Genomic DNA, 72,089 nt, shown 5'->3' on the forward strand with positions numbered 1-72,089 from the left:
GTCTCCTCACTGATCACTCTTTAGGAGATACACTACATGGTCAAAAGTGATTACCAGTGTTCATATAAAAGAACATCTGGGGGGGGGGGGGGGGGCATGGCTTTCCTTGAAGGAAGATGGCAGCATAACTCCCTAGCTCTGTCAAACCCTAGCCTACCATCGGCTACTAACGAGGAGAACAGCTCGCTTACCCATACCGGATGATGGGGACAGCATCCAAGGGCACTTCTAACTCCAGGTCACGGTCCACAAGGGAGAGAACCAGCACAGAGGGAACCAGAATATCCCTGATCGCTTTAGAGCTCACATGGCGACATCCACGTCAGCTCCCTCACAAGAAGGAATAGTCCTGTCACCGGCCTCCTCGCCTCTCGTGATACCGGCTAGCCAACCTTCAGACCATCAACAACCGAGCCTGTTAGATCTGCGCACGATATGGCTTGTATCTCGTTACTGAGATTCGTGATAGCGCCGAAAAGGGTGTCTTATGTCAGCAGCTATCGTGCGCACATAAGACACCCTTTTCGGCGCTATCACAGATCTCAGACACGAGATACAAGCCATAGCAGGAAGGGTGCAGGATGTGGAGAAGAAGGCCGCCATTCAACAAACAGCAATAACGAAGATGCACCGCTCGATAGACACCCACTCCATCCAGCTCAGAGACATTCAAAGGCATGTCGAAGATTTAGATAATAGGGGCAGAAAAAGCAACCTATGGCTAAGAGGACTCCCCGAAAGCGTAGAGACAGACCAACTGCTCCCTGTGGTGATAGCTATATTCAACAATCTCCTTGACAAACCCAGTCCTTCTGTCATTAACATGGAGAGAATACACCGGGCACTCAGACCCCGAGGACGAGAAGCAGACCCACCCAGGGACGTTGTATGCTGCTTAAGCGACTACAAACTGAAGGAAGACATCCTTAAACAAGCCAGACATCAGAGGCAAGTAAACCTATGAAGGTCAGACCGTCACCATCTATCAAGACCTGCCCGCATCACTCTCAGAAACAGGAGAGCCCTGCACCCGTTACTGGAGACACTGCAGAACAAGGGAATTACCTACCGATGGAAATTTCCGTTTGGTCTATCGGCCTCCAATTATGGTCGGACAGCACTGCAGTCCCTGAAGAGCTGGATGCATTTTGCCATACCCTGGATATAGCTTATGTGGCTCTTCCTGACTGGTACGCTGACTTTGAAGTGCCCAGCTCTCGCTCTGGATATGGCAGAGATGACCTGATGGAGACAATCCCACTTCAGAAGGCAACGTTCTCCGTCCCAGACAAGGATGAATCACTCGCAACACTCCCAACATATTTTACACAGTCCTACGGCTGCTCCTACCTCACGAAGAGCGCGTCAAGACCGCTGACTGTGGGAATGCACTGTCAGCTCCGCAGATAAGTAGACCCGGGCTAAAAGCCCCCTCCATTCTGCTTATTGTTTTCCCTCCTAATTTATGGTTCTTTCTCTTTTTTTTTTTTTCTTACCTTCCACCTCCCTGCTAAGCCCCTAGGCGATATTAACAGTCTATCTACTATGCTTTCAGGCATGTGTAGCCTTCTTAACAGTGACATTCCCGGCTCAGACTGATACTCTGTCTCTGGAGCGTATTTCGGCTACAGGAACATTTCATAGATAGACTGTCAACCTGAGGTATATAGCAGGCTAGTCAGTCACATCTATCTCTCCCGCTGTAACTTAGCCCGCAAACATTGCTAGTCTGTCCAATGGAGGCGACAGAAGAACCTCACTATCCCAACCGATCCTTTCCTGCATGGATGTGTCTATTCCTAAGGCAGGACTTTATCACACTGAATAATCTGTAGGAGATTTTCACTTAACCCCCCCCCGTTGGTGAACTATGGCCCCGTATATCGCCTTCTATATCTAGGGTGAGGACTGGAGGAGCAAGACTCGCAGAGGGGGGAAACAAGATCGACAACAGCCTGCATAAGGACATGGACACTACAGAGAAGCACGGATTAAGAATGAAATGATATAAGGAGTGCTGGACATGACAGTGTGGATGAGGGACACAGAGGGTTAAGCTTTATGGGTGGAGTTGAGGAAAAGGTTTGCAGGAAACAAGATCAGTGTAGGGGAGGGGTCATATAAAAGGGAGGGGTGTGGCTTTAAGGGATCATTCGGAGCCCAGTGTGACACAGAGGAGGCAGTTTTTCGCTGCTCCTCTGCTATGGCGGATCTCGAGGGACTCTTCGCACGGCTGCGACGGGCGGCGGAGGTGCACGGAGCGGACTGGCTGCGGGAACGCGTGGGTGACCTGGCGGACGGCGATGTGGACGGCGGCGGGACAGGTGAGGTTCCACTGCGCGCGCGGAGGTCTCGGCCTCCGGCGCGTTTTTCTCCTGGGCCTACTCCTCGGCCGCCTCGTGACTCCCGGAGCCCGGGGGAGGACCGATCGGTCCCCCCGGCGAAACGAAAGGTTCTCGGTTCCCCCCGGTCCGGGCGGTCGTTGCGCCGCCGATCGGAGGGGGGCGGGGCTTCGCGGCCGCATGGCAATGGCGCCGGGACTGCACGGGGCCCGGTGGAGGTGGGGGGGGGGTGCGGATGGTTCTGGGTGTGTGGACCAGGGGGGGGTGCACGTGGCGGGGGATCCGCGGCATGCTGGGTCAGGGGCCAGCATCCGCGCGGTGGGGGGGAGGGGGGCGCAACGGGGGGGTCGCATGGTGGAGGGGGGGGAGGGAGGGTCGCAGAAGGCCGCCAAGGTGCCTGGCAGGGCTGGTTTTATACGCCGGCATGCCGGGGGCGTAGGGGGGAGGAGGACATTGCCTGCAGTCCCGGATCGCAGGGACCGGACGGACCGCTCGGAGCACAGGGGGATGGCTGCGTCCCCGGTGCGTGCTGGTGAGGTCGGTTCGGAGAGCGAGCTGTCCCAGGAGGAGGAGGTGTCCTTTTCTGCACCCGGACCGGTACCGGTCGCCGAGGCCCCAGGGGGGCCGGGTAAGTTGCGGGAGTCTACATTGCTGGCGGATGCTTTGCGGGATCTGATGGGGGTGGCGCAGGGGGGTGCGGTGCCCACGGGATCCCGGGATGTCGTAGGGGGGGTTTCGGCTGGTTCGTCGCAGGGGGCGGGGCCAGTGGCCCCGGGGGGGCCGTCAGGTCCGTTGCAGGAGCTGTTGGAGGGGCTGCAGGCCCTGGTTGGTAAGTTCGCTGGGGGCTCGGGGTCGCCGCAGGTGGCCCCCTGGTTGGGTACTGGGGGGGGGGGCGGGGGGCGGAGGCTATGCCTGCGCGGGATGCGCCGCCTGCTGCGGTGTCAGGGGGCCTGGATGCGGGGGCTGTGGGCTCGGGGGTCCCCCCGGTGCCCGCGGACCCGGGGGCGCGGTCTGACCTGGTTAGGATCGCGGATGCTGCCCGGTGCGAGGTCTATGTTTGTTTTGAAGGCCCGTTGGGGGCGCATTTGAAGCAGGAAGTGCGGGACAAGATAGTCAAGGGTGAGTATGTGGAGATTTTCTCTTTGCTCCCCCTCGAGAAATTTAATTTGGACAGGGTCAAGCCGGACAGTTCCAAGAAGGACGACGAGGAGAAGCGTAGGTATCGGCTGATCCCCCGCACATTTGCGAATTGGCTTCAGGCGTTCGCTATCTTGGCTAGCGTGATAGGGGAAAAGAACCCCGAGCATTGCTCGGCGTTATTTTGTTACCTGGACGCGATTGGGGAGGCTCATCGGGTGTACGGAGGGCTGGCGTGGCTGCGCTATGATGAGCAGTTCCGTCAGCGTAAGGCAGTGCGGGCTGACCTGCGCTGGGATCACAAGGACATAAGCCTCTGGATGAGGCTTATGTCTGCCCCGCGGACGCCCACTCCGTTTCTTTAGGGGGGGCCGGGAGTGCGTCTTCCTCGGGGCTGCCGGCCGGAAAGAAGTGGGGGGTGTGCTGGCCCTTTAATGAAGGGGCTTGTAAATTCGGGGGCGCGTGCCGTTTCAAGCATGAGTGCTCCGGGTGCGGCGGCACCCACCCCCTGTCCCGCTGTTTCAAAAAAGGTCAGCGCGCCGGTGCCGCCGGTCACAAAAGGGATGACGCCGGTGAACCTGGGAAGGATGCTTCCCTTCCTAAATAGGTATCCGGATGGTGAGGCGGCGCGGGGGTTGATTTCGGGTTTTCGGGACGGTTTTAGGATTCCCTGTTCTTTGGGAGGGGTGCCGCCGTTGGCCAAGAATTTGCGATCGGCTTTAGATCACCCGGGGGTTGTGGATGAAAAATTGGGTAGGGAGGTGGCGATGGGCCGGATGGGCGGGCCTTTCGAAGTGCAGCCGTGGGGGGACCTGGTGGTCTCCCCGTTGGGTGTGGTTCCTAAGAAGGAACCGGGGAAGTTGCGCTTGATTCATCACCTATCTTTTCCGAAAGGGGGGTCGGTCAATGATTTCATTGACCCGGAGGCGTGTACGGTTTCCTACACGTCTTTTGACGCGGCGGTACGGTGGGTCAGGCGGTATGGTCGTGGGGCTCTCATGGCCAAGGCGGACGTGGAATCGGCGTTTCGTCTTCTGCCGGTCCACCCGGACAGCTTCCGGCTGTTGGGATGCCATTGGCGGGGCAAGTTTTATGTAGACTTGTGCCTGCCCATGGGTTGTTCCATTTCATGCGCCTATTTTGAAGCTTTTAGCTCATTTTTGGAATGGGTGGTGAGAGATGTTTCGGGCCTGGAGTCGGTCATCCACTATTTGGATGATTTTCTGTGCGTGGGCCCGCCTGCCTCCAATGTGTGTGCGATTCTTCTGTCCACGTTGCAGCACATTGCGGGCAGGTTCGGGGTGCCGTTGGCGGGGGATAAGACGGAAGGCCCGGTGACGGAATTGAGTTTTTTGGGGATCGTGATTGATTCTCTGGCAATGGAGTGTCGCTTGCCAGAGAATAAATTACGGGATCTGCAGGCGGAGCTGGCAGGTATGCAGGGCCGGCCGAAGGTTCAGCTTCGGGCCCTGCAGTCCCTGTTGGGCAAGCTGAATTTCGCTTGCCGGATCATCCCTATGGGCCGTGTGTTCTGCCGACGGCTGTCGGGGGCCACCGCCGGGGTAACCGCCCCTACCCATTTTGTGCGGTTGCGAAGGGAACACCGGGAGGACCTGCGGGCTTGGCATGAATTTTTGGAGTCGTATAATGGGCGGGCTATGTGGATGTCGGGGCCAGTGAGCAACTTCGATGTGGAGTTGGTTACTGACGCGGCTGGTTCTACGGGTTATGGGGCATTTTTCCGGGGCCGGTGGAGTGCGGAACCTTGGCCACGCTCATGGGAGGTTGCGGGGTTGTTGGGTAATTTGGTTTTGCTAGAATTGTTCCCGATAGTGTTGGCATTGGAGCTGTGGGGGCAGGAGTTTCGTAATTTGAAGTTGCGCATCAATTGCGATAACATGGGGGTGGTTCAGGTCATCAATCGGATGACTGCTTCCTCCCCCCCGGTCATCCGGCTGCTGCGACAGCTGGTCTTTCGCTGTTTGCGGCTCAATGTTTACGTTTATGCTGTGCACATACCTGGGGTGGAGAATTCTTTGGCTGACTCGCTCTCTCGTTTTCAGTGGGACAAGTTCCGGCAGCTGGCGCCGGGAGCGGAAGAGTCGGGGGCGCCCTGCCCCGGGTGGATGTGGGAGCTTCCCTTGGAATCGCCGCAGGTTGGTTAAAAAGGTCGTTGAGTGAGGCTACATGGTCCGCCTATTCTAGAGTGTGGGCGGAATGGTGGGCGTTCCTGCGGGAGGTTGGAGTGGCTGGTCGGGGATCCGACCGGCGCTGGGTGGTATTGTACTGGGTGGCCCGGAACATTGAGACGGGCTTGTCTCCCGCGTCGATCGAGCGGAAGCTGGCGGGGGTTGGCCTTTTTGTTCAAACTGTGGGGGGAGCCGGACGGGACTAAGGATTTTTGGGTGCGGCAAACGTTGAAGGGGTACAGGAGGGATTGGAAGGGTCGGGATGCGCGCCGGCCGGTGTCTTTTGACAATTTGGTGGCAATTTGTTCTCGGCTGGTGGACGTTTGCTCGTCTGCTTACGAGACCGTTCTGTTTACGGCAGCGTTTTCGTTGGCGTTTTATGGGGCGTTTAGGATAGGGGAGTTGGTGAGTCGCTCAAAACGGGTGGCTGGGGGTCTGTTTGATCAGGATGTGCAGGTGGTTGCGGATCGGGTGAGTATACGGTTGCGTAGGTCCAAGACTGATCAACGGGGCAAGGGAGTAGCAATTACGCTGCTCGCCCTTCCGGGCTCGGTAGTGTGCCCGGTGGCGGCGGTACGGGCCTTTCGGGCGGTACGGCCCGCGGGGGCGGGCCCCTTTTTGGTGCACGCGGAGGGCTCTTTTTTATCCCGGTTTCAGTTTGTGTAGGTCTTTCGGCACTGCCTGAGGGCGGTGGGTTTGGATGAGCGGGAATACGCGTCCCACTCTTTTCGGATTGGGGCGGCTACGGAAGCGGCTCGATGTGGGCTGGAGGAGGCGGTGGTTCGCCGGATTGGTAGATGGGAGTCCCGGAGGTTCCGGTCCTATGTTCGGCCGCAGTTGCTACTGGGGTAAGGTGGGTGCGGCTGGGGGTGTTGTTTGCTGTTGGTTTTATGGGGGGGGAGGACTGTGCTTGTAACATTCCTTTGGTTGTTGTGTTATTTCTCTTGTTTTCATTCCAGATGGAGGTTCTCAACGCCTCGTTTGGATCCTGGGGCACTCGTACGTCTGCTGGGGGGCCAGGAGAGGTGATTCTCTACCAGCAGGCAGGCAATTGGGTATCCCCAGGCGGGTAGCTAGGGTGATGTGGTTAGGTTTCCCGGGCATGAGGTGGGAGCGTGTCATGAGGGAGGTGGAGCGCTTCGCTTTTAGGGATAGGCCCCCGGATGTGCTGGTTGTTCATGCGGGGGGCAATGACCTGGGAGTTCGGAAGGTTAAGGACATTTTGGCGGATATTAAGGCTGATGTGTTGCGCATGCGAGTCCTTTTCCCGGGCACCATTTTGGTGTGGTCGGACATTGTGGCCAGAACGGTGTGGCGGGGGGCTAGGTCTTTAGCCAGCCTTGAAAAAACTAGGATTAGGGTTAATAAGGTAGTTGGGCGGTTTGTAGTGCAGAACGGGGGCATTGTGGTTAGACATCGGGAATTGGAGGTGAATGTGGGGCTTTATCTTCGGCAGGATGGCGTTCACCTATCAGATGTGGGGATTGACCTCTGGTCCTTTGGCTTACAGGAGGGGATACAGAAAGCTCTTCGGGTGTGGGGTGGCCCTCAAGGTTGAGGGGGTCACCCTTTCGGGCTGTGGCGGTGTGTTTTCTGGTGGTTTCTGACGGTAGACAGGTACTCAGAAGGGATCTGAGGGTGTGGGGGGCTCATCTAACGATCGGCCCCTCTGGGTATTCCTGAACGTTGGAGGGAATACGGTTATGTTCACTGGCGGAAGTTGTCTCCGACCGGTCACAGGTGGAGGCCTTTGGGAAGTTGGTCAGGTGTACCGCAGTGATTTGGTATTGGCTTAAGTGGGGTCACCGTCAGAGATCACCAGAATGGGCAGTTAATGTTATTTAATGTGGTTTAATGTTAATAAAGTTATTTATATTTATATATTTATATATATTTATATATTTTCATATTTACAAGTTATTGGAGTGAATTTTGAGTTATGTTTAATAAAGGCTGTTGTGGCCAGTTTACTCCAACCTATGGTGTGGTCTCGTTTCTAATAGATAAGGAATAGTATAAGGGGAACATTCAGACTACACTAGTCATGCCTTATACTGTGTGTTCCCCCACAGATCCCAGTATTATATCAGCTAAGTACAGTAAATATAACTTAGGTCAGCACATACCGCTAAGGTTGAGGCAGCCTAATTGATGAAAGAATACTTTACAGTGTATTACGTTAACCTACATACAGCTTACAACACTTTTTCTATTTTAAACCCAGTTATCGGTTATCTGTTAGTTTAGTTCATCAGGGACAATTGAACTTCAGTGTCTTAAAGTTGTTTATATGGACCCGAAGAGCTGACTCACCGACTCCACACTCCGGCTACCCTGCACGATTTTACGGTTACGAATTCATCAAAACTTACTATCATACCAATCATTATAGAACATACCAGAAAACTCTCTAAAACACTTAGAATAAAGCCTTACTAATATTATTATACCACAAGGAGTTCTGTCGGTGCATCAGTGCTGGGTATCTATGCTGAATAAGTAGGCAAGACTATGAATACATTTAGCCGTAGGCATTTTTATTTTTATTCTGTGTTCAGTTTTATAGAGAATAAACGTCACATCAAATTTGAGTCTATGGGTACGCCCTCACTCACAGGTTTAAATTTGTAGATATAATGTGTACCATGCAATGTCCCTCAAATCTTTCACTGAATTAGGATACTGCTTTCATGCTCTGTCAACGCACGTAACTTGTCCCCAACCCTCTTCAACTACTTTGATGAGCCATCCCTAAACAACCAAGAGACATTAGGCAGTATTACCGAGTCGAGTCCGTCTCCCCATTGAATATAATCCATTCACCGTTTTTATCCGCCCTAACACAGATGGCCTCGGTCAAGTCTTTTGGATCTCCTGCAACACACTACCCTCACTTTTCACTCCACTGCCAATATTCCTACACACTAGCAACAATACCCCTTGCTCCTATTCATACCCAAAGTTTATCCTCAACAAAGCTCTCTTCATTTAAATAGGTCTCGGAATGTCCGTCAAACCCGTAGCCTATCTTCAACTCTCTACAACCACATCCCACACAGTGGTACTGGAGATTGATCTATACTTATCTACATAACATCAATACAAAAACCACTAACCCGTTCCGGCATACCCCCACCCAAAGAAGACAGTTGAGCAGGTTCTCAACTGTAGCCGGATCTCCCCTAACCCCTTGGGGCAACGCCCTTTTCAACCCCACAACCTTCACGCTTATTCTATTAAGTCATTGCTGAGATACATCACCAGACATACTCTCGCGCTCTAATCTAGCTAACCAGGGGGATCACCCTATCATATCGTGACTATGCAGTTTTTTCCCTTGATCTATTAAACTTTTACCCCTCATTCTCTTCTACATAGCCCAACCCCTCACTCACACGAACCATAATGAACATCAGACCAAATGTAACCAACCTTGACCAACTCAAACTCATCTCATTAAATGTAAAGGCACTCAACATCCCGGAGAAAAGATCACAACTTCTACTAGCAATGCAAAAGAATAGGGCAGACATACTGTTTCTACAAGAAACCCATTTTGCCACCTCAGCGATTCCAAAACTATACAGTCGGTACTTCCCTAAAGCTTATCACTCCACTGATGCGGACTCAAAAACTAAAGTCACCATCTTAATAGCGAAACATTGTCCTCTCCAGATTACCAACACTTTACTAAACGATAAGGGTAGGTTCCTTTTCCTCAAAGGAACGTATAGGAATAAGACGTTAACACTAGCAAACCTATATGTTCCCAACAATAATCAGGTCACATTCATCAGGGACACCCTGAAAAAATTAACCGACTTTCAAGAAGGTACACTAATTCTAGGGGGAGACTTCAATGCCCCTTTACACCCTTTACTCGACACTTCTACAGGCTCTTCATCTCTTACATACGCTGCTTTGCGGGCAATAAAAACGCAACTCCAAACTCTCTTATTGCATGAAGCCTGGCGCACTCTCCATCCAGACACGAAAGATTACACCTTCTATTCAGCGCCTCATAAAAAATATTCCAAAATAGATTTACTATTTATCTCGCAGGATGCCCTACCCGCACTAAAGCGCGCTTCTATAGATCCTATGTTTATTTCAGACCACAACCCAATTTCATTCACATTATCCTTCCCAGCAACTCACCAACATGTGAAGTCATGGAAACTGGACCCGTCTCTTCTAACTGACCCCACCATAGCCCAGGAGGTGGAACACGGCATTTCACGATACTTCATAGAAAACAAAGCCATGGACACATCCCCCTTATCAATTGGGAAGCGCACAAGTGTGTAGTGAGAGGAATACTGATAGCAGCAGCTGCTAGAAGAAAAAAAGAAGCACGGCAACGCTTCAATGATCTGGCCAACAGAATCAGACAGTTAGAAAAATCACATAAACTCACAAGAGCTATAACAGTATTAACCACCTTAACCCAAGATAGGAAAGAAATGCTAGAACCACTGGGACATCAAAATCGACGTAAATATATATTCACCCAAAAAACCTTCTATGAATATGGAAACAAAGCTAGCAAACTGTTAGCGAGAGCCCTTCAGACCAAGAAAGCCCAGAGTACGATATATTATGTAATAGACCCGTCAGGACGTAAAATAAATTCTACGCCAGATATAGCCGATCAATTTGTGCAATATTATTCCAAACGCTATAACATATCTGAGTCATCGACAGCACACGTCTCCCCAGAACAGAAGAGGAAATCGTTAATAGCCGATTTCCTAAGTCAATATAGCCCACCCCCAATCTCAGACTCCTTATACAACACTCTCGACGCTCCTTTTACCATAGAGGAAGCAGCGGAGGCACTCAAATCCTTGAACACAGGCAAAAGTCCAGGACCTGATGGATTAACAGTTGGGTATTATAAAACTTACACGCATCTTTTGACCACACATTTCACATACTATTTCAACACCTGTACATTAAACACTACTCCACCTGGCGACTTATTGGCAGCCCATATTGCGGTCATCCTCAAACCAGGTAAAGATGCCTCAATATTATCTAATTATAGACCCATCTCTCTTCTAAACGTCGACATAAAATGGTATGCCAAAATAATAGCCAACAGGCTTCTCCCTTAGCTCCCTGATCTTGTCCATCCCGACCAGGTGGGCTTCATCCCTGGTAGGGAGACGAGAGATAATACCCTCAAAGCACTCAATATACACCACTGGCTCACGTCTCAACAAAAAAATGGTTTCTTTTTATCCCTAGATGCAGAGAAGGCATTCGATAGAGTGGCCTGGGACTACATGACGGAAGCGATAAAAGCTATCGGCCTACCAAATAGAATGCTGAATTACATCCTTATGCTATATTCTAACCCCATAGCTAGAGTGAGGGTTAATGGCCACCTATTGGATGCCTTCTCCATAACAGATGGTACCCGTCAGGGGTGCCCACTAGCCTCAATAATTTTTGTTCTTAAGCTTGAACCACTTTTAAGACAGGTCAGAGCAGATCCGGATATCAAGGGAATAGATGTTAAGGGTCGCACGTTTAAAACAGCTGCGTTCGCAGATGATATACTTCTTTTCCTATCAGAACCCTTGACATCTATTCCTAACTTGCTCAAAATTCTCGACCAGTTCAAACACATATCCAATCTCCAGATAAACTTTGCAAAATCCATGGCCTTAAACATCTCTTTGCCCAATGAGCAATGCACACAATGCCGAAACAACTTTACCTTTCAGTGGAGCCCTAATAGCTTGACGTATCTCGGCATACAATTACCGGCCTCACTAACAAACCTCTATTCCTTAAATTATCAAAAAATTCTACAAACTATCACAGAAGACCTAAAAAAATGGTCTACAGGCGTATTCTCCTGGTTTGGCAGAGCTGCCGTAATAAAGATGAACATCCTGCCAAGAGTGTTATACCTCTTCCAGACAATACCCATAAAGCTACCCAAAGCATTCTTCACCTCCTTGCGTTCAGTATGCACAAACTTTATATGGGGCACTCACAGACCCAGACTAAGCTATGAGAGGCTCACTACCCCAAAACTAAGAGGAGGAATATGGTTACCTGATATCCATAAATATTACCTGGCCTGCCATTTAACGAGAATCGTTGATTGGAACGTCCATTTACACACCAAAGACTGGGTCCAGATCGAAACCTCTCTTGATCTGATCTCAGTGGCTCAAACCCCATGGTTGCACCACAAAAATATCCCATTAGTATACTCTTCCCACCCAGTCATATCCTCAACACTTGTAACAAATTCCAAATCTCATCGTCCTCCGGACCTATGACCCCACTTAAACTCAACCCGGACTTTCCACCCGGAATGCATTCATCCTTCCTAGCAAACTGTTGGCCATATCCCGCCATTCTAGTCCAACACTTCTTTGAAAATGACCGTCCCCTATCATATACAGAACTCACGCCCAGGCTACTGACTGATAAACTCCCCTTCTGGACCTACATTCAAATCCGACATTTTCTCCTTGCCAATGATAACCAACTGGACAGGACAAGAACTCTGACTCCCTTCGAAGAAATGTGTTTACGCAGCGAACCGCAGAGACACCTAACATCATTCTCCTATAACTTACTCTTCCTGAACCTACACCTACCTGAACACTGGACCAATAAGGCGTGGCAAAGAGATCTCAATGTTGACCTAACGAACAAAGATTGGGAGACTATTTACACAATTGTACACAAAGGATCCTTAAATGTTTGTGCCCAGGAAAATGCCTTCAAATTAATATCCAGGTGGTATAAAACACCACTAAAATTGCATCACATATACCCATCAACTTCTCCAATCTGTTGGAGATGCCAACAAAGGACCGGATCCCTGCTACACATCTGGTGGTCCTGCCCCAAAATTCAACCATTCTGGAAAGAAGTACATAGACTTACCCAAACAATCACCTCCTACCTCCTAACTTACTCCCCTGAACAACTCCTACTACATATATCGACCCCATCTAAATGCTCATACCTGAAATCTTTACCCATGCACATGATCATGAGGGCAGCACAGTGGTGTAGTGGTTAGCACTTTCACCTAGCAGCAATAGGGTTGCTGGTTCAAATCCCAACCACGACACTATCTGCCTGGAGTTTGCATGTTCTCCCTGTGCCTGCGTGGGTTTCCTCCGGGTTCTCCGGTTTTCTCCCACACTCCAAAGACATGCTGGTAGGTTAATTAGACCATGTCCAAAAAAAAGAATTGGCCATAATATGTGTATGTGTATGTCAATGTTGTAAGTGTGTCGGGACTCTACAGGTTAAAGGACCGCATAAATAGCTGCAGATGGACACCGGTGGCAAGAAAAAGCGCCCAGAGGCGATTCAGTTCGTATAGGTAGCGCTATATAAGTCATTCATTCATTCATTCATTCATCATGGCAGCTAACATGTGTATACCTGCAAAATGGAAATCCTCAGAACCTCCCTCCTTAAAGCGGGAGTCCACCGGGACTCCGCGTTTTTTTTTTTTTTTTTTAAAAGCCAGCAGCTACAAATACTGCAGCTGCTGACTTTTAAATAGTGACACTTACCTGTCCAGCGCGCCCGCGATGTCGGCACCCGAAGCCGATCGCTCGCTCGGCTGCCGGGTCCCGCCGCCATCTTGGGTATGGGAATCAGGAAATGGAGCCTTTCGGCTTCATTTCCCGGTTCCCTACTGCGCATGCGCGAGCCGCGCGGCGCAATCCGGACGGTCCCCGCTGCCTCTGGGAGCTGTGTGTTTCCCAGCAGGCAGCGGGGCACTTGCTGAAGGGGGCGGGGCATTGCGGAACGGGGGCGTAACCTACGCTCGTTCCGCAGACAGCTAGCCCGGAAGTGGGTGCAGTTACCTGGATTATCCAGGTAACTGCACCCCCCTCCCCCCTGAAAGGTGCCGATTGTGGCGCCGGAGGGGGGGAGGGATCAGATGAGCGGAGGTCCATTTTAGGGTGGACCTCCGCTTTAATAGATTGGTTTTGACGCATCAACAAAACTACAGAAATGGAGGAATTGATTCATCAGGCGAAGGGAACTCCCTTTAAATACACTTTCTCCTGGTCAAGTTGGTTACATTTCCGTACAACCATCGAATATGGTACAGTGATGTCTTAAATCAATACAGAGAGCCATAGAGCCACAATAGAACATTATCATAACAAACTAAAGTACTAGACTCAACCATTAGGAGTAATGCCGTTCCACATATCTCTAGTCCATCACTTACTGATAATTACACAAGGTAATAAGATCCTACACGAAGATATGGAAACCTTTCCAAATCTGGGTGAAGTTGTTAGCCGATTGCATTTCCGCAGTCTACACATTCAATAATACATCAAGTACACATACACCTATCTCGATGCTCCTATCTGCCCATATGTAACTACCCCCAAAATTGTTAACACACCCCAATGTTTTTGCAAAAGTAGGAACACTCTAGTTGTCCAATCTTTTTCATTATCTTACCATAATGATCCTATTCATATCCTTGCTAACTCCAGACCTGTTATTGCATCAACTAAGAGTGCAGTTAACTTGTTATCTGTTACTTGACGCAGTTGCATCCGCATATGTCATTTTTTGTTTTGATCTTGAAAAATTCAATAAAGTACGTTTAAAAAAAAAAAAACGTCTGGTGGGTAGCAGTGACCATGACATTGGTTTAATTTAATGTAACAAACACATACTGGAAAGATAAAAGCACATAATAAGGCTTCATGCACACGAGACGCAGATGCAAACTCTGCTGGACACATGTTTTTAAAAGCTGAAACTGGCGTTTAGAAACGCGCGTTTTGCCGCGATTTTTACCGCGATTTAGCGGCATTTTACCGCATTTGCGTCTAGAAGCGTTTAGTTAAGCTAACATCATAGACCCTCCCCAGCTCAAAAAACAGTATTATTAACTATTTCAGCAATTTTGTGAGACCAGAGTGAGTAGCAGCAGCTGTGAGAGCTGCAGTGTACTTGTATTTAGCGTGTCACTTGCCACGGCACCTGCCACAAGTTGTGGATTGTCCACTTGCCACATGACTTGCCACATCACCTGCCAGGTCACTTGCCACGTCATCTGCCACAAGTTGTGGATTGTCCAACTGCCACGTCACCTGCCACAAGTTGTGGATTGTCCACTTGCCACGTGACTTGCCACATCACCTGCCACGTCACCTGCCACAAGTTTTGGATTGTCCACTTGGCACGTCATTTGGCACGTCACTTGCCACAAGTTGGGGATTGTCCACTTGCCACATCACCTGCCACAAGTTGTGGATTGTCCACTTGCCACGTCACTTGCCACGAGATGTGGATTGTCCACTTTCCACGTCACCTGCCATGCCACCTGCCACAAGTTGTGGATTGTCCACTTGCCATGTCACCAGCCACATCACCTGCCACAAGTTGTGGATTGTCCACTTGCCACGTGACTTGCCACATCACCTGCCACGTCACTTGCCACATCACCTGCCACAAGTTGTGGATTGTCTACTTGCCACGTCACTTGCCACATCACTTGCCACATCACTTGCCACGTCACCTGCCACAAGTTGTGGATTGTCCACTTGCCACGTCACCTGCCATGTCACTTGCCACAAGTTGTGGATTGTCCACTTGCCACGTCACCTGCCACGTCACTTGCCACGTCACCTGGCACAAGTTTTGGATTATCCACTTGCCACGTCACTTGCCACGTCACCTGCCACAAGTTGGGGATTGTCCACTTGCCACATCACCTGCCACGTCACTTGCCACATCACCTGCCACAAGTTGTGGATTGTCCACTTGCCACGTCACTTGCCACATTACCTGCCACGTCACTTGCCACAAGATGTGGATTATCCACTTTCCATGTCACCTGCCATGCCACCTGCCACAAGTTGTGGATTGTCCACTTGCCACGTCACCAGCCACATCGCCTGCCACAAGTTGTGGATTTCCACTTGCCACGTGACTTGCCACATCACCTGTCACGTCACTTGCCACGTCACCTGTCACAAGTTGTGGATTGTCCACTTGCCACATCACTTGCCACCTGCCATGTCACTTGCCAGAAGTTGTGGATTGTCCACTTGCCATGTCACTTGCCACGTCACTTGCCACAAGTTGTGGATTGTCCACTTGCCACGTCACCTGCCACGTCACTTGCCACATCACCTGCCACAAGTTTTGGATTGTCCACCTTCCACATCACTTGCCACGTCAGCTGCCACGTCACTTGCCACAAGATGTGGATTGTCCACTTGTCACATCACCTGCCACGTCACTTGCCACATCACCTGCCACGTCACCTGCCACAAGTTGTGGATTGTCCACTTGCCACATCACTTGCCACATCACCTGCCACGTCACTTGCCACAAGATGTGGATTGTCCACTTTCCACGTCACCTGCCATGCCACCTGCCACAAGTTGTGGATTGTCCACTTGCCACGTCACCAGCCACATCACCTGCCACAAGTTGTGGATTGTCCACTTGCCACGTCACCAGCCACATCACCTGCCACAAGTTGTGGATTGTCCACTTGCCACATCACTTTCCACGTCACCTGCCACGTCACCTGCCACAAGTTTTGGATTGTCCACTTGCCACGTCACTTGCCACGTCACTTGCCACGTCCCCTGCCACGTCACCTGCCACAAGTGGATTGTCCACTTGCCACATCACTTGCCACATCACCTGCCACATCAACAGCCACAAGTTGTGGATTGTCCACTTGCCACGTCACTTGCCACGTCACCTGACACAAGTTGTGGATTGTCCACTTGCCACGTCCCCTGCCACAAGTGGATTGTCCACTTGCCACGTCACTTGCCACGTCCCCTGCCACAAGTGGATTGTCCACTTGCCACGTCACTTGCCACGTCACCTGCCACAAGTTATGGATTTTCCACTTGCCACGTCACCTGCCAGGTCACTTGCCACGTCACCTGCCAGGTCACTTGCCACGTCACCTGCCACAAGTTGTGGATTGTCCACTTTCCACGTCACTTGCCACTTCACCTGCCACGTCACTTGCCACAAGTTGTGGATTGTCCACTTGCCACATCACTTACCACCTGCCATGTCACTTGCCACAAGTTGTGGATTGTCCACTTGCCACGTCACTTGCCACCTGCCATGTCACTTGCCACAAGTTGTGGATTGTCCACTTGCAATTGCAATTGTTTAAAATATTTTTCTAATGGTTTTTCATCATTTGCAATCATTTTTGAGATTTTTAATGTAAAAAAAGGTCACCTTTAAAAACGCTTATAAACGAAAACGCGGCAAAATGCGGTAGCGGCGTTTTGCCAAGTTTTACCGCGTTTTGCCGCGTTTTGCGTCTGAAACGTGGAAACTTTTGCGTCTGAACCCATTTTTTTGCTTCTGGAAAAACGAGGTTAAACGCAACTGCATAAAAACGGCAAAAAACGAGACTGTGTGCATGGACACATAGGATAACATTGAATGAGTTCAGGAGCAGTTGAAAAAAGTGTCCAACTGCCTCTGAACACGCGTTTAACTGCGTCTCGTGTGCATGAGGCCTAAGAGAGAACATTTTCCAAGGATGAGGGCTGCTCTCTAAGACTGGGAGGGAATATTGGCATTGATGAACACCGAACAGAAAGAAGACTGTATGTGAACTCACTGAAAAGTATATTCCCATGGGCAATATGTTTAAAAGGCTAAAAATAAAACCTACTGTATGTGGCTCACAACCAAAGTATAAAAAAGCTATAAACAATAAGAAAAGAGCTTTTAAAAAATATAAAAATGAAGGAAAGCCATTGTTTAAATGTTACAAAAAATATAACAGAATATGTAAAAAAGGAAATTAAGGCTGATTACAGATTGACAGATTACAAAAGATAGTAGGACAAACCCTTAAAAATTCTTCAAATATATTAATAGTAAAGAGGCATGTGGACCCTTTACAAAATAATCTAGGGTGGGTGACTGGGGACAAAGAGAAGGCAAATATATTAAATACTTTCTTCAACTCTGTGTATACAAACAGGGCTGCTGATAAAGCAGTACAGCCAGCCCTTATGTACTGGGCCCAGGCACCATCAGTTCAAAAGGGGGCCCATGCACCTGCTGAGCAGGAGGGTCGGCTGTACTGTCTTATTGCAGACACAGATCCTCTTCTGTCTTCCCCTGCAATGCTATCAGATTATTCTCCTCTTTCTCCCTCTGCTGCACTGCAGGGGTATTGATCCTAGCATATGCGCCCCTTCTATCTGCTGTCCAGGCCCCCCTGTGAACCCCCTTCCCCCCACAGCACTTCAGACTTTCCTCCTCTCCTCTCCCACCAGCAACTGCTGATTTTTCAGGATAAAGAAGGGGGGGGGGGGAGTTGGCGGTAAATATTACTACCCCTGATTACTGACCCCTCTCTTTCCTGTGTCCATTCATCACAGAAGCACAGTAAACCATGTTTACTATGCTTCAGTTTGCGAATGAGCAGGAATCTTCAGGATGTTTTCTATGAATTCATCTATGCTGCTGAGGCTACAGATCAAGGGACTGATACATCTAGGTCCTCAGTCTATTTTCGGCTGGGGGGCCCCATCAGGTAGGCTGTATGGGACCCCATGATCTCTAACAGCAGTCTTATATACAAAGGAGCATGTCCATAATGGGGGTGGTATTGACACAGCCCAAAATGATCCACATTGGCTCAAAAGGGATATGTTCCAGAAATATTTAGACAGAATAAAGCACCTGGATCAGATGGCATCCACCCACGGATCCTAAAAGAATTGAGCTCTGTCATTTCAAAGCCAGTATTTCTATTTTTTAGGGATGATGACTGGAATAGTACCACTGGATTGGCGTAGGGCCAATATGGTGCCTATATTTAAAAAGTGATCAAAGTCTTTACCAAGTATCTATGGACCTGTTAGTTTAATATCTATAGTTGGAAAGATACTGGAGAGTTTAATAAAAGACCACATAGATGAGTTGCTGGAAAAAAATCTTTTAAGCAACAGACAACATGGATTCATGAAAGACAGAAGTTGTCAGACAAATCTGATTTATTTTTATGAGGAGATAAGTAAAACCTTGGACAGTGGGGTGGCTGTGGCCATTGTATACTTGGATTTTGCAAAAGCATTTGACACAGTTCCTCACACACGACTAATGTGTAAGGTAAAGTCTACGGGCTTGGAAAGATCAGTTTGTAAATAGATAGAAAACTGACTAAAGAACCAAATTCAGAAAGTAATGATTAATGATTCTTACTCTGAATGGTCTAATCTAGACATGTGCAGAGTAAAATATTTTGTTTCGGAATTTCGTTTTCGTCCGAAAGCTTAATTTATTTAGTTACTCCCGAAATTCGTTTTTATTTATTTCGTTTTTCGTTCAAAAATTGCATTCGTCCAAAAATCCACATGAATTACGGTCGAATCTGTCTTGGAAGGCTTATGGTGTCTGTCGAATGTATAAAGAAGATTCGACGGAGCTAACTATATAGCATACTTTAGAACCCTATTAAAGTCTATGGGACTCCAACGTTCAAAATCTAAAGTGCTAATTTTAAAGGCTAATTTGCAAGTTACTGTCCTAAAAAGTGTTTGGGGACCCGGGTCCTGCCCCAGGGGACATGTATCAATGCAAAAAAAAGTTTTAAAAACTGCCATTTTTTCGGGAGCAGTTATTTTAATAATGATTAAAGTGAAACAATAAAAGTGTAATATTCCTTTAAATTTCGTAGGGGGGGGGGGGGGGTTGTCTATAGTATGCCTGTGAAGGGGCGCATGTTTCCCGTGCTTAGAATTGTCCCTGCACAAAGTGTCATTTATGCAGGAAAAAAAGTCCTTTAAAATCACTCGCAGCTATTATGAATTGTCGGCTCCGTAATACAGAGAACACTCATTGAAAGTCATTGATAAAAAATAAATAAATAAATAAATAAAAAAGCGTGGGGGTCCCCCAAATTCAATTACCAGGCCCTTCAGGTCTGGTATGGATATTAAGGGGAACCCTGCCTCAAATTTAAGAAAAAATTTGACGTGGGGTTCCCCCTAAATATCCATAACCAGACCCTTCAGGTCAGGTATGGATATTAAGGGGAACCCCGCATCAAATTTAAAAAAAAATTGACGTGGGGTTCCCCCTAAAAATCCATACCAGACCCTTTATCCGAGCACGCAACCTGGCAGGCCGCAGGAAAAGAGGGGGGGACGAGAGAGCGCCCCCCCTCCCTCCTGAACCGTACCAGGCCACATGCCCTCAACATTGGGAGGATGCTTTGGGGGTCCGTGACCCCTCAAAGCACCTTGTCCCCATGTTGATGAGGACAAGGGCCTCATCCCCACAACCCTGGCCGGTGGTTGTGGAGGTCTGCGGGCGGGGGGGGCTTATCAGAATCTGGAAGCCCCCTTTAACAAGGGGACCCCCAGATCCCGCCCCCCCCCCTGTTTGAAATGGTAAGGGGGTACCCTACCATTTCACAAAGAAAGTGTAAAAAATGGTTAAATAAAACAAACACACTTTTGAAAAATTCCTTTATTAAAAATAAAAAAAAGATTCCAGCGGCGGTAATCCACTCTTGCTATCCAGCGACGGACGGTCATCTCTCCAGCGATGTCTCATGTCATCCAGCGCAGCGAATCCTCCGTCCTTCTTCTGTCTCCGTGGAGGAGACACTGCAAGGATTCCGGCGGCTGACGTTTCTTATATACGGAGGGCGGGGCCACCCGTCACCTGACCCCGCCCCCCTCTGACGCAAGGGGAAACCCGGGGTTCCCCGTGACGTATGGGTGACCCCGCCCCCTTCTGATGTAACAGAAAACCTGCCTGTGTTACATCAGAGGGGTGCGGGTCACCCCTACGTCACAGGGAACCCCGGGTTTCCCCTTGCGTCAGAGGGGGGCGGGGTCAGGTGACGGGTGGCCCCGCCCTCCGTATATAAGAAACGTCAGCCGCCGGAATCCTTGCAGTGTCTCCTCCACGGAGACAGAAGAAGGACGGAGGATTCGCTGCGCTGGATGACATGAGACATCGCTGGAGAGATGACCGTCCGTCGCTGGATAGCAAGAGTGGATTACCGCCGCTGGAATCTTTTTTTTATTTTTTTATTTTTAATAAAGGAATTTTTCAAAAGTGTGTTTGTTTTATTTAACCATTTTTTACACTTTCTTTGTGAAATGGTAGGGGTACTTTTGTACCCCCTTACCATTTCAAACAGGGGGGGGGCCGGGATCTGGGGGTCCCCTTGTTAAAGGGGGCTTCCAGATTCTGATAAGCCCCCCGCCCGCAGACCTCCACAACCACCGGCCAGGGTTGTGGGGATGAGGCTCTTGTCCTCATCAACATGGGGACAAGGTGCTTTGAGGGGTCACGGACCCCCAAAGCATCCTCCCAATGTTGAGGGCATGTGGCCTGGTACGGTTCAGGAGGGAGAGGGGGCCGCTCTCTCGTCCCCCCCTCTTTTCCTGCGGCCTGCCAGGTTGCGTGCTCGGATAAAGGGTCTGGTATGGATTTTTAGGGGGAACCCCACGTCAATTTTTTTTTAAATTTGATGCGGGGTTCCCCTTAATATCCATACCAGACCTGAAGGGAGCTGAAATTCGGACGAAAATGCATTCGGACGAAAACGAATGCACATGTCTAGTCTAATCCGGACTTTCCGGCAGACAAGGTCCGACGGTCTTCCCGACTGACTTTCGGCGGATTTCCGACTGACTTTCCGAGCGAACAGACTTGGCCACACACAATCACACCAAAGTCCGATGGATTCGTACGACCAGACTGGAATAAGGAAGTTCATAGCCAGTAGCCAATAGCTGCCCTATCGTCAGTTTTGGTCCTTCAGACTAGCATAGAGACAAATGGATTTTTTGACCAGACTCGAGTCCATCGGAAAAATTTGAAACATGTTCTAAATCTAAAGTCTGTCTGATTTTTCAACAGCAAAGGTCCGATGAAGCCCACACATGATTGAATTGTCCGGCGGATTCGTTCCGTTGGACCTTTGCTTTCGAAAAGTCCGACTGTGTTTACACGGCATAAGGGTATTAGTGGTGTACTCCAAGGTTCATTGTTGAGACCCTTACTTTTTAATATATTTATAAATGATATTAGGTCTGGGATTAAAAGTAACATTTCAGTCTTTGCAGATGACACCAAGCTATGCAGTGGAATAACGTCCTTACAGGATGTCTCCAATTTACAAGCTGACCTTGATGCACTGTTTAATTGGGCAACTAAGTGGCAGATGAGGTTTAATGTTGATAAATGTAAAGTTATGCACATGGGGGCTAAGAATATGCATGCATCATACATAGTAGGGGAGTACAACTGGGGGAATCAATGGTGGAGAAGGATCTGGCTGTTTTGGTAGATCATAAGCTTAATAATAGCATGCACTGCCAAGCGTTTTCCAAAGCGAGCAAAATCCTTTCTTGTATTAAGAGAGGTATGGACTCCAGAGAGAGAGATAATTTTGCCCCTGTACAAATCATTAGTAAGACTTCATCTGGAATATGCAGCTCAGTTTTGGGCACCAGTTCACCAAAAAAATATTAGGGAACTGGAGAAAGTGCAGAGAAGCGCAAACAAACTAATAAGAGGAATAGAGGAGCTCAGCTATGAGGAATGATTAGAGGAACTGAATTTATTCTCTCTTGAGAAGAGGAGATTAAGGAGGGATATGATCAACATGTATATACACATAAGTGGTCCATATAGTGAACATGGTGTTGAGTTATTCACTTTAAGGCCATCACAGAGGACAAGGGGGCATCTGGAGGAAAAGAGATTTCATCTCCAAATAAAGAAAGGTTTCTTCACAGTAAGAGCTGTGAAAATGTGGAATAGACTCCCCCAAGAGCTGGTTTTGGCCAGCTTAGTGGATTGCTTTAAAAAAAGCTTGGATTCTTTCTATAACTGGGTACTAACATTTATAGGTATAGTTGATCCAGGGAATATCCGATTGTCTATTTGGAAATCAGGAAGGATTTTTTTCGCCTGCTGGAGCAAACTGGATCATGCTTTGTTGTTTGTTTTTTTTTTTTTTTTACTTCTTTTGGACCAACTGTTGGTATACGATTGTGTATATGGGATTGTATTATTATTTTTTATTATTGGTTGAACTGGATTGACTTGTGTCTTTTTTAAACTAGACTAACTCTGTAACTATGTATGCAAAAGTTGGTTGACACCTATATGAGCTTGTTGAACCCATTCCAAAACAATCAGTATTAAGATGAAGGTGGCCCCAACTTCGCGGCTATAGCAACCTTTACTCTTATGAGAAGGCTTTCCACAAGGGTTTGGAGCATGTCTGTGGGAATCTGTGCCCATTAAGACAAAAGAGCATTTGTGAGATATTGTTCTGATGTTGGACAAGACCACATTCGCTATCGACATTCCAATTCACCCAAAAGTTCCTCCACATCAAACTTGTCAACCCATATATATCTGTATGGACCTGGCTTTGTTACAATTGAGAAGTCAAACCTTTTCAGTCAACATGAACAAATTTATTTTAAAAATATATTCAAGGACAAAATAAATAAGTACAATAACCATCTTAAATACAAAAATATAAAATTAAAAAGGAATATGCCAATATTATGTAGGTGTGCTTTACATGTTAATATAACAGATTAAAAACACATTTAAACAGAATTGGACTCACAATGTGAGTTAAGTTGAGCACATTACCAGTGCAAGTTAATAAGTGGTCATACTTGAGTTTGTTACTATCAATTTCTTAAACACATCATCTGGGATAATGAAATTCTCCATGTGCAAAAAGCACTTCGTTTCAAAGATTGTAGATATCAAGTGCAGAAAGATACGCTTAGGATTCAAGTCGTTTTATAGTAAAATGTAACATTCAGAAGTGCATGTGGAATGTCACTTACTTTATTATCAAATATAGTATGTACTGCTTTATATCATTGGGGATTGGGATCTACTTTATTAGACCCACCAAATCTATTAAACGTTCAATTTTGAAAGTGATTGTACCATTAAAATAAAACATGTTAGGAGCTAATACAGCTGCTAATGAGATCACACTAGTCCAATAATAAAAATATAGGCAACTGAATATACAGTATTTGCCCTTCAGAGCTTGGTCATACCTCCAATTCATGGCATATCCAGGCCAAGAACTGTGGCTGGGACAGAAGTGGATTATTTAATGTTGTTCTTGGCCAGTGGAAATGATCAGAATTTCCATTTTGATTCCCTGCCCAATAGTGATATAATCAAAGATTGTAAAGGTCTGCAATCAACATCCTTGTCTAAGAAGATATCACAATTCAACAATTTTTTGAGGCTGTACTGTAACGTTATTGTAGTCAGCAACATTCTAAATGATATTACAGACCACAATTTAGAATGTGGTCTGGGAACTAGAGAGTTTCCATAATCTATAAAGAACCAAAATTGCTTTTCAGATAGGGACCCTTCCTAGTAAAATATCCCTTTAAAGTGGTTGTAAACCCTTACAAACCACTTTGACCTACAGGTAAGCCTAGATTAAGGCTTACCTGTAGGTCCAAGAAATATCTCCTAAACCTATATGGTTTAGGAGATATTTGCCCGAAAACAGGCACCGTTGTCTACGGCGCATGCACCGTAGACAGCGGAGCGCAGGCGCACTGAGCGCGGCATTCTCAACGACGGAGCTGCCGCACGTGTCGGCTCCCGTGCACATGCGTGGGAGTGACAGCATCGCGGCTTCGCCGAATGACAGCGGTGGAGCTGCGAGACCCCACCAAGAAGATGGATGCGGCGGACTACAGGGGACAGCGGTGACTTCCCTGGCTCCTGTGTCAGGTAAGTGGCACATAATGGACTACTATGAGATGCATAGTAGTCCATTATGCTTTGCCTTTGCAGGGAATGAAAGAGTAAGTAAACTCATCAGGGTTTACTTCCTCTTTAATCTAACGTCACCTATGCTAGATAATAAGGCAATGTTTATCATTTAGCCTTCCCTCCCCTCTGCATACATACATAGAAAATTGAACAATTAGATCTCACCATTAATGTATGGGCCCAGTGTTAGGTTTAACGAATTAACAGCATAACAAGGGATAATACCAGTTATTCTGAATCATATATTTTAAGCAACATAAGGTAAATTATTAATTTCAGACTAGAAACCATACAATTTTCATTGGTATTTTAAAACAAGTGGCTCTCTAATCACACACTTCTTTGTAAAAATAATACCAATAATATACTGAAATTCAGTATTAATACATACAATAAAATACAGATTTCTCCATAAAATCTTTAACAGTTTCACCAGCATGAAAATAATCATCAATGTAACTAAAATAAAGATATACTATCAGTTTTTTTTTTCAAACTGAAAAATGTATATAAAAATAATTGCTTATATGTCTTTATATGTATGAAATCTGCATTATATTGCATTACTGAATCCAAGTGAGAAGACAACAGCACCGTAAGTATCTTCATCTAAGATGGAATGATCTGCATTTGGCTGGCTGTTGTGTTGGCCAGGACATTCTGGTTGTGTGTTATACCGCACTAAAATGTCTTCTTAGCAAGAGGGATGACGGAGATGTTATACAGTTTATTACAGAATAACATGTTTTATAATATTAAGGAGGTTTCTTCAGAGATTTCTGTACTGAGCTGGCAACAGCTAAAGCTCCTCCTTGAACAAAGCGTACAAAATAGTCACCAGCCAGGGGTCCAACTGCATACAGGCCTTTCTCCTGTAAGCACTCATAGGTGAATGGATCAATCTCCAGAGGGTTCCTTTTGGAGCTGACTGGATTCTCTTTGTCCAGAGTCAGATACTTGCCATTTTTTGGAAGGAAAGACAAGTTAGGGTTGGAACCAATAAGAATTAGGATCATGGAAACATTAAATGCCTTGCTCTGTCCATATTTATCCCTGAAAATACATTTTTTGTCGTCACTAATGTGAACTGCATGGTGCTCAGGAAGACTTACGTAACCTTCATAGGGTCCACCTTTAAAGACAGATTGTTCTTTCATCATTTGGTTTACCTTGTGGTACTCTGGGTACATGACCTGTGGTAATTGGTTGAAAATGAGTGCTGGGTCATTAACCCGTCTTCTAAAGGCATGAATTATGGGATGTTGTAGTGATGCGCTAACAGAATGGCATCTGCAGCTGTCAAACCTGCACCTATGATCAGTACTGGGTCTGAGTCTTGATGGACTTTTTTTGTCTTTACAGCCTCTTCAAGAGCAGAGATCTGGTGGTACACAAATGAAAGATCTTCTCCTTGGATACCCAGTCTCAAAGGGCTATCATAGGTCCCTGTGGCCAGAACCACATTCTTTGCATAGACACAGAAATTCTGCTTGATTCCTGCATTGTTTTCGATGAAGCCGCTCACTTGGAAGATGCTCTTGTCCTCTGGTCTATTTGTGTTAAGCTTGCGCTTTTCCCATAGGTCGTCCTTCTCAGGTACATTTTCCTCACTTCTGTTCAGTTTTACAATCGAGGTGACAACAGCTCCTGAGATGAAGTTGTCCTGAAGTCTTTTGTTCCTTACATAGTATCGGTAATAATTCAAGATGTCACCTGCAGTGGACCTATCATTTCTGAGATTCCTAAAAAATAAAACAAGTAGGTGGTTAGTTAAATGAATGCTATGTTTTTACACATTTTGAATACCATATTGAACCCATTCAGCAGTATGGACAAAGTGCAGAATCACTTAAATTTAGAGTGATATTAAACACTCAGTTTAAAAAAAATTCTCATTGTGTGCATAAACAGAAACACACAGCCTCATAGCATAGGATGGCAAAGCACTCCCCTGCTCCTCACCCTACAAGGGGAAGCTACCTTTGTTTGCACCCCCCCCCCCCCACTACCACATTTGACACTTTTTGGAGGGGAGTGGGTACCTGATTTTCAACTGGCAAACTGAGCTAGAAGTTCAACTCCCTCCTTCCCCCGCAGTCTTCTGGGACAGGTCTCAAGGTGTAGCACGACTCACGCATTCACAGTAGAAAAGAGGCTGTGAAGTTGCAAGGCTTAATTTCCTGTTTCCCTTAATAGAGATGCTGGTGCCTGCACCTGAAGCCGATTGAACAATCGGTTTGGGTTAGGTAATCCTTGGATCTTTGGAAAGGTAAGTGTTCTTATATTAAAAGTCAGCAGCTACAGTATTTGTAGCTGCTGACTTTTAATTTTTTGGGGTAGAACCTGGAGCTCCTCTCTAACAGACTGCCTGAAGACTGCACTCCACTGTAAACTCCTCCTGGAAAAGTGTAGGGAAGCAGCACTGAGAGAACAGTAACCAGCAGCATTGGAAGTTGTAAACTGCTAGTGCTGATGTCAAAATTTTATCAGATCATTTAATGGGTAATGTTTACTTTATTGAGCTAAAAAAAATAACTTTTGACAATAGAAAGGCCCTTAACCACTTCAGACCCATTAAGTTTTGCCCCCTTAATGACCAGGCCATTTTTTGCCCTAACGGCACTGATTTATTTTAGATGACAATTGTGCGGACGTGCGACGCTGTACCCAAATGAAATTGTCCTTTTTTTCCCACAAATAGAGCTTTCTTTTGGTGGTTTTTGATCACCTCTTCGGTTTTTATTTTTTGTGCTAAAAAGACTGACAATTTAAAAAAATATATATTTTTTTTACTTTCTGCTATAAATCATATCCAATAAAAAAAAATTTAAAAAATCGAATTTCTTAATTTAGGCCAATATGTATTCTGCTACATATTTTTGGTAAAAAAAATCCCAATAAGTGTATATTGATTGGTTTGCTCAAAAGTTATCGTATCTACAAACTATGGGATATTTTTATGACATTTTTATTTATTTATTTATTTTACTAGTAATGGCGGCGATCAGCGATTTTTGTGGACATTGTGTCTGTCGGATCCACTGATTGGCTTTCCTTGTGGCCCCCTGCGCTCCCTGCTGTCTATTGCACAAAATGACATACAGGCGCGTTGTTTTGTGCAATAGAGCCGACCTGCCACAGTATATGTACGTGGCTGCTCGGCAAGTGGTTAAAGTAGAAGTCCGGTCAAAACATGACTAAGCTTAAATTTACTCCTACCCTCATTCTACTTAAGTTAAAAGCCTAATCTTAACTACCCTGTAAAGGAAAGATGTGTATACTTACCTAATCTATGAGAGATCCGGTGCAGTCATGTGATCAGCTCCCAGCGTGGCTTCAGTGTAGATGAGAGATTGTGGACAGCGGATGCCCCATAGTATGTCTATGGGTGACATCACTGCCCAGACTCTGCAACCGTTGTCGCTGTTCTCTCCTCTTCCCTGGAGCCAACTGCTGGGGAGATCATGTGACCACACTAGACTGCCCTTAGATTAGGCAAGTATGCACATCTTTCCTTTACAGGGTAGCATAGGGCTTAGAATGGGATTTGGAGTAGATTTAAGCTTAGTTAGTGTTTGACCGGAGTTACACTTTAACTTCTGATAAGATAACTATTTCCAGGACGCCCTTGGTAGCTGTGTGTCAACATAATATTATCCATGTTCAGAATGCAAGCTATGTGCAGTATGAATAACTGAGATAAATAGAGATTAGCCATTCTGTAGACGGCGCGTTATTAGCATTAGTATCTGCTTTCGATTTCTTGTATTGTAAATTTCTGCAAATGCTCTTATCAGAGAACCCCGAGCCCATCCTTTCTCCAAGTGTTCAAGAATTCCTAGTACAGAGATACAGTACATGTCTATTTAAAGGAAATTTCATCTATTTTTGGGTAAGGAAAGGATAATAAAAGCGGACCTTCACCCAGGAATCTGCCTTCCTCTGTTCTGGCCCCTGTCCCTACCTCTTACTATAGGAAAAAACGATTTTTTTTACACATTAAATATTTTTAAACACCTTTACAGTCCTTGTTTCCTGAATCCCTGCCTAGACAACAATGATGTAAATAATGTGATCTTGCGCATGCACAGACACGTTGTGGAATCTATAGGAAAGGTAGACACCCATGGGGGGGGGGGGGATTTACTAAAACTTGTGCACACGGAATCTGGTGCAGCTGGACATAGTAACCAATCAGCTTCTAACTTCAGCTTCTTCAATTAGAGCCGATTCACACAGGGGCAACACAACTTCCAACGTGACTTTTGGAGGCAACTTGGACACGACTTGTCAACACGACTTGGGGCGACTTACAACACGACTTTAAGTCGCCCCAGGCCAGGCGACTTTGGCCATGGTCAATCAGAGAATGAGCTCTCAAGGGGGAACTCCACGGCAATTTAAAAAAAAAAAAAAACGGCGTGGGTTCCCCCTCCAGGAGCATACCAGGCCCTTAGGTCTGGTATTGATTTTAAGGGGAACCCCCCTACGCTGAAAAAACGGCGTGGGGGTCCCCCCCCCAAGGTCCATACCAGACCCTTATCCGAGCCTGGCCAGAGGACAGAGGAGACCGGGCTCCTTCGCTAGTAAAAGAACTCCAAGAAGACAGCGGAGGAGCCCGGGAGAAGAGGCTGGATACCGGGAGAAGTCGGAAGAAGACCCCCGACGCCCCTGGAGCAGATTAATAAATTACTTTTAAAACCTGTGTATTGTTTTTTTTTTTTTAGACTTTTTCCCCAGGTGAATAGGTAGGGGTACGATGTACCCCTTACTCATTCACATAGGGTGGGGGCCCGGGATCTGGGAGCTCCCGGATTCCGATAAGCCCCCCGCCCGCAGACCCCGACAACCAACGGCCAGGGTTGTCGGGAAGAGGCCCTTGTCCTCATCAACATGGGGACAAGGTGCTTTGGGGTGGGGGGGAGCCACAGGGCGCCCCTCTTCCCCAAAGCACCAACCCCCCCCCCCATGTTGAGGGCACGCAGCCTGGTACGGTCGGATAAGGGTCTGGTATGGACCTTGGGGGGGACCCCCACGCCGTTTTTTCGGCGTAGGGGGGTTCCCCTTAAAATCCATACCAGACCTAAGGGCCTGGTGGCTCATGTTGGGAACCCCCACCGGATTTCTTAAATAAATTTGGCGTGGAGTTCCGTCTCGAGAGCTGATTATTCTGTGAGAGGCGACATTGTCGCTTCAATACAGATGGAGATCCGACTTGGAGGCGACTTCCATTGAAATCAATGGGTATCAGTCGCCTAGAAGTCAGATAAAAGTAGTACAGGAACCTTTTCTGAAGTCGGAGCGACTTCAGTAGTGTGCATTAAGATGGCTCTCATTCACTTACATTGATTTTTATATGTTGCGCGACTAGGGGCGACCTGAAGTCGGATCATGAGTTGCCCCTGTGTGAACGGGCTCTTAAGCTTTGACAATAAAACCCAGGCGCTGATTGGTTACCATGTACTTGTAACTATGTACAGCTGCACTAGATTCTGTGTTTTATTAATTTGATTTATTTCAGGTACTTATATAGCGCCATCAATTTACGCAGCGCTTTTCATATACAGTGTACATTCACATCAGTTCCTACCCTCAAGGAGCTTACAATCTAAGGTCCCTAACTCACATTCATACAGACTAGGGCCAATTTAGACAGGATCTGATTAACCTACCAGCATGTATTTAGATTGTAGGAGGAAACCCACACAGGCACAGGGAGAACACACAAACTCCAGGCAGATGGTGTCGTGGTCGGGATTCGTGTTGCCCAGTTTTAGAAAATCTCCCCCATAGCGTGTCTGCAAATGCACAAAATGTCAATGAGCCCTGCACATACACAGAAAGCATCTTTGGATGTACTGTTTTGACTGCCACACTAGAACTATCATTTGAAAACCAGAGACCATTTCATTTAACCACTTCAGCCCCGGAAGAATTTACCCCCTTCCTGAACAGAACAACTTTTTGCGATTCGGCACTGCGTTGCTTTAACTGACAATTACGTGGTCGTGCAAAGTTGTACCCAAACAAAATTGACAACTTTTTTCCCACAAATGGAGCTTTCTTTTGGTGGTATATAATCACCCCTGTGGTTTATATTTTTTGCGCTATAAACAAAAAAAGAGTGACAATTTTGAGAAAAAACGCATTCTTTTTTACATTTTACTATGATATATATCCCCCAAAATATATAAAACAACAATTTTTTTTACTCAGTTTAGGCCGATATGTATTCTTCTACATATTTTTGGTAAAAAATCACAATGAGCATTTGTTGATTGGTTTGCACAAAAGTTATAGCGTCTACAAAATAGGGGATAGTTTTATGGCATTTTTATTAATATTTACTAGTAATGGCAGTGATTAGCGATTTTTATCGTGACTGCGACATTATGGCAGACTTTTCGGACATTTTTGACACATTTTTGGGACCACTGTCATCTATACAGCAATCAGTGCTATACAAATGCACTGATTCCTGTGTAAATGACACTGGCAGTGAAGGGGTTAACCACTCGCGGGCAGTGTAGGGGTTAAATGTTTCCCGGGAGTGTTTCTAACTGTGGGGGGGGGGGGGGGGGGCATGGCTAAGTATGACACATCACTGATCTCTGCTCCCAATCACAGGGATCAGAGATCAGTGACACTGTCACTAGGCAGAACGGTGAGATGCTGTGAACAAGCATCTCCCCGTTCTTCCTCTCCGTGAGATGATCACAGGTATCACCACGGCGATCGAGTCCGCGGGCCCCGCGACCCGGCTCACGGAGCTTGACGCGTATGCACCTGCAGACCGCCTCTTAACCCCCCTAGCGGTAATCCCGAGTCTGGCTCATGTTAGGATTTTACTAACAGGAGCGGTAACCCCGAGCCAGACTCGGGATCGCATCGCTGGATACAGGGAGGACGCAGTGAGACATATGCCGCGTACACACGAGCGGACTGTATGGCGTACTTAGTTCGTCATACAATCCGATGGACAGTCCGTCGTACTTTCTACTGAACGGACTTGACCACACACGGATGCACAAACAGTCCGTCGAAAGCTTGCGCGATGACGTGTACAGCACGTTCGACGGGACTAGAAATAGGAAGTCCAATACACAGCAAAGCACCCTTCCGCCGTGTAAATCCTTTCTGGGCATGCGCCATTCTTAGTCCGTCGAACTAGCATACTGACGACCATACTGTCCGCTGAAACCAAAGTACGACGGACAGAATTTCGAAAAAAACGAAATTCTTAGTACGCCGGACTGCACGCTGAAAAAGTCCGCTGAAGCCCACACACGAGCGGATTGTCCGCTGAAATGTGTTTCGACGGACTAAGTACGCCATACAGTCCGCTCGTGTGTACGCGGCTTTACTTACCTTGTCCTCCGCGCTGTGTGATCGAGCTGTCCTCCGCTCGATTCACAGTGCCGAATGCCGCCGAGCTCCGTTCCCTGCGGCGTTACGGCGCACGGGAGCGGAGAACGGCGGCAAATTCAAAAAAGTAAAAAGACACAAAACACACACAGTACTGTAATCTTACAGATTACAGTGCTGTATTAAAAAATACACACCCCCTTTGTCCCTAGTGGTCTGTGCAGTGCTCTGCATGCACTTTTACATCATAAATACTGTTTTTTTCTGCCTGGAATATGGAGATTGTCCATAGCAACCAGAAAGTGTCCCTTTTTCAGTGTTTTAGGATTTGATTACATTATTGAATATTTTTTATTATTCTTTATTATATTATAAACTTTATCATACCCGGGATGTCTGCTGGTTTGAAGAGATTTAAGAGCGTTATTCCTAAGAATTACAGGACTACAAAATAAAATGCCAGATTTCCATGCAAAATAATTCTACCGCTTTCAGCACCTAATTCCAGACTGAAACATACCGCCAGGGAGGTTAAAGGGCAATGTACAGGTACTTTAGTTTGCCTGTATGAGCCCTTCTACTGATGTATATTGGCGTGAGGCGGTTGGCAAGCGGTTAATCCCCCCAGAATGCTGAAGATTGTTGTGGTGAAGGAAAAGTTTCATATATTTTCAGTGGATGCATATTTCATTGATTATAACAATAATTACCTTAATAACATTTTCTATATGACTTTCACAGACTTTGAAGTATGGTCATTAATATTTCTGTCATATAGTTTTGCGGCACTGGGGTCATCGGTTCGAATTCCAACCTAGTCACTACCTGCATGGAGTTTGCATGTTCTCCCTGTGCTTGCATGGGTTTCCTATTACTTCCTTCTCCCACATTCCAAAGGCATGCTGATTTGGGTAATTGGCTCCTGTCTTTGTTGGCGCTAGTATGTGTTATATGCATGTGACATAGGGTCCTTACATTGTAAAGGGCTGTATGAGTTGTCAGCACTATATAAATATCTGTAATAATATTAATATGTAGACTGGCCTTGTCAGGAAGCACCCAGTGGTCCAGTGCAATTATCCTGCCTCATACTGAAAAACATAGGTGGTGCAGCCCCTTAGTCCCACTGAAAAGTCTTACAAATACCTATTCAGCCTGTCAGTGAAGTCCTCTACATGCTTCCTGTAACAGGGTGACAACACTCATGTGCTTTTCTTGAATTAGGGGCAGAGTTGTCACCCTTTTGTATACTGTGCCTGCTTGTACTACAGTTAGATGAGAAGATGTTGCAGGGGGCATGGCTATTAGCATTGCCTCTGGTGATCCACGGGCCTATAGCTTGTCAATCAGCAGCTGGCTATGCCTAGTCCTGCCCACTGCTTTCTGGATTGGCAGCTCTGCATCTGCTGCTGAAACTCTCCCACTGTGAGCTGCAGTGTCTAGGAGGGGGAGTGTGTGAGATGCAAATGAAGGAGAATTTGGCTCAGTCAGGGGAGGAAAGGAAAGAGGGAATTTATATCCGGTAATTGCTTGTGCATCATATAGTAACTGGATTTACACCAAGCTGTTCTGGTTACAGTTATCTAAAATCACCAAAAAATATACATTCCATCCATAACAGCCACCATACTATAAAGCTTAATTGTGAGTTTGGTTTCTCGCCCCAGTAGAAGTCTTTGAGGACAAAACGTGTTGGACTCACTACGCTCCCTACATTGCTTTTTTATCAATTTTTACCTATTTTTGTGATCACTAGTATCTGTACTCATTGATTTGATGTACTGTCTTTTTTTTTAATAAATGCCTTCTGTTTTTTTTTTTACCTACACCATATGGAGTCCTTCCATTTTCTTTTGCTTTTATCCCGGTCCGATTGAGTTCTCCAGACTCCAGACGGATCCCCGATGTGATGAAAGTCCTTTACTATGTTGGAGAACCATAAGGAAACAAGAGGCGCCGGCCTGACCACCATGGATGAGGAGTTGAACTATCCCTTATAGAGTGACCGTTCTCCAGCCAACCATAACCCTGTGGCACTTGGTCCACATAAGCCTAATTGACCCACTACCAAATGGTAAGTGGGTTCACCATATCTGGAAAGAGTGTACCCACATTACTGCTCTTACTGAGGATTTCTTCACAACTACACAGTTATTTGCACATTGTTTGTGTTTTGTCCGTGTCCAATTGAAGATTTCCTATCAAGCATGGGATGGACATATCTTTGAATGTTCATTAATCTCTCAAAGTCCCCTTCAGTGAACATTGGACTTTTTATGTGTTTATCCACCACTATTTTATAGGACATCACTGTTCAATTGTTTTTTTCTTTTGTAGCGCAACACTGTCTACATTTTTATTTTGTTTGGACTTTAGGTGTTAGTTGCTTTTTGTTCTCTTTTTGACACTATTGTGGTTTAGTAATTTCACTTTAATTTGCAAGTTTGGTTTCTTACCTCCTTTTCATCCTTATCCAGTCTTTAAATGATAAATCAGGCAGGCCCATCCAGTCCCCACGGCTAAGAGTAATCATGGATCCCTCAATGGCCTAAAATAAAAAATACTTGTGGTCACATAATTTACATAGCACAGAAAAATACTTTCCCAGAAAATAGAGTTTGTTTTTAGGCTTTGCACACATCAGCCCATGGCGTTTTTGCGTTTTTGCGGGCTGGCTGGTGTTTGTTGTGCATAAGTAGTTAGGGATGTTGCAATTTTCTGCTTCAGTGCATCGCACCATTTACATTTTTTTTTAACCTTACTGAAGCGACCAAAAATTACACTGTAGTTGAGTTGTAGTGCAATGAATTGCACTGTGGAAACATGCAACAAGTCTGCATATTTTTCTGTGCAGCACCATTGCAGTGTGGTGTCAACAGGGTACACAGAAACCAATTGAATTCTATGTGCTCTGGTGGTGACCTGCATTGTTCTTGTGCAGGAAAACACAGGTCACTGCATATAGTGTAGTGTTTCAAATGTTATCGTGCTGGTAGAGTTAAAAAGAGCTGCTGGCAAAAAACAATCAGGCATGATTGCATATATCAGAAATATCAAGACGTTTACCATGCTATCAAGGAAGAACAGTGAAAAAATTGTATCCACCAAATAAAATCATATAAAAAAATGAAAACACCCGAGTAATCTCAGTCCAGTAACAGATCCACTGGTGAAAGTTAAAAGGAGTGAAGAATAACATACATTTCGGTGCCCAAACATGAATCCAACTTAATTAACAGGTGAATCACTACAGTGATGGACTTTAGGGTGGACTTTAAATTATAGGAGTCACAAGCGCAGTATAACAAGATTGCCTGCAGGGTGAAAGTCCTTGGTTCCTGGCTTCCCTTTGGATGGAAAAACCCTCTCGTGGAATGGAGGACAATTATTCCAACATAAAATGGGTAAAAATATAAACATTCCCATAGTGTGATACTTTATATAACATTTTATTTAAAACGCCAACTACTTACATTAAAATAGTTGAAACAGGCATATATGCAGTAAAAGTCAATCCCAGGCATCAATCTGACAGCCTTGTGGGGTCAGGGGGCGTGGTGACGTCACAAGCATGGACTTCTCCCTACACGTTTTGTCAGAAATTTATGTTATTCTTCACCCCTTTGAACTTTCACCAATAGATCTGTTACTCATGTGTTTTCAATTTTTTTATATGATTAAATTTAGTGTGCACAATTTTTTCACTACATATGAATGAATGAATGAAATACTTGTATAGCGCACAATGCGAACTGAATCGCCTCTAGGCGCTGTGGCGAGCTTTGATGAACATATAGTGTGAATGAGCCTTTAATGAGTGTACAATCTGAGTTATTATTGTAAAGTTTACTTGAAAGTAATTTTAATATGCCTACTTGCTGTTCTGTATCATCATTATTAGATTTCACATAGACAATCCATAATCTTAGCAGTGATAACTTTTCCCAAAAAAGGGAAGCATCTCAATTGCAGCTGCTGATCAACATAAAATGTCAAACATGACCCTTTGACAGAAGTTGATAAAACAATCAACTTTTATGTAGCAGGGACTGCCACGCACTGATCGAAATCCAGCCAATTCCTGCTGAACCAGCCAAATTCGAGCAGTGTATGGCAAGCTTAAGTCTGCTTTAAATGTACATAGCAGTCACGTGCATAAATACTTTGAACCTATTTCACAAATAGCAGCTATAGCACTTGGTTTCTTCTTATGTGTTCTGCAGCTGTCTCTAATGGGATCCAATGATAAATTACATGTGAAGCACTCACATTCCAAGCGCCCCCTGGTGCTCCTCTCCCCAGCACCAAGTGAGGAATGGCTCTCTCTGGTTCTAGAGTCCAGCCCAGTACAGATTCCACGTCCCCGAGAAAATCAGTGTCAGGTCTGAGTAGAGTGTCAAACAGCAAAGCAGCTGGGCTGTTGGAGCGTCCTTCCAAGCCCTCAGACAAATACTCCAGATCCTGGAAAAAAATGAAAAATTTAAAACTTTTCATTTGTTAATAAAGTTATATTGATAATCAACAGAGGTCCAGGTATGAAATAAAACTAGATACCCCTTAGCGGTCATTTTAACTGCCTGTCTACCAGGGCAATTTTTAAAGATTTTCACACACTTTAAATCTGCATTTTGTACAAGAAATTACTTCAGTCCCAAACTTTTGGGTTCATTAGTCACAGGGGGGTCAAGAAGTGAATGCTTCTTGGTCCCCTCTTCCTGTCAATGCTACAGCACTTTAATGTGGCCCAGGCTTTCCTGAAGGAATGAGAGAGCCCAGAAACCACGCCGCACCTTCAGAGCCCCATAAAATGATTGAACAGCTCTACTGGATCGTTTTTATCTAAAAGCCCACTACCAGCTCTAGAAATCAATGCCAAGCTCTTGAATACCAGGGTGTTTATAAATGGACCTTGTTAACCTCTTGCTTACTGGGCACTTAAACCCCTCTCCTGCCCAGACCAATGTTCAGCTTTCAGCGCTGTCACAGTTTGAATGACAATTGCGTGGTCATGCTACACTGTACTCAAATTAAATTTTTATCATTTTTTTCACACAAATTAAGATTTCTTTTGGTGGTATTTAATCACCGCTTGGGTTTTTATTTTTTGCTAAACAAACAAAAAAAGATAGACATTTTTAAAAAAAAACAAAAACATGTTTCATAGTTTGTTATAAAATTTTGCAAATGGGTAATTTTTCTCCTTCATTGATATTTGCTGATGAGGCTGCATTGATGGGCACAGATAGGGCCACACTGATAGGCACAGATATGACGGCACTGATGGGCCCTGATGGGTGGCACTGATAGATGTCACTGATAGGTGGCACTGATGTGCACTGGTAGGTGGCACTGGTAGATGGTATTGATAGGCAGCACTGGTGATGATGCACTGATTGGTGATTTATAGGCGGCACTGTGAGCACTGATAGGTGGTACTGTGGGCACAGGTAGGTGGTGCTGGTAGGCACTGGTAGGTGGCTCCGGTGACTCTCCATGATCTGGACCAAGGTCCCTATCGCAGCCACAGGTGATCGGCTTTTTTTCCCTCCTCACGCTACCAGCAGGAGGAGGAAAAATAGCCGATTACCAGCTCTGTTTACATCACATGATCAGCTGTCATTGGCTGACAGCTGATCAAATGGTAAGGGGTCGGGATCGACCCCTTACTCCGATCTGTGATCAGCCGAGTCTCATAGACTCGGTGATTACAGAGCACGTGCACGCATTGCAAGGGGTGCGCAGGCCGCTCAAGCACAGGAGGACATCCATGGACGCCCTGCATCCGTCTTTCGGCTATAGCACAGACGGGAAGTGGTTAAACAAGGATTTAAACATTATTAGTTTGTTATGCCCTGTGCTCTGGAAGGGGTTATAGAAAGCCTTAAAGCGGATCTAAACCCTCCGAAAGGAAAGTTGCCATCTTAATCTCGGTTTGATCTGCAGTTGCCATGGTGCTGCACCTTTGATCAGTTATGACACCAGCCATTTGATGGCTTGACAGTTCAGTTGAAAGCCGAACCAACTGTGACATACCTTGAATGTAGCTGTTTTGGTTTAGTCCCCCCCGCAAAAAATAAATAAATAAAAGATCTGCAGCTAACACTAGTTGTTATGTAAAGGGTGTGAAGTTTAAACATTCCATTTAAAGTATTGTTTTACAGATATAGTGTATATATAACTCAGTAGCCTACTAGACAGCTTGCTTCCATTACACATTTTTAAAGACAAGTCCTTTATTTTGATAGCCCACATGCCAACACACTGACCTAAAACGGTTGTACATGTCAACTAATAATTATGAAAAATAGTATCTGATTGCTGTAGCTCCCTAAGGCAACTGCTTTTATGGCCTCACGGTAATAACCTATTTCTGGCTGAAAGAGACACCTGTAGGCACCTCTCTACGGTTAACTGTATTAGTTAGAAAAATTAGGGTTTTCTACTCCACAAATGTGTTCTAATGTTACCAAGAGCCATGGGGGACATTTCCAGAATGAATATTCACAATAAAGCTCATCAAATGTGCCGCATTTCACATGGCCTCAGGTCATAGTGAACTTTCCACAGGGCCGATCACCTCTAGTGTCATCAGCTAGCTGGTTGTCAAAAGTCCCCATTGTATTGGAGTGTTGCTTGAAAGACCCGATTTTTAATATTCGGTGCTCTTTTGTCCCTCTTTCCCTTTGACAAAAGAATGGGATCAAATGAATGCCAGCATAGCTCAATTATTAGATTGCCATGAAAGCAATTTGCTTGTCACAGCTGTTCCCTTCGTGTTCTCTGAGATAAATTTTCTGGAGTTTTAGCCATTTTCATGTATTTGCTTCCGTGTTAATGGACTAAGCTTCAAAGTCAACATGATAGCCAATTCTAACCACTGTAACTTTACAACATATACTGTATGTTGCAGACATAGCAATGATCCTCTGACTGCATAATTTCATATATAAATGTACACAAACCTGTTCTGTGATAGGAACACCAGGGAATTCTTCTAGTTTCCTTTGTAACAATGGATTGGGATGTAAAGCTCCTTCTTTCACATATGGAGTATATCCAGACAATAAGTAGGACAGACAAATCCCTGATGGACCATTACCTAAAAGCAAGCATTAATCATTAAATAGATATATCTCCATGTTCTGAAAAGCAACACATGAAAAATCGCACATTTGTAAATACATTTTGTATACATGAGCAGAATTTTTTTGGCCATTCATATTCATTTTCTCCATTTGCCTGGACCCAATGATGAAAGTAATGCAATGCAACACGAGAACTAAAAATACACAGTTCCCACAGGCAGAACAGCAGGCAGATCAAAGCTATATGTATTATAATAGAGTTAATATATATGTATGCATGGGAGAAGTATATGCCATCTATTGCGCCTTTTATGTCTTGGGATAGCAGCTCTGAAGCATGAGTTTGTTGTCAAGGGTGGATGTATTGATCCAAAAGTCAATTGTTTTGTAATTTCAGTAGAAAGAATATTAAAGTGATACTAAAGTCTTGTTTTTTTTGTTTCAAAATAACAAACATGTTATACTTGTTCTGTGTAGTGGTTTTGCACAGAGCAGCCCAGATCCTCCTCTTCTCGGTTCCCTCTTCGGTGCTCCTGGCCCCTCCCTCCTGTTGAGTGCCACCACAGCAAGAAGCTTGCTATGAGGGCACCCGAGCCGAGCTGCAGCTCAGTGTATCCATTCAGACACGGAGCCGTGGCCCGGCGCCACCCCCTCTCTCTCTTCATTGGCTCACTGAAAATGATTGACAGCAACAGGAGCCAATGGCACTTCACTGCTGTCTCAGCCAATGAGGAGGGAGAGCCCCAGACAGCTGAGTCTCTCGAGCAACATCGCTGGATTAGAGGGAGCTCAGGTAAGTACTAGGAGGGCTGCTACACACAGAAGGCTTTTTATCTTAATGCATAGGATAAAAAAAACCTTCTGCCTTTACAACCACTTTAACCACTTCCCGACCAGCGCTACGCCGATGTATGTCGGCAGAATGGCACGGACGGGCATATTGGCGTACAGGTATGTCCAGTTTTAAATGCCGCCCTGCCATCGTAAGCGCGCTTGTGTGCTGGTCGGGACCCCGGTGAGCCCGGTCGCGGGTCCCGTGGACTCGATCGCCGTGGGCATACTCGCGATCGTCTCACGGGGCGGCTGAACTAGGAGATGCCGTTGTAAACAGCATCTCCCCGTTCTGCCTAGCAACAAGTGACGCTGATCTCTGCTCTATGTGATAGGAGCAGAGATCAGTGTTCACTAAAAGAAAGCCCAGCCCCCAACAGTTAGTAACACCCTCTGGTTAACCCCATTCACTGCCAGTGTCATTTACACAGGAATCCCTGCATTTGTATAGCAGTGATTGCTGTATAAATGACAATGGTCCCAAAAATGTGTCAAAAATGTCCGATGTGTCCGCCATAATGTCGCATGTCACAATAAAAAATCGCTGATCGCCGCCATTACTAGTAAAAAAAAAATATTAATAAAAATGGCATAAAACTATCCCATATTTTGTAAACGCTATAACTTTTGCACAAACCAATCAATAATCGCTTATTGCGATTTTTTTTATCTAAAATATGTAGAAGAATACGTATCGGCCTAAACTGAGAGAAATTTTTTTTTTTTTTTTTATATATTTTTGGGGAATATTTATTATAACAAAAAGTAAAAGATAATGCGTTTTTTTTCTAAATTGTCGCTCTATTTTTGTTTATAGCGCAAAAAATAAAAACCGCAGGGGTGATCAAATACCACCAAAAGAAAGCTCTATTTGTGGGAAAAAAAGGACGTCAATTTTGTTTGGGAGCCACGTCGCACGACTGCGCAATTGTCAGTTAAAGCGACGCAGTGCCGAATCGCAAAAAGTGGTCTGGTCTTAAGCCAGCAAAATGGTCCGGTCTGAAAGTGGTTAAGGTGTCCTGGTATATTTCCCATTACACAATTATAGGATATAGACATTTATGTTAGCATATACAGTGCATCAGAAAAGTTATACAATGGAATCCACATTGTTGGTATTAACAGATAAATAGGCCTAAAAAAGCCTGACTACTTGAATAAAGGCATGGATCAATCCATCCATTCACATGAACACACAGCTTAATCCTAAAATCCCAGCAGAGGCAACCATCATTTTATCCAGTTAGTCTTAGCCCTTGTACACACGGTCGGACATTCCGACCACAAAATCCGTCCGATTTTTTCTGACGGATTTTGTCCAAAACTGGTGTTGCATACACACGGTCGGACAGAGTTGTCGGAAAATCTGATCGCTTGGAACGTGATGAAGTTCATTCGTTACGACGGGACTACGTTCAGGCTAGTAGCCAATATCTTTGGTCTCGTAATTTGATCTGAGCATGCGTGGCACTTTGTCCGATTGGAATTCTCTACAAACGATCAGATCATGTTGTCGGAAAATTTTATATCCAGCTCTCAAACTTTGTTGGTCGGACATTCCGACGGAAAAAGTCAGATGGAGCTCACACACGGTCGGATTATCCAACAACACATCCGATCAGAAATTTTCCATCGGAATGTCCGACCGTGTGTACAAGGGCTAAAACTGGCCATAGATGGATCAAAATTTGACCAGTTTAGACAAATTTAGATCCATCAATTTTTTCTTGATCGTATGGCTGTAGCCTGCTGTCAGTATACAATGTTTCAGTGGGAAGGAAACCTCAGGTGTAGGAGGGAGAAATCTATTTGTTTATTTATTTTTTTGTTCAGCCCGCTGAATGATCGGGAAAAAAAAAACGGAATCTATGACCAGTTTTAAGTACCTGAATTTGCAGTATCAGATTGGAAGAAGGAGGAAGAGAGGTATGAATCTATATAGCTTTAAGCTGGATACATGGACCGAGATTCAGTCGGTTAACCAGGGACTTTTGTACAACCAGCCTGTTGGATTTTCTCTGCACAATCAGGGCCGCAGGCTATAGCCAACAGTGCTGATCAGTGTATTCTGAATATGTCAGAATACAAAGGCTCAATAGGGGGGATTCCCCCATCCACTTCAAGTGTGTGGATGGGGAAGTGTCATCTTTTTTCATTCAACCTACTGGTTGAATGAAAAAAAAAAAAGACTCATCTATGAGCTGCTTTACTGTATTGTAACGCTGGGTGCTTGTTGATAAGAGGAGAGCACAGTGAGTAGAGGTAAAACTTAAGGTTAGAGATCCAGGTATATTGAGTAACTATATTAAAGTAAAAGTCCATCCTAACATTAAAATCCCTACAGACATCCACATTCTAAGACTAACCTATCTAGCCCTGTAAAGAAGATATCTCTATACATCCTTTTTTTGAAGCCGCTCCGGTCCGGTCTCCATCGGCGGAAGCTCTGCAGATCACACAGTCGACAACGGCTGTGAAATGAATGGGAAGTGACATCACCCATATAGTTACTATGGGACTTCCGTTGTCGGCTGCCTCCTCTGCGCCCGCCAACACAGCAAAGCCACAGCTGACAGCTCAGTGTGAGACCGGATTGGATCGGCTTCAAAAAAAGGTATGTATACTGATTTCTTCTTTACAGGGCTTTATAGGTTAGTGTTAGATCCTGGATGTATGCAGATGTAGGGATTTTAGTGTTAGGGTGCACTTATCCTTTAAGAGCCTGCAAGAATGGGCAACCTCTCACCCAATACAAGTCAATGGGAATGCAAAAGCAATTTGAAGCACATTGATGAAGTTTAGACAGGCGCAAAAGCAGATCAGAAGGAGGTCAACTGCAGATCAAATGCACCAGACAATGACCTCTGAATGATCTCAGATGGAAGCTGAATGCACCTGAAAGCATGCTGCAAATGCCCAAAGCCCATCAGGCCCTAGACTGGCTAAACTGAATTACTAATCTTTAGGCAGGATTAAGCTGTTTGCCTGGTGTTCAGCTTTAAGGCAAGGTATTCCAGTTAGTTTTGTTGGTACATTATTGTATTTCGCATTCAATTCATGTTTTCCCTGCTCTGAGTGAATATGTAAAAACATAATACATTAAGCCCTTTATGATGGTCATTTAGATATGATTACATTTGGAACAATAATGTATTGCTCCCCTACAGAAAACCTGCTGAGCCACTTCCAGCGTTGGCTGGCAGGGACATCAGTGGGTATGGGCATGGTGTACTTATGTGATGTAATACTGTAAACTAAAGACAATGCTAATTGGGACACAATGTAGGTCTCTGCCAACATGGATCAAGGGTAAAATCAGGACACATCACTCAACTTTAAATGCATATGAAAATCTCATGCAAAGCATGTCTAATTATATGGTTTCTTGTTATATCTTGTATCTCCACTTTGTTCTCACGCTAAATAATATATAAATACACTATTGGAACTAGGTAGATAGTTTTGGCCTGTAGAAGACAATTTTCTTCCTGTCAGATTGCTAACATGGTAATGTAAATGCAAACAGGGCCTTTTGTACTTCTAGATTAGAAGAAATTCCCAAACGAAAGAACCAATATTGCCATACCAAGCCTATCAGCTCTGGCCTCTGATTAGCAGCATACTATGGCCACTTGCCAGCCAACTTGAGTTGTATACATAGCCAAACATTTTTTTTTTTGGTTTTGGATACAGTAGGGAAGAGCCTACCCCGCCAGGTTATTTTTTTGCTGACTGTGTAGCATTGGGGATATGGGCAAATGTCAGCCAATCAGAATTCTGTAATCAAGGATGCATAGTTGCAGTTGGTTATAAGACATTATTTAGTTACCACTGGTCTGCATCAATGGGCTTCTTCAATAATAATATGGAAAGTGAACTCTCCAGAGAAACCAATCAGAATGCATCTTGTGATGTGGCTGAGAACTATGTATATGTCACTTAAACTTATATTACAAAAATAGATATCAAGCTATCCACCAACGATAGATAAATGGATTAAAGCAATTAATCCTAATCTAAGACAAGAGGAGCTGACATATAAACATAGAAATCCTAAAAAAATTGTGAAAATCTGGTACTATTGGTTAGTCTCCAACTTGTCTGAACAGTCAGTTGAGTATATTAACGATACTGAGGAAAGATGACAATGAGTTCGATTTTCGAAGTGGAATAATTGCATATTAATGTACTGTAAATACCATTTAGGTGTAATTATGTGATGGAGGGTTCTGAATAACGATTGAAATATAGTCTGGTGAGTGCAGATATGGAAAGTTCCTTTTCGTTTTTTCTTCTCCTCTTTTTGTATGTGTTGTTATTGGGTGGAGATATGTGATGGTTATGTTATGTGTGTATTTGATTTTGTTTGTATGGAAAAATAATAAAAAAACATTTGATAAAAAAAAGAATGCATCTTCTTTTGGTTTTCCTTCCTTAAAAGGTAGTTGAAATGGTTTACTGTGGTCTGTCCTCTTTAGATTGTTCATTTAAAGAGGAAGTAAACACACCCTGCAAGATAAAGGCATAATGAGCTAGTATGCATATCATACTAGCTCATTATGAATTACTTAGCCGAGAACAAATCCCCTGCAGCCCTCCTCGTCTCCCCCTCAGGCCGCCGACATGTCACCCGGGGCTAGCTTCTGGGTATCACGGCTCCGGCACTGTGATTGGCCAGAGCCGCGATGATGTCCCTCCCGCGCATGCGCATGAACGGCACAGTACAAATGAAGCAACGGCTGGTACTGCCATTGCTTGAGTTGGCTTAAGTGCGCATGTGCCGCATGACGTCGGCACATGTAAATATAGGGATATCTCCAAAACCATGCAGGTTTAGGAGATATCCATTGCAACTACAGGCAAGCCTAACTATAGGCTTGCCTGTAGTTTAAAGTGGTTGTAAAGGGTTTACAACCACTTTAACATGTCTTCAAGGCTGGCTGTAAAACTTAATAAGGAACTATACTATCCTATCCTTTACAGCCAAGGAAGCTGCTCTCTTAGCCTCCATTTGATCTGTAGTTACCATGGTGCTGTACATGTATTCAGCTATGACACCATCCATTTGATGGCTTGATAGTTAAGTTGAAAGTACAAGGAACTGTGACAGTTATCACTTACAGCACCCGTTAAATACAGTTTTGAGGAAAAAAAATCAATGGTTTTAGATCCACTTTAAAATCAACATGGTTAAATAAATATGGCATAAATATTGTAAAAATAAATAAGAACTGAACAAGCACAACTCTTCTTGAGGGACGGATGTGGAAGCGCTCCAACTCACGTAGCTCTCTTCAGACTTAAGCCTCATACACACGATCAGATTTTTCACAGACAAAACCTCAGACTTTTGTCCGAAGGGTGTTGGCCCCAAACTTGTCTTGCATACAAACGGCACACAATTGTTGGCCAACAAACATGAACGTAGTAACGTACTATGTGGTTTTTCAGCTCTTTAGCGCCACCCTTTGGGCTCCGTCTGCTAATTTCGTGTTAGTGAAGTTCGTGCTTTTCATTTTGCGCTTTTCATTTTGCGCTTTTCAGTTTGGACTTTTCTGATTGTTTCTGAACTGCCGTGACGTGTTATTTATTATTGGCCTTAGAGTTATTGTTTTGACCCAAGTCCAGTCCAGCAACAGGAGGAGGAGGATTTCTTTGACCAAAAATTGGTTGCTTTATAAATGGTGACCAATTTGCCATATGCCTTTGCTGCGGGAGCTCCAGGAGAATAATCCGGATGATTTTCGGAATTATCTCCAGATGACAGACCCCTGCTTTCACCAACTCTTGGCATTGTTGACCCCCTATATTAAGAAGCAGGACACATGCATGAGGCTTTTATTTTATTTTATTCTTTGGTTGAATAATGATTTGATTTGGTATATTTTCTATATTTATAGATGCATAGAATGCACTTTTTGGTTAAGTTCTATTGGCAGATAGCATGTCTAATTTTATTTGTTTTCTTTTTTTTAATACACAATAAAAAAAAAATTGTGGAGAATAATACTTGTGTTTTACTTCAAATGACAGTTTGGGAGTAGGCAGTTACATTTAAAAAAATACTATGTAGGATTAACAAGGGACACCAAAATAGTTGTATCTTTGATCTTAAAAACTACGGGATAATGGTGTTGTGGTAACAAAACAAAAAAAAAACAACAAGCATAATAATATTATTCTTGATATCACTAGAAAAAAAAAGCCTTTGAAAATTTGTTTGCAATAACTCCATCAGTATCACCAGCAAAGCAGCTTCATTATTATCCCATTAAAGAAGAGATTGTGCGCTGCATTTCGAGATCTCCTAATTTGCCGCATCACGAATGTTAATTCTCCATTATGAACGCTAGTTTACAAGACCGACCGCTACTGGCTCGCCCTTGCTTCTGGGCATGCGTGTTTTGTACTTTGGACTTTTGTCCGACGGACTTGTGTACAATTCGAAATTCGAAAACAGACATCTGTCTGCGGAAAATTTTAAAGTTTGCCATCCAACATTTGTCCGCAGAAAATCCGTTAACAACTGTCTGATGGAGCGTACAAATGGTCAGATTTTCCACCAACAGCTTTTTATCACACAATTCCCAATCAGAAAATACGATCGTGTGTACGAGGCTTAAGAGTGGTTATTGCTAAAGTGGAAGAATTCTAAATGGAAATCAGCAGAGAAACTTCTCCGTTTCAGTTTTATAAGAATTATTAGCGATGCCACGACTAAGCAGTATGAAAATTCAACAGGCAAACACTTACCGATAATAACCACGGGAAGGGGTGACCATTCACTTGTCTGATAATCTGCTGATTCCATAGACATTATTTTGGTCTCTTGAGTGAAGCAGATCAGAGAACCTGTAATTAGAAAATAGGCATTTCAATTATCTATATCTGGTACATGCTGTCCTCTTAAAGGGGTTGTAAAGACAAATATTTTATATAGCATGCATTAAGCTGAAAAAACATCTCACAGTGCCGGCTCCCCCAGTCCCCCCGTTTTACTTACCTGACCCCTCGAAAGTCCCGCCCTCGTCCCCGACATCCTTTTCGCCTCTCAGCCTGGCCGCTGATTGGCTGGAGTTGATGGATTGAAAGCAGCGCAGCCATTGGCTCGCGCTGCTATCAATCACATCCAATGACACGGAGCGCCAGGGGACGGGGCCGTGTGATACAGCGAGCGGCTATAGCCGCCGGCTGTATCACGGGAGCGCGCCCACAGGTGCTTCTCACCATGCGAGGGAGTTCGCATGAACGTGAGAAGTACTTGTGGGAGGAAGATGAGGCAGCTGCCGAGGGACCCAAGAAGAGCAGGTTCGCGGCCACTCTGTGCAAAACGAGCTGCACAGTGGAGGTAAGTATAACATGTTTGTTATTTTAAAAAAAAAGTTGTTCTTTTGATTGACTTCTGTACAATTAGCTTGTCAGATTTCCCCCATTCGATCAGTGCTACCAGCTACAGCCCACAGCTCTGATCAGTGTATTCTAATGGCAGGAAAGTCTCCCCGCTGTTAGAATACAATAGCTCAGTGGGGAGGATCTCCCCATCCACAGTGAGTTTGTAGATGGGAGCTGCCTTAGCTACTGACTTGTACCACGGTCCTGGGCTTCCAAGTGGAACTGGAGGGTGCCTGTGGAGCGGGTAAGGGGTGGCAACTTTGGTCTAAATTAATAAATACCAGACAAGTAAATAAGATTGTAAATTTTACCATTACAAAGCAGTCATCCCCCTCCAGACCAGCACCTAGGCTTAGGGTTCAGATGATCATCTTTGGCAAACATAGCAGTCTTTCAGATGCTGGGTGAAACATTGTCTCTGCCTCCCCTCCCCCAGGGATCACTCACTGGGACTGTGGTAAAATCAAATTTTTCTGGCAGCTCGCAAGCAGGCTGGGGACTGATTGTTGTATATTCACACCCGAGAAGACAGCGTGGAGCTATCTTAAAGGAATGTTCAAAATAGAAAAATGTAACCGTTTTGCTAAACACATTCAATGGAATTCATAAAGAGTGTCCCTCATGAGTGACCTGTTCATCCCCCCAGGCCACACAACATCTTTGGTTGCTAAGACACAGCTGTGCAACCAATAGCATCCTAGCAACCAATGACGCATCCCTGCTCCATTTAACTGCATGTTGCCCTTAGCAGCAAGTCAGATTTTTCCTCCATATAGTGCACTATGAGAGGCTGACAGACACTGATTAGATTTCAGAACAGAAATTAGACAGCTGCTGACTTATTTGTGAATGTGCATGTTCCAGGGCCATCATCATTATTTTCCCAGTACAACAAGCATGCAACCAGTGAAGTGTCAGCTCACTTGATATGTATAGTACATATGTTTCCGGGTCAGTAACTTGCTAAATAGTGAAGCAAAAAAAAAAAAAAATTAAGGTTGTACCTTCAAAAACAAGTCAGAAATGGCAGCTTCTTTATCTATATTTGGACTTCACATCGCTGTTCATTATAATGTAACTGTATGATAAAAAGGAGTATACAGTTAACCACTTCAGCCCCGGAAGATTTGGCTGCTGAATGAGTGGGCCATTTTTTGCGATTCGGCACTGACAATTACGCGGTCGTGTGACGTTGCACCCAAACAAGATTGACGTCCTTTTTTTCCTACAAATAGAGATTTCTTTTGGTGGTATTTGATCATCTCTGTGGTTTTTATTTTTTGAGCTATAAACATAAAAAAAGCGTAATTTGAAAAAAATACAATATTTTGTACTTTTTGCTATAATAAATATCCCCATTTTATATGAAAGCCAAAAAAAGCTATTTTTTTTCTCAGTTGAGGCCAATATGTATTCTACATATTTTTGGTAAAAAAGAAAAATCGTAATAAGCGTATATTGATTGGTTTGCACAAAAGTTATAGCGCCTACAAAATAGGGGATAGATTTATAGCAGTTTTATCAATTTTTTTAATAGTAATGGTGGCGATCTGCAATTTTTATCGGGACTGTGACATTATTGCGAACACATCGGACACTTTTGACACATTTTTGGGACCACTGTCATTTATAGTCATATTATGTCATGTATAGCTACGACGGTTCGTGGGATCATGCCAACCTGCCGCAGTATAATCACAGCGGCTGGTCGGCAAGCGGTTAAAGTGGAACTTTACCCATAACAACTTGACAAAAAATAATGTTCTTAAGCAAGGAACATACATTCCACAACAATAATAATTATGCTACCAAAATGAGTGTGTGCTATAAATTGCCTCCATCATTGCTCCTGTTTCTTCTTAGGCCGCGTACACACGGGCGGATTGTCTGTCCAACTTAGTACGCTGAACCGTGTTTCAGCGGACAATCCGCTCGTGTGTGGGCTTCAGCGGACTTTTTCAGCGGACTTTTTCAGCGGACTGTCTGATGAACAAAGTCTTACGGAATTTCCGTAATTTTGTCCGTTCAAACTTGGTTTTGTCCGTCCAAACTTGGTTTCAGCGGACAGTCCGCTCGTGTGTCGGCAAGTTGGACGGACTAAGTATGGCGCATGCTCAGAAAGGATTTACACGGCCGAAGGTTGCATTGCAGTGTATAGGACGTCGTTTTTCTAGTCCCGTCGTACGTGCTGTACACGTCATCACGCACGCTTTCAGCGGACCGTCTGCTCATCGTGTGTGGTCAAGTCCGTTCATTCAAATTTTGAACGGACTATCTGTCTGATTGTCTGACGAACTTAGTTGGGCAGACAATCCGCCCGTGTGTACGCGGCCTTACTTGAGGCTGCCATTTTGCTGAAGCCCAGGGCCCCTGAATAGCAGTAAATCATAATGTGGAATTAAAGCTGTCAATTTAACAGTTTAAAAAAAAGTTACATTCCTGGAATGCCGGGATTGCTAACTGTCACATTTGCTTGTTTCCTCCACAAAATTGTCAAACCATCAAGTGGATGGTGTCATAACCGATCACATATGCAGCACCATGGCAGTTGATGATCAAACAGAAGCAGCTTCCTTGGCTGTAAAGGATAGAAGGGTTTATTTCCTCGCTAAGGCTGTCAGCAGATCGGCCTCTACAAAGATCAGTGCCTAAAAATGGAGAGAAACTGAGCATGTGCAGAGCAGGGTGAGACCGTGTATTACTGGATTTTAAACTATATAGACACTTATTTTATAGTGCCACTGTACTCTGGTCCCCTTCATTGTGGCTCCGCCCCCTCCACCAATGCCTGTAAGGTGAATTTTCATAAACCTAAAATGACTTCCTGGACCCACTAGAGAGATCAAAACAAGGCTTTGATTCGCCGCCGTACACACCAAATCCCTCAGGTAAGGTGGATTATAATGTTGTTACCACATCAACTGGCACCATCTATTTCCAGAGGAGACAAGATCATCTGTGATGAGATACGTATACTGTAAGCAACAGAGGAAACAAACCCGATATGTAATCAGTGCTGAAAATGTGTACAATAAGCACTGAAAAAAAAGAGAAAATTAACATATAGATTGCAGCAGTAAGTTTCTAACCTGCACTAAAAAAAAAAAAAAAAAGAAGAAAAAAAATAAAAAGCAGTCAGGTCTCTATGAAATATTGCATATGAATCATTTGTATTTACTATTTCCAGCCAGTAGATGGAGCTCTAGGCTAATTTTCATGTGTTTACCAGGCTAACATTAACTGCATTGTTGCAAAAGCCTGTTTACAAAGTATTCAGGGATTAGCATTAATGGGAGTATTTTTTGGGCTAAACAATATAATAGCATCTTAAGGTGTCTACGCTAAGTGAGAACTATATGTTTGAAATAACTGTAGAATAATTGATATTTACTATTTCTAGACAGTAGGCGATGCTCAGGCTCCTTTTTCATGTGTTTACCAGGCTAATGTTAACTGCTTTGGGAGAAAAATGCTGTTTACGGAGCTTTCAGGGAGGCACACTGTTATACATTTATTGGCTAACAAATATAATAGCGTCTTGAGATTTCTAGTTTGAGGGCCAAGGGGTCTATTTATAAAGCATTTGTGAGGCTGCACACATTTTCCCCATATTTTCTCAAATAATATGACTTTTTCTGACTGTTAGCTCCATCTAGTGGACAAAATGCAGTATATTATTATTATATTATTATACAGGATTTCTATAGCGCCAACAGTTTACGCAGCACTTTACAACATTAGGGCAGACTTCACAATACGATTCAATACAATTCAATACAGGGGGGAATCAGAGGGCCCTGCTCGTTAGAGCTTACAATCTAGGAATAGTATATTTTCTGAAATACCTCAATCAGAAAATATACCTTTATTTTAGAAGAATACACTTCATTTTGGACACTAGATGGAGCTGCAGATCCCAGGGATCATAGTAGAGAAAATATAGGGAAAGTTTGAGCAGCCTGGACGAATGCTTGTGGTATTCATTTAACGAATGATTTATAAATAGACACCTAATTGATTGAAATTACTGGTATGCTCATCTTAAACTGATATATAGCTCGGGGCACAACAAGTGTTGACTGAACAGTAAAAGTTGTATAAAAAAAATAGACAGAGGCCATGACAGGTGCTTGAAAATATTTTGGGAGTTATGTATTAAATAATTATTTCCAATCAGCATTTCGGTTCCATGTAAACATGGGAGTTAATCTGCCCGGTATAGTATTTGTGATAAGATCAAGTCTATGTGCTGTAAAGATAAAATACATTACATGTCACAAAGCTTGAATTATCAGTCATTATAAAAGTGGAAAATTAATGTTTGACAAAGAAAACCTCCAGTTCTAATACTGTACCTAAAGATAGTGACGGCACACTGAACAATGAACTTTGGCTGTATATGTCCCATTACCCAACCGTGTCTGATGGCCATTACCAAATACATTCCATAACGCAGACAGTCACGTTATCGCTCTGGAATATTCCAGACTGTTATCTCGTCTCCTGTGATCTATTATAAAGCCTCGATGCTCCTTTATCTACGCAGAATATACTAGACTACATTTTGTTTCATATTAATGAATGTGCGGAGGAATATAAATATTGCTGCATTAAAATTACCCTTTTCCAAAAGTCTATGGATACATACGGCCATATTAAATGTGCCCATATACATTCCAACTTACTGACACTTCTTTTTCTGCCCCATAAAAATGACTGAAGAGCTCACATTAGCTTTACAAGCATACCAAGTGGCTGGATGGGCGGCTTTTAAAGTGACACAGACCTCCATTATCTATTCATAGAATTCCACTTGATGTTCTGGAGATTGGTCGCTGCTACTACTGCGCTTCTAAGCCCCTGTACACACGGTCGGAGATTTCCACAACCAAATCCGTCGGATTTTGCCTGTCGGATTTTGTCTGAAACTGTTGCATACACACGGTCGGGCCAAGTTGGCAAAAAATCCGATCTTTCAGAACGTGATGACGTAATTTCGTTACGATGGGACTACGTTCAGGCTAGTAGCCAATAGCTTTGATGTAGGAATTTGATCTGAGCATGCGTGGCACTTGGTCCGATGAAAATGCTCTACACATGATCGGATTAGGTCCGTCCGGCCCAGTTGGTCGGGAAATATTTCCAACATGTTGGAAAATTGAGTCGGACAGAGATTCGGACGGAATCAGTCCGATGCATACCACACACAGATGGATTATCCGACAACACGGTCCGATAAGACGCAATCCGACAGATTATCCGACCGTGTGTACAAGGGCTAAGGCATTAATACAGACTTTATGGGCCTGATTTACTAAAGGCTGCAAGGAAATTTGCCTTAGTTTAGAGAAAGATGTGAAGCTCTGCTGACTTCCATCACCCAATCTAAGATACAGATTTTTTTTTCTTTGAACAGTAGTGGGTTTACTTTGCAAAGTGAATTTTTCCCACATTTAATAAATTTAAGGGAAAATCCTTGCAAGGTGAACGGACTATTTGCCTTTAGAAAACACCTTTGCCCGTTCTGGATGAAATGTGATTGGTTACTGTGAGTTGATGAATTTAGTAAATTCCTCTTCTTCATAAGGCCCAACCATTTGCAGCTAGGGGGGCGGTAAAACCAGGTAGCAGAGCTGTGAACTCCACATGTCCGTGCCCGCCAGGAAGCTGACACTCCGCAGCACTAATCACAGGCAGTGAGACATTTTCCGATCCGCGGCTGCACAGATAGGGAAATGTCTCGCTGCCTGTGATTAGCGATGAGGAGTGTTAGCCTCCTGGCGGGCACGGGCACGTGAAGTTGCGAACATGCCTGAGCTCATCCTTAGTGGCAACCCTACTTGCAGTTCATGTTTAACACTGCTGGTTCAGGGATCATCCAATTTACTGCATACAGCAGGTATATAAACAAAATTCTTGCAGCTGGGATCAGTGGTGTATGCGCACAGCTCAGAAGACATGACAGCCTGATGCCCCATACACACGGTCGGACATTCTGACAACAAAATCCATCGCATTTTTTCAGACGGATTTTGGCCCAAACTTGTCTTGCATACACACGAACGCAGTGACGTAGAACACGTATGACGGGACTATAAACGAGCCAGTAGCCAATAGCTTTCGTCTCATAATTTAATCTGAGCATGCGTGGCACTTTGTCCTTCAGAATTGTCTACACATGATCAGAATTTAAACAATCAGATTTTGCTGTCGGAAAATTTTAGATCCAGCTCTCAAACTTTGTGTGTCGGAAATTACGATGGAAAAAGTCCGATGGAGCCCACACACGATCGGATTTTCCGACAACAAGATCCAATTGCATATTTTCCATCAGAAAGTCCGACCGTGTGTACAGGGCATAAGAGGAGTCATCGGTGTTGGTATGTATCCGCACACCCAGTGGTTACCTATGGTTAGGCACAGATGAGCGGCCTGGACACAGACAGAATCGATCAGGGTTGTACATTTGTAAATCGGCCCCAATGCATGCATAACTTTTCTATTCCTTGTCAATACTGCTCCCAGATCGTAACATTTACCTTTTAAGGCCCCTTTCACACGGGGCTGTCTGTATTTAGCATCTGCTTGCTCAGCGGGGATCGCTCCGTTGATCCCCGCTGAGCCGGCGGATGACAAGTCCGTCTCTGCACTCTGTGCAGGGACGGACCAGTTAGAGAGTCTACTCTCCTCTATGGGGGGATCGGATTATTACGGACCGACTGTCCGTTTTCATCCGATCAGATCCGCCAGACGGCTGAAAAATGTCACCGCTGACATCCATCGCTCTATAGAGCTGTATGGAGCGACCGTTCAGATCCGCCTATAAAAACCAACAGGCAGATCTGAACGGTCTGGATGTTTGAAAGGGGCTTTACAGTTTTTTGTTTTTTACCACTTGTATTATTTACTTCAGATACTTATATAGCACTGTCAATTTACACAGCACTTTTACATATATATATATGTTCACTCACATCAGTCCCTACCCTCAAGGAGCTTACAATCTAAGGTCCCTAACTCACATTCATATACTAGGGCCAATTAACCAAAGCCAAATTTACTGATAGACTGCTTTACGCTACACCACTGTGCCACCCTAAGGGCCGGTGCACACAGCGATGCGCGGCGAGGCGTCTCCGACTTGCCTCGCCGCGACCTGCACGGACCTCAGCGGCGACTTGCAGAGGACTTCTGTATAGAAGTCAATGCAAGTCGCCCCCGAAGTCGCCCCAAAGTAGTACAGGAACCTTTTTTCTGAGTCGGAGCGACTCGAGTCGCTCCTCTCAGAACGGTTCCATTGTACAGAATGGGGGCGACTTGCGGGAGCGAGGCGAGGCGAGCCGTGTCGCCTCGCCTCGCGCCGCAGTGTGAACCGGCCCTAAAGGGGTTGTAAAGCTTTGTTTTTTATTTTCTAAATAGGTTCCTTTAAGCTAGAGCATTGTTGGTTCACTTACCTTTTCCTTCGATTTCCCTTCTAAATGTTTTTTTTCTTTGTCTGAATTTCTCACTTCCTGTTTTCCTCAGTAAACTTCACACCATCATCCGAGCGGTGTTAAGGGCCGGTTCACACTGCGACGCGAGGCGAGGCGACACGGCTCGCCTCGCCTCGCTCCCGCAAGTCGCCCCTATTCAGTACTATGGAACTGTTCTGAGAGGAGCGACTCGAGTCGCTCCGACTCAGAAAAAAGGTTCCTGTACTACTTCGGGGCGACTTCGGGGGCGACTTGCATTGACTTCTATGCAGAAGTCCTCTGCAAGTCGCCGCTGAGCTCCCCGCAAGTCGCGGCGAGGTAAGTCGGAGACGCCTCGCCGCGGCTCGCTGTGTGAACCGGCCCTTAGTCAGCCAGAACAGCTTACTGAGGAGGAACAGGAAATGAGAAATTCAAGAAAACAAAGAAAAAAACATTTAGAAGGGAAGGGGAAGGGAAGGTAAATCGAAGGAAAAGGTAAGTGAACCAACAATGCACTAGCTTAAAGGAACCTATTTAGAAAATAAAAAGTGAACCTTTACAACCCCTTAAAGTCTAATAAAGTGTAATAAAGTCTAATAAAAGCAGCGAATAGTGGTCTATCACACAGTTTTTTTTTTAGATATACTAATGAAGCAACCTCTCCATATCAACCTCCTTCTGTTAATCATTAGGCTGCACACAAAGATGTGCTGTCACACCCAATCACATGACCCACACATGTTCCAGAGAGCATGCTACTGCACAGAGTTTGTAAATACAGTGTACGTGCAGCTGCCTCTGGAAGCTCCTGCACCACACCTCTGAATGCAAATCCAGTACAGTAAAGTACTTGTACAGGACCCACCTTAAGCAACAAAACTCTGAATAAAACAAGAGAGCAATTGCTATACATATGTACATGCCACCGATAAGATATCATGCAATGTGCTTCAAAGATAGCAAACTGTATTGCTGGATTATTATGCATCAATCAGTACTGAGTAATAACTATATAATATAATAATATTACACTGATCAGAGCAGGCCAGACCAGGCCTTCTCATCCACATCAGTGTTTGACCTCACAAATCTGCTTCTGGAAGAATGGTCAAACATTCCCATAGACACACTCCTAAACCTTGTGGACGGCCTTCCCAGAAGAGTTGAAGCTGTTATAACTGCAAAGATTGGGCCAACTCAATATTGAACCCTATGGACTAAGACTGGGATGCCATTAAAGTTCATGTGTGTGTAAAGGTGTAGTATGCACCAAAATCAATGGAGCTTAAAGCGGGGTTCCACCCTAAAGTGGAACCTCCGCTGATCGGATCCCTCCCCCCCTCCGGTGTCACAATTGGCACCTTTCAGGGGGGAGGGGGGTGGAGATACCTGTCAAAGACAGGTATTTACACCCACTTCCGGGCATAGACTCCCGTGGGAGTCTACGCCATTTCCTGTCCTGCCGCGCTGTCTGCTGGGACACACACGGGTCCCAGTGACAGCGCGGAGAATTCCTATTGCCCTGCGCAACTCGCGCATGCGCAGTAGGGAACCGGAAAGTGAAGCCGATTCGCTTCACTTCCTGATTCCCTCACCTAGAATGCTGGCGGCAGCAGCCAAGGGCCGAGCGATCGATCGGCCTCGGCTGCTGGCATCGCTGCAACCCGGGACAGGTGAGTGTCCATTTATTAAAAGTCAGCAGCTGTAGTATTTATAGCTGCTGGCTTTTAATATTTTTTTTTTTGGTGGAATCCCTCTTTAATTAAGGCCCCCAACTAATGCCAAAAAGTTTTCCTTTTTTTTCCTTTTTTTTTCTTTCTTAGAAGCCGTGGGAAACTCCGTCTATTTTGTAATGTATACTCCACTTCCTCCTTTTGAGTCAGCATCTTTATGTCCACTGTGTACAAGGTCACACAGTAATTATGTACTGCACATGGTTCTCTGATCATTACAACACTGACAAGCTATACTATTACCAGGCAGAAGGATTCAGCAATATTATTAATATCGCTTATAGCAATGATGTTCTGAGCCAATCATAAGGCAGCTTTCACCAGCCATGTGTACAGTCTAATAAAGCTTAGACATCATGGCTCTTTTGCGTCTGTGGTCCCCTCCCATCCTCTCACATATATAGACAGCACCCCAATAAAACTGGAACTTTCTGACTTTTTTGTAATTTCACTGACTTTACTTCTATCGCTTGGGGATCCCATGTGTTACCCAATTAGGGACAGCAGTGCAATGCATTCCAGAAGCTTCTCACAGACTCATAAAGGAACATCATAGCATCCAGGAGAAGCTGAAGTCCCAAAGCCCAAGTTACTAATAACTAGGGCCGCAACTAACAATTATTTTCATAATCGATTAGTTGGCCGATTATTGTTTCGATCAATCAGATAATAACCTTAAAAAAGTGTGGTGTATAATTTAGTTAATATGTAAAGTTTAAAACATAAGGCAATTTATTCCTAAATATCTCTATGCAGTGGTAAATATAAATAACTAACTATATGGTTAGGGAGCAAAATCTCTAATCCAGAGAGAATAACAGACAGAAGAGATATACTGTATATACTATTAGAGGAGATATACTGTATATACTATTAGAAGAGATATACTGTGTATATAATATTAGAAGGGATATACTGTATATACGATTAGAGGAGATATACAGTATATACCATTAGACGGGATATGCTGTATATACTATTAGAGGGGATATACTGTATATACTATAAGAGGAGATATACTATATATACATTAGAGGAGATATACACTGTATATACTATTATAGGGGATATACTGTGTATATACTATTAGATGAGATATACTGTATATACTATTAGACGATATATACTGTATATAATATTAGAGGAGATATACTGTATATACTATTAGAAGGGATATACTGTATATACTATTAGTGGAGATATACTGTATATACTATTAGAGGGGATATGCTGTATATACATTAGAGGAGATATACACTGTATATACATTAGAGGAGATATACACTGTATATACTATTAGAAGAGATATACTGTATATAATATTAGAGGGGATATACTGTATATACTATCAGAAGAGATCTACTGTATATACTATTAGAGGGAATATACTGTATATACTATTAGAAGAGATATACTGTATATACTATTAGAAGAGATATACTGTGTATATACTATTAGAGGGGATATACTGTATATACTATTAGAAGTGATATACTGTATATACTATTAGAGGGGATATACTGTATATACATTAGAGGAGATATATACTGTATATACTATTAGAAGAGATATACTGTATATACTATTAGAGGGGATATACTGTATATACTATTAGAATAGATATACTGTATATACTATTAGAGGTTGAATCTGGTAAATATCATCAGACTCAGAGAGAAATATATTGTAACTTACCAATTCCTTAATGTGGTAGCTGCATTTGTTTTCTGTTTTTAGGCTTTTTTCCCAGCCACACCTCCTGTTTTAGGCTGACCATAGATGGATTGTGTGTGTGTGTTTTTAATCAATCAGACAGCAGATTAAAAAGATTAAAAAGTGGGACTCCCCCTAGCTGTCAGAATACACTGATCAGCGCTGCAGCCCATTGGCTGCAAGTGCTGATCGAATGAAAATTTTCCAATATTCCAGTTTGTGAGAAGCCGGTTATTATTAATATCTCTTCAATGGGAAAGACCATAGATGGATCGAAATTCATCCAGTGCCTGATAAACCGACCAGTTTTTGATCCATCTATCGCACCTTTGGATGCCTTAATTCCGCTTTAAGTACACTGAATGACGGTACATACAGCACATTTCCAGTGACGATAGATTAGTTATCATTAGACACAGTCCTTAGAAGATATTAGAGCAACTCCATTTTTCCCCAGATCAGGGAGATTTAAGGTCTATGGGAGGTCTACATTGATATATTATATGCTATCAGTGCTGTAATACTATTATATAACATGATGAGTGCAGTGTTATCTCCTATGATGAATGCAGTCTACAGTCTTACCAGTTTGTGGGATGATCGGGAATGATCGGCGTTGATCGGGGGTGATCGGAGGTGATGACTTCTCGGCTCTCCTCCGTCCATGTGCGCACAGCTCCTCTCCAGGTTATATAGAGCGGCAGGTATCTTGTAGAAGGGGCGGGACGAGCGATTAGGGGGCGGGGTCTCTCTTTTTATCCGCTAAGCATGAGTCAGCAGGCACCGTAGATTAATGAATGGGATTTCGTGACGTCACCAGCCGCCTGGCAGAGGATGGAGGAGAGAAATACACACACAGGAGATCTACACTGATCTCTTCTCCATGTCTGATGCTGAGCTGTGTGCAGGAGATCAGTGAGAGACAGAAGACGTCTGCAGACAAGGAGGGCTAAACCTAAAATATATTCCATTACAGATTTCCAGGGTTCAAATACTGGGAAAAAAGTGTGGAAACTCACCTAAGATCTCCCACCTCAAAAATAAAAAAGTGTGTGTGTATATATATATATATATACACACACACACACACACACACACGCACACACACAGACACAGGGGTTTATTTACTAAAGGAAAATCCTCTTTGCACTACTGGAAGTGCAGTCGCTGTAGATCTGAAATGAGGGGCAGCTCTGCTGATTTTATCATCCAATCATGCGCAAGCAAAAAATGCTGTTTTTATTTTCCTTGCATGTCCCCCTCAGATCTACAGCAACTGCACGTCCAAGTGCACTTGTAGTGCAAGGTGGATTTGCCTTTAGTAAATAAACCCCAATATGTCCTCAAGCTGCTTGTAGTGATTGTGAAAAGTGGGACCCAGGGCTGTTCGATCCTCAGTGCCCATCAAATGCAGCCTCACCAGTGTCCCCAACAATGCCACCTGATCAGTGCCCAGCAATGCAGCCTCACCAGTGCCCAGCAATGTGGTATTACCAGTGTTCCCAGCAATGTGGCCTCACCAGTGTCCCCAGCAATACAGCCTCACCAGTGTCCCCAGCAATGCAGCCTCACCACTGCCCCCTGCAACGCAGCCCCACCAGTGTCCCCAGCAATGCAGCCTCCCCAGTGTCCCCAGCAATTCAGCCTCACCAGTGTCCATAGCCATGCAGCCTCACCAATGTCCCCAGCAATTCAGCCTCACCAGTGTCTTCAGCCATGCAGCTTCATCAGTGTCCCCAGCAATGTGGCCTCAGCAGTGTCCATAGCAATGCAGCCTCACCAGTGTCCGCAGCAATGCAGCCTCACCAGTGTCCTTGGCAATGCAGCCTCACCAGTGTCCCCAACAATGCCACCTGATCAGTGCCCAGCAATTCAGCCTCACCAGTGCCCAGCAATGTGGTATTACCAGTGTTCCCAGCAATGTGGCCTCACCAGTGCCCCCAGCAATGCAGCCTCACCAGTGCCCCCAGCAATGCAGCCTCACCATTGTCCATAGCAATGCAGCCTCACCATTGTCCATAGCAATGCAGCCTCACCAGTGCTCCCAGCAATGCAGCCTCACCAGTGTCCCCAGCAATTCAGCCTCACCAGTGTCCCCAGCAATGCAGCCTACCAGTGTCCCCAGCAATGCAGCCTCACCAGTGTCCCCAGCAATGCAGCCTCACCAGTGTCCCCAGCAATGCAGCTTCACCAGTGTCCCCAGCAATGTGGCCTCACCAGTGTCATGCTTGTCCTCTCCTCCCTTGGTTCTCCTTCTCCAGCAGTCGCTGTAACAAGGTTCCCCTCCTATAATACACACCTGCATTGTTCTGCCTATCACTGGACTCTAGGAGGAGGGACCTTGTTACAGTGGCAGATAGAGGACAAAGGGAGAAGGAAGAACGGGCGCACTGGGATGACCCCCATTGGCACAGACGCCCTTCCCTTCCTGTACACCCACACTGCCTACCACAGCTTGCAGTCCTGCAGGACACAGCTGCTAATGGAAATGGCGTTCCTGCTGTGAAAAAAGTACAGGAACGCTGTTCCTATGTGTTCCCACAGGACTCAAGCCCTGCAGCTTACTAGATGTGTGGCTGATTTAGTTATCTTTTTTAGGCTTAGGCTTTAGGCTTTCCCTCCATTTTCACCTGGTATTAGTGCCCTCACTCTGGATGAAGGAGCACGGGGGCAACTTTGGACAGCAGCATTGTTAGTCTGGGGGAGGGAGGGGGGTTGGATGGACTAGCAGATTTAACTACCCTAACACATTGAAGCCAAAACCCAGCTCACACTTTATGTTAGAGCTAAAAATGTTTTACATCAATTAAAGCTGATGATTATAAGCGCCCCTTTCAGAGGTAGTTTGTCTCAACACTCTGATACATTTTATGGGATAGCTTGTTCTGCTAAAAAAAAAAAAAACAGATTTACTGTCTGGGTCACCACAAGAAAATAAGAAAAAGAAAGCCCAAAAAAGAAAACAAATGCAGCTGTCACATCTAAGAATTAGTAAACTGTGATATAATAAATGTTATTCTTTTTTATTTTTCATATAGAGATCCAGCCAGTAAGTCTGTTGTTTTTCAACAGGAAAAGCTCTCCTGCAGCTCTACTATCTAATAAATGGTTCAAACAAAAAAAATTGTATATATATATATATATATATATATATATATATATATGCACAGTATATTATGTGTGATACTGTGCAAATAAATTAATGAAAATCAATATCCATCAATTATTTTGATGCAATTAATTTGCTGCAAGCTGTGAAAAAAAAAACTGATATGTTGAAATATATACACAAATATATTGAATAAGTACGCTTAAATTAAAGATCAGCCTGTTTTGATCTGTGTAACATTAACACTACTACAGACTCAGACAAAGGTCACTATACTGTATATTGAATGTTTGATGAAAATATTGTGGTTACATTGTAGCAGTAATCAGACTCAGAAATAACATGATATGTTGTTGTGTCTAATTAAATGTATTGCTGCATCTCCAAGGTTTTGTTTTTGTGTTATGGAAGATAAACAGGTTCCCTTTGACTTTATGAGGACTGAAGTCTTATCTAGTTCATGATGCAGATGAGAAAATACAAGTTATTTTAGGAAGTGATTCTGTATATACAGATTTATAGAAGTCTATACAGAACTGATCTAACAATTATCGGTTTAATATTTAAATAACACCTAAGGGTCCTTTCACACGGGGCGGATCAGTTCTGATCCGCCCCGTGGATATCCTTTTGCTCAGCGGGGATCACTCCACCGATCCCCGCTGAGCAGGGAGATGACAGGTCTGTCTCTGCACACTGCGCAGGGACGGACCTGTCACAGCGCCGCTCTCCCCTATGGGAGATCGGATGACGACGGACCGCAGTGCCCGTCGTCACCCGATCCGATCCGCAGACGGATGGAAAAATAGCTTTTTCCTCCGTTACACTTTTTCGGATCGGAGCGGGTCGGATGTCAGCGGACATGTCACCGCTGACATCCGACGCTCCATAGAGCTCTATGGAGCACCCGTTCAGGTCCGCCTGAAAAACTGACAGGCGGGCCTGAACGGGACGTCAGTGTGAAAGGGGCCTTAAAGTGGAGTTGCCACCAAAAAATAAAAAATAGTTTAAAATTCTTAAAAAATACATAAATAAATAATTGGAATTTTTTTTTTATTCACCTCTAAATGTCTGTTGCCAGGGGGTCCCTCGTAGTCTGCCTTCTTCATTGCCCGGGCTGGTGACATCACTTCCCCTTGCGCCGCACAGTCATCTGGGACCCCAGATGACTGCGCGGAGTATCACGGCGCCCTGCGCCACTCACGCATGCGCAGTGGGTGCCCAGCTGTGGCTTCACGGTGCCCACAGTAAGAATGACGGCACCGCGAGCGGAACAGGGAACGAGGGGGGGGGGGCTTCGTTCCCCCGCATCACTGGACCCTGGGACAGGTAAGTGTCTGATTATTAAAAGTCAGCAGCTGCAGTATTTGTAGCTGCTGACTTTTAATTATTTTTTTTTTAGGGGGCACCCTACTTTAAAGGATAATGCAAACTGTTATCTTTGAGTCTCAAGAGTGAGTAATGATGAAATAACTGTCATGTATTTATTCCTACTACACTGGGAGGTGAATGCTATTAGATTTTCAAGCAAAGCTCAGAGTGATGTCCTACTATCCCCCCTCCTCATTCTAACACTCAATGTAGACCTACCCTGTTTCCCCGAAAATTAGACCTAGCATGATTGTCAGTGATGGCTGCAATATAGGCCCTAACCCCCAAAAAAGCCCTACCCTGTTTCCCCAAAAATAAGCCCTACCCTGAAAATAAGACCTACAAGGACCTTAACTAGGGCTTATTTGGGGGGTAGGGCTTATATTGCAGCCATCACTGACAATCACGCTAGGTCTTATTTTTGGGGAAACAGGGTAACACTAGTTCTCAAACGAAAAAATTCTGTAACCTTAATTCTAAGTCTTAACAACTTAATTGAACCCTCATACTTACCTCCCTATAACCCTTTCATTATCCTCACTGTACACTTAACACTAATCCTCCCTGTAACCCTAATACTAATCCTCCCAGTTATTCTAACACTAATCCTCACTGTAACCCTAACACTAAATCCCCTGTAACCCTAGCATTGATCTTCCCTGTAACCCTAACACATTTTCTCTGTTATTCTAACACACATCCTCCCTGTTATTGTTATGCTGCGTACACATGACCGCACTATCTACTAAAGTCCTCCGCACAATCCGCCCATGTGTGGGCTCCGGCAGACTTTTTCTTCCCAAAAGTCCAGCGGACTTAGAAGGAAGTTTTGACTCAAAATTGTCCACTGGACTCGGCAGTCCGGCGGACAATCCGCCCGTCCGTGTGCTAGTCCGCCGGAGTTTTGAAATGAACGGACTTGCCCGCAAAAGTTCGTTCATTTTGAACGTGACTCCAGGTAGACGGGACTAGCAAAGGAAGTCAACGTCGGCACCTCCATCGGGAAGATTGACACCTCACTAGCCCCATCACCTGGTATGGACTTAAAGGGGAAGCCCTACGCCGAAAAAACAGCATGGGATCCCCCCAAAGTCCATAGCAGACTCTTATCCGAGCACGCAGCCCGGCCGGTCAGGAAAGGGGGTGGGGACGAGCGAGCGCCCCCCCCTCCTGAGCCATACCAGGCCACGTGCCCTCAGCATGGGGGGGTGCTTTGGGGATGGGGGCCCTGCGACCCCCCCACCCCAAAGCACGTTGTCCCCATGTTGATGAGAACAAGGGCCTCTTCCCGACAACCCTGGCCGTTGGTTGTCGGGGTCTGCGGGCAGGGGGCTTATCGGAATCTGGGAGCCCTCTTTAATAAGGGGGCCCCCAGATACCGGCCCCCCACCCTATGTGAATGAGTAGGAGTACGATGTACCCCTACCCATTCACCTGGTGAAAAAAGTGCAAATAAAGAAACACAACACATATTTTTAAAATAATTTATTAGACAGCTCCGGTGGTCTTCCGTCTTGGGGGGCCTTCCCGCCAGACTCCTCCGCTGTCTTCTGCTCTTTTGCTAGCGGAGGAGTCCGGCTTTCTTCTTCGTCGTCACCGCAGTCCGGGGATCTTCTTCCGACTTTGGGGGTCTTGTCCCCCTCTTCGGGGGTCTTGTCCCCCTATTCGGTTCTTCTTGCGGAGCCTCCAATATCTTCTTATAGCTCTTTTACTAGCATAACTGGCCCGGTCTTCTGTCGCCTTCTTCTCTTCTTCTCTTCTTCCTTGCGATGTTGACACAATGCTCTCTTTGGCTGCAATGGCAGGGACGCATTGTGAGGCAACTTATATAGGGACAAGGGGCGGGGTCGCCGGTTGATAGGGCTTCCCCTTTAAGTCCATACCAGGTGACGGGGCTAGCGAGGTGTCAATCTCGCCGATGGAGGCAGCGACATTGACTTCCTTCACTAGTCCCATCTACCTGGAGTCACGTTCAAAATGAACAGACGTTTCTCCATGTGTGGGCAAGACCCTTCATTTCAAAAGCCGGATAGTCCGATCATGTGTACACAACATTACACTAATCCTTCCTGTAACCCTAACACATCTTCCCTGTTATTCCAACACTAATCCTTTCTGTACCCCTAACACATCCTCCCTGTTATTCTAACACTAATCCTCCCTATGACCCCAATACTAATCCTTAATGTTATTCTAACACTAATCCCCCTGTTATTCTAACACTAATCCTCCCTGTTATTCTAACACTAATCCCCCCTGTTATTCTAACATCAATCCTCCCTGTTATTCTAACACTAATCCTTCCTGTTACCCTAACACCAATCCCCTGTAACCCTAACAGTAATCATCCCCGCAACCCTAACACTAATCCTCCCTGTAACCCTAACACTAATCCCCCCTGTAACCCTAAAACATTTTCCCTGTTATTCTAACACAATTCTAACAACACATCCTTCCTGTACCCCTAACACATCCTCCCTGTTATTCTAATACTAATCCTCCCTGTAACCCTAACACCAATCCCCCTGTAACCCCAATACTAATACCCCCATTATTCTAACACTACTCCCTGTTATTCTAACACTAATCCTCCCTGTAAACCTTATACTAATCCTCCCTGTAAACCTAACACTAATCCTCCCTGTAACCCTAATACCAATCCTCCCTGTTAATCTAACACTAAGCCTCCCTGTAACCCTAACACTAATCCCCCCTGTTATTCTAACACTAATCCTCCCTGTTATTCTAACACTAATCCTCCCTGTAACCCTAACACTAATCCTCCCTGTAAACTTAACACTAATCCTCCCTGTAACCCTATTACTGAACCTCCCTGTTATTCTAACGCTAACCCTCCCTGTAACCCTAATACTAATCCTCCCTGTTATTCTAACACTAATCCTCCCTGTAACCCTAACACATCCTCCCTGTTATTCTAACACTAATCCTCCCTGTAACCCTAACACATCCTCCCTGTTATTCTAATGCCGCGTACACACGACCGGACTTTTCGACAGCAAAGGTCTGACGGAACGAATCTGTCGGACAATTTGATCGTGTGTGGGCTCCATCGGACCTTTGCTGTCCAAAAATCTGACGGACTTTAGAAATAGAACATGTATCAAATTTTTCGGTCGGAGCTCTGCCGGACCCAGTTCGTATCGAGAAATCCGTTCGTGTGTATGCTAGTCTGCCGGACAAAAACCGATGCTAGGGCAGCTATTGGCTGCTGGCTATGAACTTCCTTATTCTAGTCCGATCGTACATCATCACATTCGAATCCGTCGGATTTTGGTGTGATTGTGTGTTGCCAAGTCCTTTAATTTGGAAAGTCCATCGGAACTCAGTCGAAAGTACGTCGGGAAGTCCGTCGGACCTAGTCCGTCAAAAAGTCTGGTCGTGTCTACGCGGCATAACACTAATCCTTCCTGTAATCCTAGCACCAATCCTCCCTGTAACTGTCATCATAATCCTCCTTGTAACCCTAACACATCCTTTCTGTAACCCTAATGCAAATCCTCCTTTTAACCCTGACACTTATTCTCCCTGTACCCCTAATACCAACCCTTTAAGCCCTACACTATCTCTCCTTGTAACACTAACCCTCCCTATAACCCCAACACCCCCCCCCCCCCCTGTAACCCTAACCAGTGGTGGCTGCTCCATTAGGGGCCGCCCCTGAATCCATGTGCCCGACCCCTAATTTAAATGCCGGGCGCCAGACACATGTATTTCAATTTTGTTTCTTTCTTGAAGCACATGATTAGAGTCTGAGGCTCTAATTGACTTAAAAAAAGGGTGGGCTCGGGGCGCAGAGCACTGCACCCTGAGCCTACCCACTTGTGTGACATTGACAAATAATATTTGCTATTGTCTTTCTGTTTCTCCTCCCAGCCAATCAGGAAGTGGGTCCTGAGACTAAATTGGCCAAGAGTCTTAGGACCCACTTCCTGTTCGACCATAAGGAGAAGCAACGACCCCCCTCGGCACCGATCGCCGCCTTCCCGGCTCCATAGAGCCCACCCTCCTAGCAGAGCCCATAGCACAAGCCTGGGCCAGGAGCGTGTATTGGCCGCAGAGGAGGAAATTGCAGCAGAGGATGAGCAGGAGCCGGAGCTGTATGAATACCGAGGACAGCCTTTCAGGGGGGCAGGGGGTTGCTGGCGGCATTATGGGTGAGTGAGGGGGGCAGGTTTGTTTGCCCCCCCTCAAAACGTTGAGCATCAGCCACCACTGACCCTAACACTTATCCTAACTACAGTTTACCATTTCTTAGCTGCATTCATTTCTTTTATAGGCTTTCTTTCTTCTATTTTCATCTGGCGATCCACACATTAAGTCAGTTGTTTTTTTTAACAGACTTAAAGGGGTTGTAAAACCTTGTGTTTTTTCACCTTAATGCATCCTATGCATTAAGGTGAAAAAACTTCTGTCACTGACTGGCCCCCCAGCCCCCCATTTTACTCACATGTATTCCCCTGCCAGAGACGTGCTCTTCCCCTCTGCCCGGGGCTCTCGGTTCTTGATTGGATAGACTGGTAGCAGCGCAGCCATTGTCTCCCACTGCTGTCAATCATATTCAATGACGCGGGGCCGAGTCCTACATTCGGCATCTATGGACACCGAATGCTGGACTCGGGAGCACGCCCGCAAGGTAACCCCCCCCCCCGATCGCTTCTCCTAGGGGGTTATACAATGCAGGGAGGAGCCATCAGCGCCGCCAGGGGACCCCAGAAGAGGATGATCGGGCCACTCTGTGCAAAGCGAACTGCAGAGTGGAGGTAAGTATGATATGTTTGTTTTTTTTTTTAAATGAAAAAACAAACAAAGCCTTTACAATCACTTTAACCGCTTGCCGACCGCCAGATGTACATATATGTTGACTCAATGGCATGGACAGGAAAATGGGTGTACAGGTACGTCCCTTTAAATTTGCCACGCGCCATCGTACGTCGCAAGCTCCATGAGTGTAATTGTGGGTCCCGCGGACTCAATGTCCTCAGGGATACCCACGAACGTCTCACGGAGAGTAAGAATGGGCAAATGCTAACGTAAACAAGCATCTCCCCATTCTGTCTAGTGACAGGACACTGATCACCCTGTGATCGGGAGCGGTGATTAGTGTTGTGTCATACATAGCACACCCCCCCCATAGTTAGAAAATCACTCCCTAGGACACACTTAACCCCTATAGCGCCACTTAGTGGTTAACCCCTTCACTGCCAGTCACATTTACACAGTAATCAATGCATTTTCAATCGCACTGATCGTTGTATAAATGTGAATGGTCCCAAAATAGCGCCAAAAGTGTCCGATGTGTCCGCTAATAATGTCGCAGTCATGATAAAAACCGCTGATCGCTGCCATTACTAGTAAAAAAAAAAAATTATTAATAAAAATGCCATAAAACTATCCCCTATTTTGTAGATGCAATAACTTTTACGCAAACCAATCAATAAACGATTATTGCGTTTTTTTTACCAAAAATATATAGAAGAATATGTATCGGCCTAAACTGAGGAAATTTTTTTTTAATATTTTTTGGGGGATATTTATTATAGCAAAAAGTAAAAAATAATGTGTTTTTTTCAAAATTGACGCAATTTTTTTGTTTATAGCGAAAAAAATAAAAACCGCAGAGGTGATCAAATACCACCAAAAGAAAGCTCTATTTGTGGGGAAAAACGGACGTAAATTTTGTTTGGGTGCAACATCACACGACCGCGCAACTGTCAGTTAAATCGATGCAGTGCCGAATCACAAAAGGTGCTCTGGTCTTTGGCCAGCGAAACAGTCCGGGGCTTAAGTTGTTAACAGACTTTTTTCAACAGAGGGTTCAGCAGAGGGTTGAAGCAAACTGTTTACCACTGACAGGGGTACTTATAATGATTACATTTTACATTATTTATGTAAAACCTTTATTCCAAAAGGAAATATACTATTGCTGTAACTGCTTATAAAGTGTTTGCAGGAGTTTGGCTCCAGTTTGTTAGTGTATTTAAATCTGCTAGTACATCTAACACCCCCCTCCACCCAGCATTAACAATGCTACTGTCCAAAGGTGTCTCTGTTGCTCATTCATCCAAAGTGGGGGCGTCTAATACAAGAGGCGTGTTACTGGCCACTGGCCAGATCACCAGGTGAAAACAGGGAAAAAATCCTAAAAAAAACACTATATGATAAGATATGATACAATGTGATATAATGTCATACTTTTATTGCTGGTTTATATTGCTGCAATCAGTGAATCAATAACATTCGGTATGAGTAATCATTTTATAACATAACTTTGATCACAAGGGGTGTAAACGTTTATTATAATAATATTTGATAACACTGAGGTTGTGTACAGTTTTATCATCTTCCCTTGAGATAACTGTTTAGTTGTACTCTCTGCTTTGAATGTATCTAAATGTAGACTAGTTCTCAGAAATTGGCCTGTAACACAAGTGTATGTAAACACAAGAACAAACGTAATACATTACAGCTTTCCAGTCCTTAAATGTACAAAACTCTGCCTGAGAAGCTGTAAGGGCTATTTTACACTTCATTCATTCTATGATACTTAGCACCATCTAGTGGCCAAAGGCAGAATTTTGCCATTTTATATCAAAGAAAAACATTCAACCTGCACAAGATATGGCCTAACTACATTTGTTATTTTTCTCATTCACGCAGAGCAAGGTACATACACTTTCATGCAGGGAAATGCAATTCATTTTTAGTGTTTGTTTCTAATGTTCACTGTACAACCTGGATTTTCAAAGTAGAAGCCAAACATCTTTATATCAATCAGGTTTGACTGCCGCAGTGAATAGTCAAGGAGTTCCATAAACAGTGGCGGCTGGTGGTATATTTTTTGTGGGGGGGGGGGGGGCGGCAAACAACCACCTCCCAGTTAGTCAGTGGCACCCATGACCCCCCCGCAGACAGATGGGTAGGGTAAGCCCAGCACTCACACCATCTAGGTAGCGGGTGGGCGGGCAGGCAGAGTGTCCTACGGGTGGCCGCAGCGTGTCCTAGCGTGATCCTCCTCTCTCCTCCTAGGCGTCCAATAGTATCGCCTGTCCTTTCGGCCAACTGGAAAACGGGTCTCACACACTCTTATGATTGGCTGGTGTTTCAGTGTTTCAACAGCGAATATTCATTCTCTGTGACCCAAGCAAACCCTATTTTGAAGCCTATTAGAGCCTTTGGCTCTAATCAGGTGTTTAAAAAAAAAAAACAGCCGCTGTAATTCGTGCCCCAGGTGCCCTGAAAGGGGCCGGACGCATGAATAGGGGGTAGCCACAGCAGCCGTGGATAGATTCATGCTATGCATGAATCTATTTATTGCATATAGGGGGTAGCCTGGAGAGAGGGGGCGGCACCCCTAATGGACAGGCTGCCACTGTCCATAAATCTTCTTTGTGACCATCACTATACCTATTAAGGGCATATTTATATTATTTGAGGTACTTATATAGCCCCAACTATATATATACATATGTGTGTGTGTATGTGTGTGTGTATATATATATATATATATATATAGTCCCTTCCATTAAGGGTGCACAGGCGCCGCTCCCCATATCCATGCATCCAGCCCCTTGCAGGACTCCGGTCTTGAGATCAGCCACCTGATTGGTTGAAAAGACAGGCATTCCTATTGAATGCCTAAGTTGTCAGGGAAGAGCTGCACAGAGGAAGCTGCCATGATGGAGGAAAGGACACAGGAGCCGCTGGCCGCCACTTAGATGGGGTAAGTGCCAGACAGACCAGCAGACAGCAAGCGGGGGGGGGGGGGCAGGTACTGCCAGCCACCCCACGAGGGTGGGGTTTGTTTGTTTGTTGTTTGCTGACCTCCCCAAGACAAAAACCACCATCCACCATTGCTCTACTTCTACAGGCAATGATTGGAGTCCTTGTAGACTGGCTTATTTGAAGAAACTGTCCTATGCCCCAGATCTTTAGCCGGCTAATGTTGGGGCCTGTCTTGGTGACAATCCACATTAATATTGTCCCAGGGGAAATCTGCATGCAGTGGTATAAACTGTTGGTTAAGTGTATAATTCCTAGAAACGTAGTCTCTGAAACAGGTTATGACCGCATGGCCCTCTCACTAATCCAGTGATACTGCCCCAAAAGTCCAGTTGTGCAGGTAGCTTCTGAATACAGTACACAATTCCCCAGACTACAATACTCCAGCTCATGTGCAATAGACTATATCCTGCAGTGACTCAATCCTCAGTCTCTCTGCACCCCAGTCTGTGAGAGGGAGCTCACGCTCTGGCTCCCAGCTTCATAAGGCCTCAATCTCTGTTCAGGCCACTTGAAAGTAGGTTTATGTGGGGTATCATTAAGTCCTCATTTACATTGAATGCGGCTTTTGAAATTGTGCGACTGCATCTGAAATCCCACAATTTCAAAGCCGAATGTCTGTGCAACTTCAGGTGCGACCTTGCAGACATCTGTGTGGCTTCAGGCACCGAAAGTCGGCGTAGCACCAATTTGAACAGTGCCATTGCTGAAAATAGGGTGTGACTTGTCATGTGATTTGTTCTGTCAAAGCGCACGACAAGTCGATCCAACGTGAACAAGGGCTTAATCTATTTCTGCTGTTGTATTAATTTCACTGTGCAGCTATGTAGTTAGTTCAGGCTGCCCAGGATGGGAAGGGGTTAACTGTGTCTCACATCTTTCCTGCCCCTTGCGTACTGTACGCCACATAAATACCAGGAGAGGTCTCAGGGCAACCTCTCTCTCTTCCATATAAGATTTCAGAGGAGAACTGCTATACCATGTAGATCTTGTAGTGCACGTTGCTTGCTCCAGAGTCAGCCTGCTGGAATTCTCCCTGGACTAGGAACCTACCATTACTGAAATTTTGCTGGACTTTGCTGCATTAGTTAGTTAGGGTTGGACTCTTTCATGTACAGTGTCTATTAAACTGTGTTGCTGAATCTTCAATAAAGCTGTTCACTGTTTCATGCCTGGTCTGAAGTTACTCTAAAGAGGTGCATGGAGGTAGATAACATATCAGAAGAACAGGGCCTGTAAGGCACACATGGGGTACAGGAGAAAAGCCACTATGAAGGGTTAACTCGGCAGAGGAGTCAGGGGAAGAGAGTAGTTCCCACAGGGTAACCAAGAACTGGTGGGAAGTGTACAGCAGATGGTCATGAATCATTGTACCTTGTGCAGGTGACAGGTCCTTCGGCGTAGCTCCCAACTGTCCCTGATTTCGAGGGGCTGTCCCTGATTTGGAACAAAGTCCCTCTGTCTCTCTTTCCTCCTCATTTGTCGCTCATTTTGGTCTGATCTATATAGTTGTTTATGAAATTTACTTTTTAACTTTCATTCAATTTATAAATTGCTGCATTTGTACATTTCAAAAGGCAGTATAATGAAAAAAAGCACTTGTGGGTTTAACTAATCATTTTTTTTAAATAATTCTCCTTTAAGCACTTACAGACCGGACCATTTTGCTGGCTTAAGACCAGACCATTTTTTGCGATTCGGCACTGCGTCGCTTTAACTGACAATTGCGCGGTCGTGCAATGT

General features: G+C 44.8%; 1 protein-coding gene across 1 annotated transcript; it reads right to left on the reverse strand.

Moving 5' to 3' along the window:
- Positions 1–23,123: 23,123 nt before the first annotated feature.
- Positions 23,124–58,796, reverse strand: LOC143930741 (oxidative stress-induced growth inhibitor 1-like). The gene is given in 7 exon segments (XM_077455306.1): positions 23,124–25,751; positions 25,754–26,238; positions 34,318–34,409; positions 36,131–36,322; positions 38,824–38,960; positions 46,531–46,629; positions 58,652–58,796. Coding segments are annotated over 6 exon segments (1,470 nt in total). The 5' UTR covers positions 46,595–46,629; positions 58,652–58,796; the 3' UTR covers positions 23,124–25,251.
- Between the last annotated feature and the right edge of the window lie 13,293 nt (positions 58,797–72,089).

The sequence above is a fragment of the Lithobates pipiens genome, unplaced genomic scaffold, assembly GCF_037356315.1.
Source record: "Lithobates pipiens isolate NorthernLeopardFrog02 unplaced genomic scaffold, aLitPip1_a1.2 Scaffold_10, whole genome shotgun sequence".
NCBI lineage: Eukaryota > Metazoa > Chordata > Amphibia > Anura > Ranidae > Lithobates > Lithobates pipiens.